Source organism: Phasianus colchicus, chromosome 3 (assembly GCF_987193195.1).
Source record: "Phasianus colchicus chromosome 3, bPhaCol1.hap1.1, whole genome shotgun sequence".
Classification (NCBI taxonomy): Eukaryota; Metazoa; Chordata; class Aves; order Galliformes; family Phasianidae; genus Phasianus; species Phasianus colchicus.
Genome location: NC_143438.1, coordinates 25,955,519 through 26,016,466, shown reverse-complemented (window position 1 = coordinate 26,016,466; position 60,948 = coordinate 25,955,519). Strand labels below are relative to the sequence as shown.

General features: G+C 38.6%; 3 protein-coding genes across 4 annotated transcripts; 2 read left to right on the top strand and 1 right to left on the bottom strand.

The window, feature by feature from the left end:
- Window positions 1–5,142: 5,142 nt before the first annotated feature.
- On the top strand, window positions 5,143–12,797 carry CFAP90 (cilia and flagella associated protein 90). Its single transcript, XM_031589198.2, has 3 exons — window positions 5,143–5,400; window positions 8,027–8,143; window positions 12,569–12,797. The coding sequence occupies exons 1-3, from the start codon at window positions 5,227–5,229 to the stop codon at window positions 12,746–12,748; spliced, it is 471 nt and encodes a 156-aa protein (XP_031445058.2). The 5' UTR covers window positions 5,143–5,226; the 3' UTR covers window positions 12,749–12,797.
- Window positions 12,798–12,882: 85 nt separating this feature from the next.
- Window positions 12,883–21,960, bottom strand: FASTKD3 (FASTK mitochondrial RNA regulator 3). The gene is made up of 7 exons (XM_031589197.2): window positions 21,795–21,960; window positions 20,217–21,680; window positions 18,943–19,028; window positions 18,189–18,351; window positions 17,360–17,429; window positions 16,256–16,370; window positions 12,883–15,140 (listed from the first exon to the last, which is right to left on the bottom strand). The coding sequence occupies exons 2-7, from the start codon at window positions 21,649–21,651 to the stop codon at window positions 15,042–15,044; spliced, it is 1,968 nt and encodes a 655-aa protein (XP_031445057.2). The 5' UTR covers window positions 21,652–21,680; window positions 21,795–21,960; the 3' UTR covers window positions 12,883–15,041.
- Window positions 21,961–22,102: 142 nt separating this feature from the next.
- On the top strand, window positions 22,103–49,663 carry MTRR (5-methyltetrahydrofolate-homocysteine methyltransferase reductase). Of its 2 annotated transcripts, XM_031589196.2 has the most exons (16): window positions 22,103–22,241; window positions 23,867–23,995; window positions 26,335–26,523; window positions 28,670–28,823; window positions 30,703–30,820; window positions 31,804–32,155; window positions 33,386–33,508; window positions 34,205–34,358; window positions 38,122–38,210; window positions 39,910–40,090; window positions 41,904–41,946; window positions 43,504–43,690; window positions 45,977–46,095; window positions 47,327–47,419; window positions 47,515–47,694; window positions 48,652–49,663. In XM_031589196.2, exons 3-16 carry the CDS (start codon window positions 26,380–26,382, stop codon window positions 48,794–48,796), a joined length of 2,082 nt encoding a protein of 693 aa, XP_031445056.2. In that variant the 5' UTR covers window positions 22,103–22,241; window positions 23,867–23,995; window positions 26,335–26,379; the 3' UTR covers window positions 48,797–49,663. The 2 variants fall into 2 exon arrangements, with proteins under 2 accessions (XP_031445056.2, XP_089993251.1); XM_090137125.1 differs by lacking the exon at window positions 33,386–33,508.
- Window positions 49,664–60,948: the final 11,285 nt, after the last annotated feature.

The window sequence follows — 60,948 nt, the reverse complement described above, 5'->3', positions numbered from 1 at the left end:
GAGTTTCAAAAGCAGAATGCAAGAGTGCTCAACAACATGAGGCAGCAGCCACACAATGAATATAAGAGTGATTCACTGTGATCTGGGAGAATGAAACCCAAACACGAACACTCTGGGAGTCTGCTGGATTTCTTTATCAAAGACAGTGCTATGTGCCAATTTATGGAGGACTACCAAGGGGCAGGAAGAAAGAGTAGGCTTGCAGATATTTTTCTTGACTACAGAAGTATTTGTGATCACCTGTAAAGTAATGCTATTCAAATGCTGTTTCCAGAAACAATCATTAGCATCCTATCTATCCGGTATGCAAAGCATTATTAATTCTCTTCATATTCCTTTAATGCTTTACTTATTTCATAAACTATCTTTACCTTTTTCCACTGAGGCACAGGTAGCAGTTCAGCCTGCTCATTTCTAAACAGAAGGCTGTGCACATTCGTAGGCAGAGGTATTGAAAGTCTGTCATATTGTTTTCCGAACCTGACAGATTTACTGTTTTACATGATGATTACCTTGTCCTTTGATAATTAATTTTCCTTTTGGTTGTACTTCAGTATAAAGTTTTTTTTCCTCCTGCAAGAGACAGTCTGTCACTCATTCAGGGCCTTGAGAAACGAGCACTTGTGTGAAATGAATGGCTTGACTTGAGGACCAAACCTATTACAGCAGAAACTGGACAGTTTTAGAGTCATCTGTGTTTCAGCTTCTTTTTCAAGGATGATGGCTGACAGCATTTGTTGGAAAGGCTGTCTCTCTTTCATGGCTCAGGAATACATGGCATTCTGATACATGCTGAGGCCAAACAACAAGGACAAAAGCTGAATTGCTGAGTTTTGATTTAACAGCTGCCTAACCATCTCTGCTGTAAGTGCCACCAGCTTGAAACAGGTATGTCACCTTGCAGTAGGAAGACTGCTAATGTGTTTTTTCTGCATTTCAATAGCTTGTTTAGTTACATGTCATCTGTCTTCTTGGGTCCATCCTGTCACCATCTCTGTCTCATCATTGTCTCCCCTCTGACCATTTGCCTCACAAATTAATTTGACAAATTTTCTTGCTAAGTTTTTCCAACAACCAGTTTGATATTTCAGAACAGCCATCCTGCCTTTGAGACATCGTTATAAGTACAAAAGCTATAGGGAGGGAAGAGGAAGTGAGAGAATATTTCAGTTGGAAGGAACATCAGAGATCATCTAGCCCAACTGTCTGAGCATTCCAGGGCTCGCCAAAAGTCAAACCACGTTACTGAGGGCATTGTCCAAATGATTCTTATACACTGAAAGCCATAGGGCATCAACCACCTCTCTAAGAATCTGTTCCAATGTTTCATCACTCTTACAGTAAAAAAAGGCATTGTGCTTTGTGCTTTTCCCACATGTCCTGTCATTGGTGACTAGGAACCAGAGCCTGGCACCTCACTCTGCATTTCCCCTCCTTAGGGACCTGCAGAGAGCAATGAGGTCACTTCTCAGCCTCCTCCAGACTAGACAACCCAAATGTCCTTTTACCAGCTTTGTTGCCCTCCTCTAGATGCTTTCAAGGACCTTAAAATTCATTTTATATTGTGGAGTGGCAGATCTGCACATAATATTCAAAGTGAGGCCACATCAGTTCTAAATACATGGGGAGAATCACTTCCTTTGATCAGTTGACTATGCTGTGTTCAGTGCATCCCAAAATGCAGTTTGCCCACTTGTCCAGTGCATACTGCTGGCTCATGCTCTCTTGGGCACCCCCAAGGCCATTCCTCCTGAGATGCTCTCCAGCCATTCTTCTCCCAGTCTGTACCTGCATCCATCCCAGTTGCAGAACCTAGCATTTTCCTTTGTCAAAATTCACGCTACTGATCATATCTAATCTTCCAATCTTATTTAGATCCCTCTGCAAACCCTCTGATCCCTCCAGAGTCAACACCACCTCCCAGTTTAGTGTCATCAGCAAACCTGCTAAGGATGCATTGAGCTTCTGGATCCAGATCATTGATTAAAAAAACATTAAATAGAACTGGCCCCAGAACTGAGCCTTTGAGAATACTGCTACTGACCAGCTGCTGCTGACCAGCTGCCAGTCTGATGTAGCCCCATTCACATGTAGGACACTTTAAGCTCTGTCATTCAGCCAGATCATCACTCAGTGTAGTATGAACCTGTTTATCACACCATTGCACAATTTGTCCAAAAGGATGCCGTGAGAGACAGTATCAAAGGCCTTACTTCCAGAAAGAATATGTGCAATGCCTATCCTTCTCCCACCAAGTGGTTAGAGGACTTTTCCATTTTGGCTATGTTCCTTAAGTACCTTTCAGTATCCCCAGGATAACCTTCTCCATAACTTTTCCAGGACCAAAATGAGACACCTAGGTCTGTAGTTTCCTGGATCTTCTCTCATGCCCTTGCAGTTTTGTGACCACAGTGGACAAATGTGACCACTGCTTCTCAGGTCACAGTCATTCAACACAAAAGACCAGGCAGTCCAAGATCTATCATTAATAGTAAAAACTAAGGCAAAAGTCATTCAATGCCTTCACCACTTTCTCATCCCTACTTGTTAGCTGACCATCAAGTATCAGCCCAGTGTCTTCCTTAGACCTCCTGTTGCTACTGACATACTTAGAAAAATATTTTTTGTATACCTGACATCACAGTAGCCACTGTCAACTAAAAGAAGCTTTGTTTTTTCTCACACTTTTCCCTGCAGATGCAAACTGCCACCTTGTATTCTCCCTCTGAAGCCAGACTTTGCTTCTAAAGCTCATATATTTTCTTTTTCTGCTCTAGTTCCAGGAGGATTTTCCTATTCTCAAACAACAGACCCAGGGTGGCTCCTCTTAGAGTTGGTTCACTCAGTACTTGTGACAGGATGTTACCTTAAACATGCTTCAGAAATTTTCAGAATACTTGTCATGATAGTATAATATTCTAAGTTTATGGTTGGAAAAGTGAAGTCTCACAAAAGGACAAGGTAATCAATCCCGAAATATCCCCTAATTGCCTATAGCTTGTCTGTGCTACTGTCCTGGGTGGGCAGTAGACAGTAGACACCTAGAACAACTTCCACTTTGCTACCTGTCTCCTCCTCATCCAGAAGCCCCCTGCCACATCATCCCTAATGGCAATGACCATACAGCCTAGTCTCTCCCTTATGTACAATGCAACACCTCCCCCCAGCCTGCCTGGCCTATGCCTCATGAACAGCTGAAAATCTTCCATCCCAGCATTCAGTCATGGGACTCATCCCACCAAGTCTCACAACAATATCAGTGCTCTGGCAGAGGAACAAATCTTCCAGTTCATCCCATTTGTCTCTCATACTATGTGCATTAGTATATAAGCATTTCAGAATGCTCCTGAATATGCAGTGTTCTTTGGAATGACACAGACGATCCCATTAGCCTTGCTACCCTCAGACAGTGCCACATCATCCTTAGGCATAACCTCGGTGCTCCTAATGGTATCCCCTTCCCTCATTGATCCTAGTTTAAGTTTAAATCCTCTCAGTCAGTCTTGCCAAGTTAGAGACTAAGAAACATTTTCCCCATTGAGATAGGTGGAAATCAAGTGGCACCAGATCATAGATGTCTCTTCTTGTCTAGAAGAGTTTTTCCATGTCTATAAAACCCAGCATATTTGTGGAGGCACCAGTCCTGGAGATAGGCATTGAGTCACCTATGACTGCTTCCTGCTGCTTCTTCACAGCACCAGTCTCAATTTTGCTGCTGAGAGGTTACCTGACCCTGGTGGGAAAACTTACAAATACATCTTCTTTCATCTTTTCAAATCTCTCGTCTGCCACATCGAGAGCAGAATCAGAGAGAAATACTTCAGGAATCCTGTGTAGCTTAGTTTAGACTTCTGGTGAACAATTTCTTTTGGCTCTATTTACAGCTACAGCTTCAGCTGAACTGCTTTTTATAAAATGGTTTGCAGTCACTTGGTGCTCGTACTAAATTACAAAACAGCACTTGCACAGTAGCATACATATCTCTGTGTAGGAAGCTGATGTCAGACAACTATTGTTTAAAACTACACTGCTCACATATTCTGTGGTAATTTGACTAATGTTACAAAGAGAATCCAAATTGGTAGAGGGATATTATTAGATAAGCAGATGGAAATTGTCATGAATGATTAAAAGTCTATAGAGTGCAAATTTCTCTTCATTGCACTTGAAAAGAAGCAAGATGCTAGCTACATTATTCAGTTTATTAGTGAATGGGGAATGGAAGCTATATAGTAGAAATGGGAGGTTTACATCATATGTGGGCTCAACATGCCTACAAGAATTGGTTATAAAGATCTAGGTATCCTGAATGCTTTGTTTGTTTTTAAATTGATGTTCAGTAAAAATCAAGATGTCTGAAAAACTCCTGTTTCGAAAGAGCTTGCAAAAAAATACTAACAATTCCAATAATGGCAGGATTGCACCTATGGCACTAATACTGCAGTTGCCAAAAAGAGCAGCAACATGATAGAATCATAGAATATCTCAAGTTGGAAGGGACCCATAAGGCTCACTGGGTCCAACTCCTGCCTCCACACAGGACTACCTAAACATGAGACCATATGTCTGAGAGCAATATCCAAACACTGTTTGAACTCCACCAGGTTGGTATCGTGGCCACTGCCCTGGGCAGCCTGTGCCAGGGCACAAAATGAAGCTAGTCACATATCCCCAGGCAGTACAGGAGGGAAAAGAACAGTCAGTTACATGTGTGTATTAATATAAAATAAGCAAAAAAAAAAAAAAAAAGAATATTGAAATTAGGAGCCAGGTGTTACTGGGGTAGAGCAATTTTAGAGCTAATCAGTTAATTGAGGTTGGAGCTGGGAGTTGCTCACTGTCAGTGCCCCAAAGTGAGCATGCAAGGTTTCAAGTCAAATAAAGGGCTGAAACTCAGAAAAACACGCCTAGCTCGGCACTGAGTGTTGTTAGAAGACGCCCCAGGTTCCTCAAGATGCAGATGCCTCTTTCTGTTGGAAATACCATGTTTTGGTGTGTTTGTTATTCAGCTTCTCCAAGTGTGACAATGCCCCCGCGGAAGGGAATTTTGGCAAAGTGCAAGATCCCCTTGGGGAAAATAAATAAATAAAAATCTCTGCGTTGTCAAACTGTTTCCTCCCCCCCCCCCGCACACACCCCTCCAGGGTGCTGGGCCTAGCACTTTCCCCCTCGCCGACCCGTTCGGCGGCGCCGTGAGACGGCAGCGCGTTACCGGGTAACGGCAACATGGCGTCCACCGCCACAGCGGGCGCAGGGGAGCAAGGAGGGGACGTGGAGGAAGGCGGCAGCGGTTTGGGGAGGAGGCGCCCACCTCCCATCTCCTCTCTGTCTGCCTTCAGCTACATCCCTGCCCGGCGGGAAGGCCCCGCGGAGCTCAGCTACTTCCACCGGGTGGCCCAGGTGAGGGGCGGACTGGGCAGGGCTAAAGCTGGGACGCTGAGCACCGGGCAGTTGTGCTTTGTGGTCGGGAAGGAGGTTTAGCGTTTCCAGGGTGTGAATTACAGGCTGAGGGGGAAAAGGTAGTAAGGGAAAGTGTCACTGGATGGTGGCAGAAGGCAGATAAATGATTGCCCAGTGGCTGCACGGTGACTAAGGACACGAGCTCAACTGTTTAGTCTGGAGCAGGCTCAGGGGAGACCTAATCAATCTCTGCGACTCCCTGAAAGGTGCTTGTGGTCAGCTGGGGGTCAGCCTCTTCTCCCAGGTAACAGCAGTAGGACAAGAGGAAATGGCCTCAAGTTGTGCCAGAGGAGGTTCAGGTTGGATATTAGGAGTAATTTCTTCTCAGAGAGAGCAGTGAGGCAGTGGCACGGGCTGCCCAGGAAGGTGCTGCAGTTGCTATGGTGTTCAAAAGCCATGTGGATGTGGCAGTGAAGGACGTGGTTAGTGGGCTTGGTGGGGATGAGCTGATGGTTGTTCTGGATGGTCTTGGAGATATTTTCCAAACCTAATGATTCTATGATCCTGTGACACTTTTTTTTTTTTTTTTTTGCCAGCACTGCTTGTGTGGCATTCTTGAAAGACAGGATTTGCCATTTTAGATTCAATCCTGTGGATTTCAGCATTGCTTTGGGAATGTGCCAAATGTTAAGAAGCACAGGTGGTGTTGTGCATAACAGAACGTGGTAAGGCAGAGCACAACAGGAGTAGGGCTAGGGAAGGTCAGAGGGCTTGGCTGGTGTGCTTGGGGTTGATAGAGCTGGCAGGGAGAATGGCTATCCAGTCTGCGTGGAATTAGCAACCATATGCTGGTACTTTTGTTTACAATACAAAATTTGCTTTCACACTCCCAATGACAAGGTTTGTAAATTAAAATTAAAAAAAAAAAAAAAAAGTACTTAAGAAAATGAAATGTGTATGTCAGAGGCCAAAGCAGAGAGAAATAGAGAAAGATGCTTTAGCATGTGTCCCAAAGCCAGAAATTTCCACTTGCTAATCCTTTGGCTGACAACTACTCCCTGTACTACTTTACATAAATTGTTATACCCAGTTTATGTCCTGCTTCCCTTTCTGTGACATGGAGAAAGCTTTTATCTATTTTTTGTGTGGCTGGAATATTAATGTATATTTGCAAAGTGCTTAGCCCCAGAAGCAGTACACAGAGAATGCCCCACCACCTCGGCCTAGTTAGTCTGCATTTAATAATGGGGAAATAACAGCAAAGAGGCAGGATTTTGAGCATAGAATTGTTTCTATACAGAAGAACTTAAACAGATGACCTGGGACAAGCGCTAATTCTTAACAGCTTGGCTACCGATCTGCAAGTTTCCGAAAAAGTCATCTGCTCAAACACAGATAACAAGTAATAGACAAATAATGCCACATGAAGAAAAAACAAAAGAGCGAGTAGCATTCTCGGTAGTGAGCACAAATTAGATGCCTACCAAAATTCTAAACAAAACTGGTAGTGTGGAGAGGAGAGGACAATCAATGAAGCATGGAAATAATGGAAGTAGCAAATCAGATGCAAGATGTTCTTGAACATGCCTGAAATTCTGTGAGACTTGATGATTTCTAAGGAATGAAGGGATGGATAGGTTGCAAATCAAACCACCTTTCCTCTGGGCAGAACCAAGTAGTAGAGCTATGCTTCCAAAAAAAACCTGTGATTACAGTGATGCATTGCTAGCATTCTTGCTTGAGATTTCCTTCTGAGGGAACTGTTATAGCCTTCTTGACCTGCCCTGACTTGAATGTTTTTGGAGAACAGTAATGATGAGACTCAAAGGACATGAATTCTCCAAAGGCTAAATTAAGCACACTGTAAAATTAGAGGTTGAAGGGAAGAAAAAAAAAAAAAAAAGCAGAAGAAAAAGCACAATTTTTTGGGTTTGTAAAAAGTCATGCATAATAACAGTAATCCATTGACTTGTTTACCAGAATAGAGACTTTTTAATGAAGAACATAAGCAACTGACAGGATATTACAGCAGGCAATTTAGAAAATGTTTTTTGTATTTGAAATTCCTCCACCTTTTTTTTTAAATTAGATTTCACTAATGCATTTTTTAGCAGATCAGATCTTTCATGTTATTCAGGTGTAACTCTGTCAGCAGATATCAAAATATGGTAATGTTCTGGGTTGTGGTTTACTTTATTTTCATGTATGAGAGATTACAGGATTACCACCGTGGCTGGTTTCTGAACTGTTCTCAGTTCTGCTTTAATTAGAAATTAAATGGTGTTTCCACTGTGGGGCACCTTCACATTTTTCATTCCAAATGGATTTTCTATCCCAAAGTTTCAGCAGATTGCAGGGAAAAAATTGAGGTAATTTGCCATGAGGGAAATTTCAAAGATGACCAGATTAAAAATAAAAATAAAAAATCACATATCATTCAGTATTTTTACTGCACATTATTTCAGAAGAATGACCCAAGCTTGCTAATGGTAGCTCAGATGTATTAAAGTTGTCATACTTTAATGTTATGTGTCCACTGCTTTATTATTAACTCCTGTGTATGTATTCGGTATTGTATGAATTTAAACAGGACTGCTATTTAGCCATTTTTTCTCCTTTTCTAAAGACAGGAGGAGTTTCCACTTATGATTCCATTTTTAAAAGACCAGAAGGTTACAATGAAAAACTTCACCGATGTGATAGAGAACATGCAAGGAGTCGTGGTCTTAACATTAATGATGAGGTAAGCCTTTCAAAATTTTTTTTGTTAAAGGTACCTTATACATTTTGACATGGCTGGAGATAAGTGAAGACACCTGAGCTAGCTCTTGTTCTTTGTGTCCTGTAGATTTCCAGATCACAAACCCTATTTAAGTTAAAGAGTAGGGGAAAGAGATGTGCACAGGGAGCCAAACCCTCCATTACAGAGTTTCAGGATTACTTCTGATCAGTCTCTGCCTCTCCTGAGTTTGCAGTTCTGGTTGTCCTGCAACTACTTTTACAATGCTGAAAACTTGTACCTGAGAGGGCTGGAGGTAGGGGCTCCACCTCAACCCCAGTCCTGTGATATCCTCATTCCCTGCACCTTACAGTGTGAATCCATATTTACTGAGACATCCCAAGTCTCTTAAACTGGTATGTTTGTTGATCAAATTTACACCAGGTTGCCCTGCAGGAAGGAATTCGTAGGGAGCTCATGCAAAAGAGAGGTTAATCAGATAACCAAAGACATGCTTGGAAAAGGCTAACTGAAGCAAAAGCATTCGAGGACAGAACAGTTTGGGTTTAGCGTGTAGCCTGATAAATAAGGAAGTATGCAACCATATTTTTGAACAGCTGCCTTGAAAATAGGAATACTAGAATATATATACTTAGATATAAAGATATACTTTTTCTTTGCAGCGTATGAATAATACATACGTATGCACACACACAGACAGAGAGGATGTCAAAAAAAAAAAAGATGAAGCACAACCTCTGTATTAATGGCCTTGAAACTGCAGTGGATTAATAAAATGGGAAGATGATGATAGGCTAAGAATTGTTTCCTGTGTTTGATAGAGATAGAAGAAGAGAGAGACAGAAACTTGAAATTACTGTAATTGCTCTGAAGTAAAACTGTTGAGATTTTGGGACCAAGGCCACTGCTTATAATTCCTCTAACTAGCAGCTATACATGCCACACATTTCACTGTGCAGTCATAATCCGCTGCAGTTCTATCAGACAGTGCAGGGAGTATTAGCTACACTCAAAGGAATCACAGAAGTGCCTCTTAAGATTATCTGCTCCTGCCTAGGAACTCACCTGCAAATCTACATGAGGCCAAAAGCCACGCAAATGCCCAATCTCATGAAAAATGAGCCAATTCCAATATTGGAAATCCTATATCCAAGTGAGACATTTGTGTAGAAACAGTTTTATTAATGCAACATTAAGGTTTCTTTCTTACTCAGATTTTGCTTCCCTTCAGAACCAGCAAGTCACTTTCTTTAAAAGTTTACTTGCTAAAGCAAATGTTTATAGGCCAGAATGCATAGTAGTCCTGCTGGGCAGTGCACACAAGTGACTGCCTGGGAACTGTTCTAAACAGGTGTCCCTTAATCCAGTCCTTTAATTAGCATGGAGGCGCATCAAAGCCACAGCTGTTAAATGATGCAACATGATCCTCATGCATGGACTGACACCCAACACTGGACTTACCCATAACTAAATGCAGGTCATGTACTCAGATCCTGCTCCTTAGTTACCTCAATGACTCTCACAGACCTTGTATAATTCCAACTATTTTATAAAACATAATAAATAAAAATGCCAAAATTAACATCTTTCTAATACAACACTGAAAGGAGACAGGCGGAATTCTTTACAGTACACTTCTTTCTTTGAAGTGGAAAAAACCCAAATCACTACAAGCAAGCCTTTCGTTTCCTGCAGAGCGTGGGCACACCCTGGGAATCCAACAGTACAATCATAGATAGCTCAGTTTAGCTGCACATAATGCAGTGACTAGAGTGAGAGTGTTTGCACATGGTTGCTGTTGCTGATTTCAAGTGTTAACAGTGATAGAATTACATGCTGTGAAGGCATATAATGGGATACTTTCCAGCCAACCATGGAAAATTTGATATCTGCTGAATGCAGAACCTTAAAAATCATAGAATACTGCTGCATAGTCAGTGTTGTGCTACCAAGGATGCTGAAACTCTAATATTACTTGTTTAAAGAAAAAATGATCTACCTATGGTCACATACTGCTACTTGTCATTGGCAAGCGAAATCTTTTTTGGCTAGTGAAGACTATTTCGATGTTACAAAGACTGTCTCACCTCTGTGTCTGGTGTGATCATGTAGCAAATCCTCCTGGAGATTATGCTAAGGTACGTGGAAAACACAAAGCTGAGTGATGACAGCCATCATGGCTTCACTAAGGGCAGATCATGCCTGCCAAGTTGGGTGGCCTTTAGGACAGGGTTGCAACACTGGTGGATAAGGGAAAAGCAACTGATGTCATCTACATGGACTTATACAAAACATTTGATACCAGCTTGGACAACATCCTTGATTCTAAAGCTGGAGAGACCTAGGTTTGACAGATGGACCACTTGGTGGATAAGGAATTGTCTGGATGGCTGCAAAGAGTTGTGGTGTGCAACAAGATGTCATATAACAAGTAACCAGGAACAAGTGATGTTCCTTAGAGTCAGTATTGGGATTGACACTGTTTAACATCTTTGTTGGTTACATGGAGAGTACAACTGAATGCATCCTCAGCAGATTTTCTGATTACACTGAAGGGAAGAAATGCCATCCAGAGAGACCTGGACGGGCTCGAAGTAAGCCTATGCAAACCTTGTAAAGTTCAACAAGGCCAAGTGCAAGGTCCTACATCTGGGTTAGGAGCAATCCCAAGCACAGATACAGAGTAGGCCAGGCATGAGGGAGAAGTACCTAGGGGTCTTGGTTGATGAGAAGCTCAGTATGAGTCAGCAGCTCAGAAAGCAAACTTTTTGTATCTTGAACTGTACGAGAAGAAGCATGATCATCAGGGCAGTGGAGGTGATTCCCCTCTCTGCTCTACTTTTGTGAGACCCTACCTGCAGTACTGCATTCAGCTCTGGGGTCCCCAGCACAAGAACATGGGCCTGTTGGAGTGGATCCAGAGGAGGACCACTAAGATGATTAGAAGGTTGGGGCACCTCTCCTATGAAAACAGGCTGAGGGAGCTGGAGTTGTTCAGGCTGGAGAAGAGAAGGAGCAGCATTCTAGTATCTAACGGAGGCCTACAAGAAAGCTGGAGAAGGACTCTATCAAGGTGTTCAGTGATAAGACAAAGGATAACATTTTTAAACTTAAGAGGGTAGATTTAGATTTGATGTTAGGAAGAATTCTAGGAAGAATGGTTGCTTGTTCTTTTTTATTTGAGGGAAAAAAAAAAAAGCTTATAGCATCTTCCCAACAATCTCAGAATTAGATTTGTCCATCTTTCAGGATATGTTACAACTGACTGCCCTGGTATAAGGCTATTTGTACCTCTGCTTCATCTTGCATTCTCACAGGAAATGTGGTGGTTCATCTGCTTCAGAGGTTCTATCATAAATTTTAATATGACTCAGACTTGTGTTGTAGCAAAGAGCTCATTTATTTGCACCTCAGCTGTGGTGTGGTGAGGGGTCTGCATTTTTGGTTCTCCTTGTAGATGTTATTTATGTTGTAGTACGAGGTAAACACGTTGGGGACCAAGGCTTATTGTGTTAGCCAGTGTGCAAACATACAAGCAGCCTGATAAATCTGAGACCTTTGGCTAGGGAAAGCAAAACAAACAAATCCTGCCTGCTTTTCCTTTCTGACTCCAGAGCTCCCTGTTGCTGCAGCACAGGAAAGAACTGCAGATTGCAGATAGTAATTGTATGGCCACTTAAAATGCGCTTTATTAAGGACAGGCTTAGAATAATCTTGTCTTGGATGGATTATTTTTTACCAATTTCACTTCTTATCATTGCAGAGCAGTTATTTCTGTAATTGTAGAGGTACAAACCATTTTAATAAAACTTTTCATTGTGCAGAAATCCAGTAGCATATGTTTTATGTCCCTTGGGAAAAGGTTGCATGGGCCAGTAGTAGTTGTGTAGCTTTTATTTAGGCTTTGTGTGTGTGTGTGTGTGTGTGTAGTGGTTTCACTGAATCATGCAAACGTGCTCCTGGAATAAGGTACTCAAATTAAATCTTTAGTTTTCGTATTTGTGCAAGTCAGTGCACAAGAAAAGAAAAAATGAAATCTGTTCCATTTTCCAGTAATGTGGTGTTTACTTTGCCAGTAATCACACAGGGTGTGAGGGTGTGTATGATTTGTATGTGTAGGGGTGTGTGTAAGGGTGTGGGTGGGTGGATGTGTGTGTGTGTGTGTATGTAGGTTAGGTGGTGGTGCGGCACAATTCCATGTCTTCTGATCATCCAGCAATACTATTAATATACATTTAAAAAAAAAAACGAGGTTAGGAATGGAACAGTGAGAGTGCAGATCACTGCTACATAAATATACCTTTGTGTAGCAGATGCTGTGCAGTTCCATCTGTTCTCTTGCCCCCAGGCACAGTACATTTAGCAGTAGTTAACTGCCAAGTATTCACTCTGTGATAGTCTCATAAGGAGAATGTTACATTTTCACAGGAAATGGCAAGACCTGTCGCTGTTTTGTCATCTTCAGAGTATGGGAGACACAGAAGTAAGCACACAGAGCAGCTGATCCGAAGTCATGCAAGGATTAATTGTGTGCAGGCAGAATTCTACAGGAAAAATGGCATTACCTGCTTATTGGAAAAACCTTCTCCAAGACTGGATCCATGCTAACATTGCCAGCAACATTTGTGTGCAAAGAAACGTTCAAAATGCAGAATAGTGCTTCTGCCTTTTCTTTTGCATTTTCATTAATGAAAATGATTTATATGAAATAACTGCACTTTTCCTCATGCTGATTCAAATCTATGTTTTCTCTTTTTAGTCTCTTAGAAGTCTCATGTAGAACATCCACAAAAACTGAATGTTTTAGGAAGCAACTCTGGAAATTCAATCTGTTGGGTCAACAGCCGTCTGTGCTATTTCAGGCAGTAACTACATAATTGTTCACTGAATTAACATTAAATTTGCTCCTCAGGGTATTAATACTTTCTTAGTACTTACAGTTCTTAATCCCTACAAAATCAGCATCATTTTTTTTTTTCCGCAGAACAGTAATTCAATCAGTAATTCAACCCAGATTTTCCAAAATGGATGAACAAGTAAACAAAGATCTAATTTCTAGAAGTACTGAGGAATTTCATTAGAGTTCAAGTGGAAGTCAAGTTAAAGGGAACTTCTCAGAGCTTAGCATGTAAGAAGACTCTAAAATTTTGATTTAAATAATTTTAGGCATCCATTTTGCTGACATCAGTTAAGAAAAATGCTGTCAGAGGGATTGATCTGTCACAAGAAAAATCACTTTTGGTTCCTTACCCAGTGCTCCACTACTAAGAGAGCAATAACTCATTAGTTTGGTAGAAAGGATTAAAAAAAACCCAACAAGACAAGTTACTCAAAAAGTATGTCTAGAGGTAAATGTCTAAAGCCACTTAAACACCTGCTTCCTTCTATTCTCATTGAATCTAGTAGTGGAGTTTTAAGATATTTTCAAGAAAAGAAACATCATCTGCAGGGTGTGCATCCTTGTGGTTCTGCAGCATCATTGATCCTGTTGTTGTTTAAAGCTGAAGCAATATTGATACTGTTCAATATCAAACATTTAGCCAGACCGATCACACTTGTTTAAGGATTGGAAGGCCACAGCATTGACTGACACTGTACTTCTGTCAGATACTTAAATAGGAAATGAGTCTGCTAGGAAAAAATAATACAAATAACTGCTTCCTCTAGGGCCTTGGATATGCAGTGAACTAGGCAATTGATAGAGCATTTGGTATGATGTGAGGAGCTGAGTATACAGAGCAGTCCATTCTTAGAGGTGTTTGGCACTTTCAGTGTTTATGGCTTGTAATGTCCCCTGTTTCAGTGAGTAATGGCTGTGGACAAGAGGGCGAAACTGCTACGTTCCTTTTCACCAATGAATACTTCATTAAAGAAATACAGCAGCATTAAATGAAAAGGAATCACACACAGTATGAATGAAGTGAGAAAGGAATGTTTTCTAACAACACCAGAATGCTTTATCAAGGGTATCACAAGTGAAGAATCACAAGTGAAACAAAATATGACCATATTCTATAGACATTATTTTTAGTTTGGTACAGGCAGTACAAATGACTTCATTCAAATAGTCTCACTTTACTTACAAACCATCTGTGTTCAAATACTAAGATGTTTGAGAACACTACCACCTTCTGGCCAATGTGAGAAATGTGCATCTCCAAACGATTCCCACCAAAGGAGTGTAAGTTAGCAAGACACCAGCATTAGTTTACTTATCTGTGCTTATGTCATCTACTTCTCTTTCAATACCATTTCACCCTCACTTTTGAATGTTTTTCACGTGTTTTTACTCCTATGACTTACTTCTCATTCAGGTGTGTGACTGACTTCTTTTAATGCTCAATGACAAAAGAATACCTTCATAAAAATTTTATTTTCTGTAAAGCAGTGCTATTTAGTGATCAGCACTCCTAAGTCTGTGCAATAAGCTAGTGATGCTTGTGCACCTACTGCAAATTTTAGTTTTCTAAAACACTTGGAAACAACATACAAAAAGCTGGGAATAAATTATATATTTTCTTTTTATACTGTCAAGAAAAAAACCTGACTGATTGGTACATAACATGGCACATTTTGTACATTCAGCAACAGCTAGTAACCTTAAATAGCTTCATCTGTCTACTGACAGTTGTGATTTAAAACCAGTGAAAATACAAGGAAAATGCAATAGTGACTGTTTGGTACTTTTATCTATTAATACTATGTAATAAATATTTACATAAAACTTAAGAAAATATGTTGCTTTTTATTACTCTTTACATATTAATTGTTCCAAATATTGGAAGGTCACCACATTCAGAAGCTGAAATCATCTTACATGGAATTATTAAAGTTGTTCTCCCATGCACAATATGTACACTTTATGGTACAGGAAGTCAAGCTGTGGTACAGTCCTCCATTGTCAGCAGCCATGTCCATATGTATGAGGAAAGATTTTTTTGTGTAGGTATTCTGCCATTCTTCTGCAAGATTTTATACTTTCTACTTCAAAAAATGGAACCTGCAAATGAAACCAAAATGATTGCTGGAAGTATATTTTAATAAACAACAAGAGTAAGTTTAACGTTCATTAAATAGACATGCAATTACACATCAGAGTTGCATTTTAAAATAAAACATTTACTCCTGAGTTTATTATTGATCTGTAAGTCTTGGGGGAAATCACATGAATAGAGGTTATTGCAAAGCAAATAGTGATGTTTATTACAGTTTAAACTAAGTTAAATACAAAGTAGTTAAGCTTATATGCTAAGTGCTTATAAAGGGAAAAAGGTATATCAAAACCTGAAAGTCTAGAATATGCTTACAGGTAAATATATCTCTATTTATTTCAACAGGAAAAATAAAGGATACACTCTGCTTTGGAAGAAATGTTATTTACTGTATAAAGCAGTTTCTTTTTTCTTTTTTTATATCTTGTTTCTAAACTCCAAATTCAGATTTTAAACTGAAAACTCCCGACCTTTTTAGGGCATCCAGAAGGGAGTCAGGAAGATGTCAGAGGGCTGGAGCACCTCTCCTACAAAGACAGGCTAAGAGAATTAGGGCTATTCAGCCAAGAGAAAAGAAGTAAGTTCTCCAAGCAGACCTTACAGCGACCTCGTAAAGGGGCCTACAAGAAAGCTCGAGACAGATTCTTATCAATGACAGGACAAGGAGTCATTACTAGTTTTAAGCTAAAATAGGGTAGGTTTAGATTAGATCTATGGAAGAAGCTCTTCACACAAAGGGTAGTGAGGTGCTGCAAGATGTTGTGCAGAGCTGGATGGGGTCTTAAGCAACCTGTTCTAACAGGTATCCCTTCCACTCCATGATCCTTCCAAACTGTTTAACGCTTTCAGTTAAGTCAAAATTTGAACTATCATCACTGCAGATAAATACTCTTTCAAGCAGTCACTATTTGTATAGGCAGAAAGTACTAACTCATCCAAGAAAAAAATGAATTTATGTAATGAACTCTCAAAAAGGCAAAAGCTAGGCAAACAGAACATCATGTAGAAAGAGCAGTATTATACTTACCTTAGGAAGTGATTGCAACTACGGTTTTAAACATTATAGAAGAATCATTTTTCACTTGTTTTGTTAGCTAGAGTAAAAACTGTCAAGGGACTTTACCTGCACAACTTTATAACCAAGTAACTGAAGATGCCTCTGTTTAATAGCTTCTTCTCCCAGCAGATTATGGCTATTAACACAAAACCTATTTTGACCATCAACACAGAGAGCAATTCTAAAATCAAGCACAGAAAAAAAGTCAGTCCATTTAGTCACTAGAACTGCTGTAATTCCTAACAAGAATGAGACAGTACCTCCTCTTATTCCCAAATACCTCCTAGAATTAAATGCAGGCTGGGAGTTGCCTACTTTAGGACAATATAAATTACTCAAAAGGAAGGAGGGGAAAGACTGAAGTTTAGCAGAACTTATCTGAAAAGCAAATTTATATGCTCTAAACAAAAACTGCCACACAAATTAATGATAAGAATTTGATAGTTCTAACACTACTATTGGTAAGCTGTTTTGAATTCTTCTAGCAGGAAAAACAAGCAAAATACTTGTCTCATCTTGGAAATATCTAGCAGCTAAATTTATTCAATATATTAGTGATTCAAATTAAACCTGTATGTGTGGTTGGCAAGCATCATGGTCTGCAACAATATTTTTTCTACTTGATTGCAATTGCAACCACAGCACAGACAGGGTGCCTAAATTTATATCTAGGGATTCTCAAAAGAATTCGTGTTTAGCTTGTGCTTTTAAATATGTATGCATTTTTCAATGCAAATGTCATCTGTGGCAAATAAGAATATTTCAGAGGATCTATTAGAGAACTGTATTTGTGAACTAAAACTGGTACAGACTGTGCTAAATCCTTGCACACACTCCCAATTAATTTGATTTTAATTTGCAAAATAATTAAACATGATCAAAGTAGATTAACGTAAGTCAGACCAACATCTCTTTGATCCTAACTGTTACTGGGTTGAGAGACTGATTATCTAACACCTTATAGCCAGGAGGCAAGACAATGAGGAAAAAGTACAGATCTCTCATTTTACCAGCTTTGTCTTTTTTTGCCTTTGGTTGTAATGTGAAACTTCAACGTTGTTGAGATCAATGCAAAATTCCAAATAACTTTATTTTTGCCAGGTGTTTACCCTGGATACTCTTTATCAGTGTTAACTAGCATTTTACCTGTGGCATCTTTTATTTTCTTACCGTGTGTGTACTTCTTCACATTGAGTAGCAGGCAACATAAAGCCTTCTTCATCTAATTTAATCTCAATATCTAGTATAGATGAAATCATGAGAGAAATTAAAACCCATTTCATGTAACAAACATCTTACTGTGATTTTCATGCTCTGAGCTGCCAACCCTCCAGCTCTCCCTTTCATTACTCACCACCAAAGCAGAAAGATTAGGCAGCTGCCACAGTGGCATTTCATTTTGCTTTAAATGAAAACAATTGTTTACAAGGAAAAGGGAAGCTGGCAGTAAAAATAAATTACAGCTGAGTTAGCAGCTATTTTCAGAGAAGTCTAGGTGAGTAAACATTGCAGTTATTTTCTCTCCTTGTTAAAAGTCACTTTGAAAATTACATAATCTCAGAATTGTAGGGATAGTAAGAGACAAGTGGAGATCATCTACTCAAACTACCTGCTAGCAGGGGTTTCCTACATTGGGTTGCACAGAAAAGTGTCCCATTCACTTACGTATTTATCTATAAAAAGGGCAGGTAGAACTCAAGAAAAATAACTTGCTTGTGTCCAGATTCATAAGCAATTGTAAAAGCCAGGCCAAGGCTTGTAGCTTCATTGATGGTACAACTACGGTATTTGCTGCACATACTGTAAGTGCAAAGTTAAATTTCCCATTTCAAACCTTCCACAGAGCCTTCTTTGTATTCCAGTGTACTTTTTCCATGTTTGCACAGTTAAGGATGCAAACAAAGGGAATATTTTTTTTATTATTTTTTCTAGAAAATAAGTGGAATTTTTGATAGCATAAGTACACATCTAATTAGTCTAAAGAACTAATGTTACTTACCAATTGTATAGAAATATGGTGTCGATACCTCTGATGAAAAATACATTCTTTTTTTCAGTAAATACAGTAGTCCACTCTTCACCTTTTTGAAGAGGTGAACATCCAGAAAACAATGAGTTGTGAGAAAGGTATTTACTTGATACTTTGGAAGGAGTTTGGGACCCTATAGTATGACAGACAAAAAAAAAAAAGGGAAGATAACCTTTTAGCAATTACAAAATAATTCTGCAATAATGTAATAAAATATATTCAGTACAGTTCAAAGCTATGTCTAATGAAAACCTCAGTGTGAGGTATGATCTGCTGGAAAATAAAACCAACCAATCAATCACCCCCATCCCCAAACATCCTCAGCAAGCTTCTGTGCTATCATGCTGAATAATATCTATTGCTCATGAGAAATGGACAACTGTTTCCATTCCTCTTCATCAGGCCAACATCAAAGTGGCTGATCTTTTATGTGCTCCAAGATTTTAGAGACCAAACATTAAAAAAGGTAATAGTTGATGGAAAAGTAATACACAGAATGCACTTGAACTTACAGCTAGTCAGTTCTTTCAAACAGACATGGATCAGTCATTCAAACAGGCAGAAACACTTCATATTTACACCAAGAAATACAGGCTGTTTTATTCAATTCCAATGTTTTTACAGCAAAGACAGCCCTCAGCTTCTATCAGTGTGCTCATACCTAATGACATCATCATTTTAGTGTCAGCTTTTAGTGTCAGTTCCAGTTTCGTATCTACCATACCTTATAAAATGGGCACTCCAGGGTAACAGTTAGAAAAAGCTGTGTTAGCTGGGAGGCAACAACTCTGTCCAAACCAGGTGGCTGAGCTGAAACAACAATATTCAAGTTTACAGGTTTACTTTCACATATGCTGTCATGCAGAAATTAGGAAAAGCGATTCAGTTAAACATGCAGAGAAGCTATATTCATCTTTATATGAATGAACAGAAAGATCAGCTATGAAGTGATGTATTTAGAAAAATAAGGAACTGATTTACAGAAATATCAACATAAGAAATATACAGTCAGCAAGATCTTGGGGCTGTCAGAATCTTTCACAAAAAAAGGAGGATCTGAGAAATGCAAGATGTCCTACAGTAAGGCATAAACTTCAGTTCAAGTCTTGGACAATTATGCATTTCCTTCTTCTTCCTGAAACCCTCTGAGGATGGAACTGCAGTGCTCACTACAGGCAGAAAAGAAAGGAGCTCAGGGCATGGAACTAAGAGGGGCACAGAACAGAACCACCTGAGAAGTGTAGTTGGCAGATACGATGCTAGTGGGAAGAAGCATCATGTAACCACATTAAAGTTCAAAGTAATTTATAAAGCAGGGCAAAGCACCAATCTTTACGAATAAAACATGCGAGTCTTAGAACACAATTCACATTTTTATCTAGATATTTTAAAATAAAAGTCAGCAGTTAAGGATAGGTTGGTATATTATGACACTACTATGTTTTACAGGCTTATTTTTATTTAATTAAGCCATAAATTATGTACTGCACAATATCTTTTATCAGATTTATCCATGTATCTTTTTTAGTTTTCAGAAGATTATTATAATACAATACAAAAGGAAAACAAAACTGTATTGAAAGCAAAAATACAATAATCTGTATCCTGAAAGGACAGAACAGGAAAATTGATAGATGAAGTCCTGGTTCTATTTTAAACTCACCTGAACAGCTGGACACAATGCAGCAGAAGCATCTAAAAAGATGTGTAAGATGAAAGACAACTACGGAGAAAATCAGAGGGGTGGTATTTTTTGGAAAGGTAGGATTAACTGAAATAGAATTTTTGGGAATTTGAAATCTCTATTTAAGACTGCAGCGCAATTTTCAAATTCTAACAAATCATGCAATTTGAAAGGCAATTGCAACTGTGACGAGGAAGCCTCCTGATCACTGTTCTCCAGTCACCCTTATCAGGTCCTTGTTGTTTTGACAGGATTAGACATACCATAAAATAGTGAGAAATGGGGAGTGCTAGTGGAGAAACACTGCTTCTTACCTTGAAGCTGTTGCAGGAAAAAGGGACTAAATATTTTTGGCAGAAAATTTACTGGATAACGCTGAATAAGAACACATGAGTGCAGCAGATTCAACAAGGCGTGAGGCTGAAACTGACTAAAACGAGTATGTAATACTGTTTCAAGCTTCTTAAACAAGGAAGAAGCATTTGGAGGGAGGTAGTTCAGAGTCCCAAATGGGACAATGTATTCAGCAATCTGGTCGGCGGTAAAGCTGTCAGCACTAGAAATGAAACCTTCTGCCACTGCATCCAAGATAGGCTTCGAGAGGATCTTCTTTCGACAGAAGTACTGCATGACTTTGCTGACAGTTTCAGGATGCATAGTAGGGATGGACTTGGGAATATGCTTTTCCAGTGCTTCTGTAAAAATTTGTTCACGGTGTCCAAAGAACAGGAAGGCTTCCAGTACACTTACCAACTCATCGTCAGTAAAGTAAGGAACATGCTTCACAGAATGCTTACATAGTGCTAAGATTAAGGGAACTACCTGAGTCTGATGGAGAGCCACCAGAGAATTCAGTATTACACTTGTGAACTTTGGACTTAGCTGGTAAGCTAAGGTTAAAGTGGCACTGTTCATCCTGTTTAGCAAGTCCCAGTATTGTTCCCTTTCCCCAACCACCACCTGCAGTATCTTATAAACCATCGCCATTTCCCTAGGACTCCAGTTCTCAATGTCTTTTTCTTGCATGCGGCTCACAATCTGTTCCAGCATAGCACAACTTGGGCCTTTCAACTCGAGCAAACTCTCTCCAAGAGAGCAGAGATTGTCAACAGTCAGCTTTCTGTTAGCAAGCCGCTCTTCACTCTCTGAAAGCAAGCATGCTATCAGTGTACTCTGGGGATCTACACGTAGCTTTATCAAAGCTTGCAGTGCATTCAGCAGGCCGCTGTTGGACAGTTTTGAGGATTCAAATTCAAACTGAAAGCATAATGCCCTGAAAACGTCATTCTCTAGCACATCTTCAGGGTTTTTCAGACCATCGTCATCCACCTCAACTTCAGAAATCCTCTGCAGGGCTCCCGATGCCATAATATCAGACATAACTTCCATGGAACGAAGAAACTTAAAAATCTCTTGCGACGTATGGAGGCTTTTCAGCGTCCTGAAGAACACTCGTTCATCCATCCACCGCTCATCAGCCTTAGCGCTGCTCCCAGTATCCCCACAGAGATGCACGCTTTCATGAACAGAAAGAGACCGCATCCGCAGCTGCACGTGGTTTTTCCGACAAAACACATCCCGACATTTGTCCTTGGAACACAGCACCCTCACGGCCGTGGGACGATAGCTTTGGGGCTTTCGCCGTTCGCTGACGAAGCTCAAGCTTTTGCTTAGGGTCATCAAAATACGCCTGCTCGCTGGTGCGCCGGGTGAACAGAGGTGGAAGCTTTTCAGGCTGATCAAAGCCATATCGGAGCGAGCGTGTCCTCAGAAGACACCTAGAAGAAAGAGATGTGAGCGCACGAACCCGCCCTCGCCTCGCCCCTCGCCCCTCGTCCTTCCTCGGCCCTTCGGGGCGGAGGAGAAGCGGCGCGGGTCCGATGAAGCCTCACCTCCAGCGCCATGACGGGCAGCGCGGCACGTCGGGAGCTTCCGGCGCTCACCGCCTCGGCCCCGCCGGGTGCCGGAGGCTCCGGGCGCTGCTCTCCCCGCTGTTGCCTGGTCCGGGGCCCCGAAGCGAGCTGGCTGCCCGGCCGGGCTGCGGGGTGCCAGGGTGCCAAGGTGCCAAGGTGCCAAGCTGCACGAAACCAGGGCTTGCCGAGTTCCGGCTGCTCCGGCTTCCGGGGGTGAAATAAAAGCGGATGTGTCCTCACTCCGCGCTTCTCGTCTCAGCCCGGAGGGAGAGGAAGGGGACGGGCCTGTTCTGCTGCCTGCTACAGAGAGAAAGCGATTCCCAGCAAGGCAGCTGGGAAGAAACAAAACAAAACGATGCACAGACTGGCCTGGCTGTGAGGTCGAGGTGTCACCGTCCAGCTTAAAGCCCACGGAAAAGTGTAAAGGTACTGCGGAAGTTTCTTCTGTTTTTATCCCGTCCGTGGCCGCTCGGGTTGATGTGCTGCCAAACCGGGTGCGTTAGCCAGCTGGCCTGGCCCTGTGGGACATAGACTGGCAGAATCAGGGGTTTGGGAGGGATCTCTGGAGACCATCCGGTGCCAGCCCCCCGGCAAAGCAGGTTTCCTATAGCGGGTTGCACAGGAAAGCACTCAGGTGGGTTTTGAGTATCTCCAGAGAATGAGACTCCACAGCTTCTCTGTGCAGTCTCTTCCAGTGCTCTAGTGCCCTCAAATAAGTTTTTTCTTGCCTTCACACGGAACTTCTGTGTTGCAGTTTGTGCCTGTTGCCCCTTGTTGTATTGTTGTATGCCACAGAAGAGAGCCTGGCTCCATCCACTTGACTTTAGACATATATCACTTTAGAAATATATAAGAGGTGATGAGAGCCCTTCAAAGCTGTGTAACTACCAGTGCCGCTGCCCCTGCTTCTATGAAGGCATGCCATGGGCATGCATAGGTGGCTTGCTTGGTCATAAAGTGTGTTGGCCGCAGAGCTGATGGACTCACTGTTAATATTCTGAGTACTGCGAGTATTCTGACGCTTCTGAGTACTAAATCAAATGAGTTATAATGCAGATTTTGTTCCTTAGTTTCTTGTTAAGCCCTAGTTTGAGTCATAGAATCATAGAATTGCTCAGGTTGGAAAAGACCTAAAAGATCATCAAGTCCAACCGCAACCTAACAATAGTACCTTAACTCTAACAACCCTGCAGTCAGCAAATCCTGGTTTGTTTTCCCAGCTTAAACATTATATTGGTTTTTGGCACATAACTGCCAACATAAAACCTGCTAAAACACTGCTGCTATGTGAAGCTCCGTAGAGAAGGGCCTCAGTGTCCTGATGGACAGCAGGTTGGCCATGAGCCAGCAGTGCGCCCTTGTGGCCAAGAAGGCCGGTGGGACCCTGGGGTGTCTTCCAAAGAGTGTGGCCAGCAGGTCGAGGGAGGTGATCTTCCCCCTCTCCTCTGCCCTGGTGAGGCCACATCTGGAGTACTGTGTCCCATTCTGGGCTCCTCAGCTCAAGAAAGACAGGGAACTTCTAGACGGGGTGCAGCAGAGGATGAGGAGGGGCGTGGAACATCTCCTTTATGAGGAGAGGCTGAGAGAGCTGAGGCTGTTCAACTTGGAGAAGAGAAGGTTGAGATGAGGATCTCGTCACTGTTTATAAATACCCAGAGTGCAGGAGACAAGTGGATGGGTCCAGATTCTTTTCAGTGGTGTGCAGATAGAACAAGGGGGCAATGGGTAAAAACTGGAGCGCAGGAAGTTCCATGCAACACAAGTAGGAAATTCCTTAGTGTGAGAGTAACAGAGTACTGGGACGGGCTGTCTGGAGAGGCTGTGGAGTCTCTTTCTCTGGCGATAAAGACCTGTCTGGACACTTTCCTGTATGACTACAGCAGGGAACCTGCTTTAGCACTGGTGTTGGACTCAATAAACTGTAGAGGCCCCTTCCAACTCCTATAAATCTGTAATTTGTAATAACACCCAAGTTAGAGTACTTCTCTAGACAGCTCAGTAGTCAAGCATTATGCTTTTCTTATCTTTTTTTTTCTCTTTTTTTTTTCCAGTTGAACCCATATCACATAAATGGAATATCATCTTTGAAGAGAGTATAGTGCAGAAAGCAAGAACAATGTAGGCAACACTTTCACCTCAGCGCGAGTGTGTTTCTCTTCTATGACTGTGCTTGTCTGCAGGTAGGTGTGGCTCATTTTCCTTTAATAGGCACTGTTTGAACAGTTTGTGCCTGAAGCTCTTCTGGTTGATGTCAGAGATAGGATGCTTCATAGGGACACAGTGTTTGGTGTGAATCAAGATCAAAGCAATTTCTCAATCTATTAATGACATAATTAACTGTCAAGCAGTTAATTGAACCGTTGTTTAATCAGTTAATTAAGCTGTATTTTCAGGATCAATAGCAGCAATTAAATAATATCATGGTCTAGTAAAATATTGATAAATTCCTACAAAACAGCCATCTATGCCTAATTACAAGGAATCATGTCATTGTAGCCTTGTCCTTTTTCGCAAGTACATGTACACACCATTGTATATGCACAGTTCCCTCTATCAGAAGGAATGCATATCTAGCACAATTTCCTCGTTGGGCCCTGTGAGTTTTCTTGTTTGCACATCCTCTGTAGGAGATGTTGGTCTGACTTCTGTGTCTCTATAAATCTACTAGCCCCCAACACCAGTTAGAAGGGTCCCTGCAGATTCATATATACACACCAATCCATCTTTCCAAATCCAATGTACATGTTTTCCAATTGAAAAGAAGTATGTTGGTTGCTTAGCTTCCAGACTTCTGTCTGTACAAGACTTCTGTGGTACCGTGTGTCCCAAGTGGAAACCCGATGATCCTTCTTCCTTTGTTAGGTATGAGAAAGAATGTAGTAATGAAACATCACTTCAACTTTACTTTTTATCCATTTATTTAGCCAGACATTTCCACTTGCGGACAGGAGAACAATTAGGGTGAAAGCATAGCATATAAGTAGGATTAATCTGTATTTCTAGAGAGATTTGAGGGTATTAAAAATGTATTTCATATGAATCTTCATAATTTCTGTATGGTCAAACATTTCTTCTAAAAAAGGAGAGCAAAAAATCATTCTGTGGATTACTTTGCTTGTATGAAAAGAGTTATTTGAATGAATTTGTTTAAATATCTGTGGGTAATATAATCAATTTAAGGTAAAAAATTATGCTGGGAAATATAGAGGTACAGAATACAATGAAAGCCTTATTTTTCCAGTAATTGCATTTTTCTTGGAGTTCAGGTATGGCACAGCCAGAGTGCTCCTAAGAAGCTATCACTTAGTTTTACCACTTTTCATTTACAAGTGTGCTTTTAAATATATATGTGTATTCTAGTAGGAGATACCTTCCATTGTAGTGTTGGGAGAAATATCTTGCCATGTGCGCAGAGTACAGTATTCTTCTATTTTCCCTGGTAGAAACAGCAAAAAAAAAAATGCCTCAAATTATCTTGCAATAGGTTTGCACAAAGTGATGTGTGGTGTGGATAGTAGGCTGAATGTGTCATGTAGTTGAATCTGGGTGGGCAGTAGGTAAAATACAAGAAGCTGGGTGCAAGAATTTGGAAAAAGATCTCAATTTTGAAACTGAAATTACTGAGTTTTAATTCTGGATATTTTGGTTCTGTTGCATCTCTCTAGTAGTAGCAAAATTTTGGCAGAGGATTAATTTGTAATGTACGCATAAGAAATATTCTACTTCATTCAGTAGTCCTTGATGTTGTTCTTGTATCTTTCGTATTCTGTCTGTGTCAAAATCATAAAAGTTTGAATGAGAGAAGTTGTATAGATGAAGATACGCATCTCACTCATGCTACTTGTTGCAAGACTTTGTGAAGGAGTGGCACTTTACCCTGCAGATTTCTCTAAGATTTTTTTCTTATTCCAACAAAAAGAAACAACATCCGTAACAAACAGATTCTGTAGTTGCATTTCTGTAACAAGCACCTTCTTGAATCAGGGAATGAAAAATAGTGTTTGTGTTCTAAAATAAAATCATGGAGGATGAAGCATAAGGGCATTTGTGCAAAAATTAGTAATTTCAGAGAAGATGAAATTAAGAATTTAAAAGATATTTATCAGTTGTTGTAGTTGTATTTGGATGTCATCAAATCTGTGTATTCTTTTGTCTTGAAATGCATCTCAGAAATGAGACTAAGGCAGCCACCAACTTAAAATGGAAAAGAAAGCTTAGATCATAAAAATAGAATTAATTTTGAGCCAGTCTTCTCTATTTGCACTGCTTATGGCCTAGATTCTTGACTTTGCATATTGCAGTGTAACTGCAATACAGCAAGTGTGGTCAATACCACGAGCTCTTAACACTGTGGCTTCCAAAGCTTGCTTGGAAATGGCTTCTTTTCATAGCAGATACCTCATTTCCAGGTTAAATAGCAATACTGTTAATGCACTTAAGGTATCTCTGACAAAGAGTGCAAAATCTTGCTGTTCTGAATGCAGTAAATTCACATTTTCTTTCTCTTTTTTATCTGCAGTGTCTTTAAAAAAATAAATAAGTAAAGCATTCCCTGTTTTGGAAGATGTGCTGCGATTTAAAAAGGAGATTTTTGCTCCTATATGCAACACAAAAGGGACAGGCAAAAGCCATAGCTGAGGAAATATGTCTGCAAGCAGGTGCCCATGGACTTGAAGCTGACATGCACTGTTTAAGTGAGATGGACAAGGTGAGATACTCTGTGCTGCTTTGAAAAATAGGTATTTAATGGCTGCATTTTTCTTCATTTGCTTGAGTGGTGGCTGTTGATAGCAGCAAGGTCTGAGCACATTTATCTACCTAAAATGGTTTTAAATTTTCAGGTCTTTAAGAGTCAGTAACTGGGACGAGACTCACAGACTCACGATAGCCTTCTGCCAAATCTTTCTGATGGTTTTTCATAGTAGAACAGTAAATGCCAGAGTAAATTTTTGTTTCTAACAACAGCCCAGTGACTTTTTGAAAGATAATTATAGATGCAGTACTGGATAAATTTGGTATTTACTGGTCAACTCTCCAGTTAGTGGAAATGATTACTCAGTTTTTTCACTGTTTTTGTTATGTTGAGGTCTGCTTTCTGTTAGGTCTGGGCTCTAGTATGATCTTGACTTTTTGTGGTGTCCTGTTATTGAACATAAGGGTCTGTTCCAGTTCATACTTGAGATGCATTCTAGGGAAAAAAAAAAAAAAAAAAAAGCTTGTCTGAAGTAAGGAAGTGGCTTTTCAGTATTTGCTGTTATCCACGGGTAAAGGTCTGAAAACTTAGTTTCTGTCATGTCACGTAACTAAAAGCTTGGTGGACTGTAATTCCCTTCATAAAGTAGGTCCTCTAAAAAAGCAAACAAACAAAATGTGACGGTATTTCAACTGAGATGAACAGAAACTATCACTTTATGTACTTGAAAATGTGAGAAGTTTATAAAAAGAACTTAGATTCCTTTTAGCAAGTAGCTTTCTCGGGAATACAGTTTTGTAACTGGACATCTGCTTTTTGAATGAATGTTTACTGAGTAGTATTCAGTGTAAGTATGATGTAGTGTGAGCATGTTGAAGGTTCTTACAAGGAAGCTTGTGCAGCGAGCAGGGAACATGAAGATTACCCTTATATTCTTCCATTTATTTCTTCTGCATTTGACAGCTTTGGAGATTAGTTTCAGAAAAGCAGCAGACAGGATATTTCTAGCCCTATTATTGGCCTGCCACTAAGCTCATTTGTCAGATTTGGCAAGACAACTCAGAGCGATGAATTGGAAAGGTGCACTGAGTTGAGAATGTGAGAATTAAGTACTGAGGGAAAAAATAATTTCTGTGCCTTTGTAAATTTCATCACTTAAGCTTTTCCTTACTTTTTGCCGTAAATAAAGGGAACTTCTAGAAATGAGATGTAATTAGAGAGGGGAAGGTAGAATGACAGCTAACAGGAGCAAGAGCTTGCTTGAGCTGTGTGTGGCCTCTGATGAATTCCTCTGGGTAATTTAGATCTGACAGGTTATTTCACAACCTGCATGGTTCACAGAGTTGTGAGTGTGCCTTAGGTGACAAAGCAAAACATTTCTGTTTTGTCTGCACTCGTCTGTTAGGAGAAGGCCGTTCTTTATGCAGTTGTTCAGTATTTCTCCTGAACTCTTCATATGTGCAGAGGAGAATGTGTAGTAGATGATAATTTAAGTAGTTCCATGCAACTGTTCTTGGGCTCTTCAGGAAAGTTGTGAAGAGAAAACTGTCAGTGGCAGAGCTGCTTCATAATCTCATAATCTCTTTTTGTGTTTCTCATCTTTTTTTGCATTGTAAGGGGTAAGCTCCACATCCTCGAGGAGGAGGGGAGATTTAAGTGACTTATTAAGTAAAGTGCTTAGAAGAGGAGTTGTACTCTGACGTTTTGAATTGCAGTCCTGAAACTGCTTAAGATGACTACGCAGTGTTTCTTGACTTTATTTATTTATTTATATTTTCTCACAACCCTACTGTCTCATTGAACTTGGAATGCTGGGAATGAATTTAAAATGAAAGCTTTACAGAGTGGTTGAAGGAGATGGGATTGCTTGTAATGGCAGAGAGGAGGCTAAGGAGCAACCCAGCAGTTCATATGCTTTCTGGTAGTCACATTACAATTCTTCTGTTCATTTGGTCCTGTACATTGGATTTAAGCCACAGGCAAGGTTATAGATTGCATCCCCAAAATAATTTCCAATTATTTGAAAGGCTTTCTGTAGTTTAATACAGGTAAGATATGATTAAACAATTTTCTGTGTGCCTTTGGGAGAAGGAAAATAATGCATAAAGCCTCAAATAGTTGTGAAATGGCACCTTGTAATTGCTTGTTCTATTACTTGTAGTACAACTTGGAAACAGAAAAGGATCCTGTAGTTATTGTCATTTCCACGACTGGGACCGGCGACCCACCAGACACTGCCCGCAAGTTCGTTAAGAAAATCCGGGATAAGACCTTGCCACCTGATCATTTGGCACATCTTCAGTATGGATTGTTAGGTGATGTAGTGTTTTGTGTGTTAATGCAGATCTTGCCTGTCACTGAGTAATTTTGTGTTATACTTCTAAATAAGGTTTGTTTTATTTATTTCTGCAGTATCAACAGTTTTATGGGTTTTTTCTTAATCTCTATGTGCAATAAAGGAATAATATCACAGAAGTGATCTGAATGCAAGCTACCAATTAACTTTTTATAGTTTAATTTTCTTTACATAAATAAAATGTGATATTAACTATCTGTAGTTGCTGAAGTTTTAATTTCATGTGAAATCCCTATGGACTACTAGCTGAGTTTACTTGGCTTTGTGAGTGATTGGATATTTTTCTGTGCAGCAATGTAAAACATTTATGATAAATAAGCTTTTAGCATTATCTCATCCCTTTACATTTGTTATAGGTCTTTTCATTTTAAATATCACACTTAGTGGTGGATAGAAGGAACGTAACCTTGTGTTACATGTTGAATAGCAAAATTCACAGATATGTGATGGATCTTGAGCAGGTCGGTTTGCTGAGTTTTCGGATTGTTTGAACAAACTCCAGAAACATTTGTTAACCTGACAAATTTAAATTGCTGGAGAGGAGTATGAAAAATTTTAGATTTCTCTTGAGGGAATTCCACACTGGAAGGAAATCTCTTGTGAACCTGTAACATGGCAGTATAAAATACACACATCTTAAGCAGGAAACATTTTGAGAAGATGCTATGTTGCTACCTATTTATATGTTACATTCTGTGCAGTGATTAATTTTTTCATATCTAACAGGTTGAGAGAGTTGGGACTTTTCAGCCTGGAGTAGAAAAGGCTCTGGCCTTTTAGTGACCTTCCAGTACCTGAAAAGAGCCTACAGGAAAGCTGGGGAGGGATTGCTAAGAAGTCATGTAGTGACAAGGGAAAGTGGTTTTAAACTGGAAATGGGTAGAATTACATTACATATTAGAAAGAAATTTTTTGCTGTTAGGGTGATGAGACCGTGGAACAGGTTGCCCAGTTGTGGATGCCCCCTAATATTTACTTCTGATGTAAAAGCTGTTTTAAAGAAGAAAGAAATAGTCCATTGCAAGTGAGCATGATAAGAGTTGTATGCCAGAAAGAGGCAGGCTGTGGAAAAACTGCTAGTGAGGATAGTGAAACATTAGGCAAATTAGAGAATTTGTGGAGACTGCATAACCAGAAGTCTTCAGGATGGCTAAGTAAGTGTCTGCTAAGATGAGCTACGTGTGGTTAATCTCTCTGAAGGTGTGTTGGATAACCTTGTCTAACTCAGGTCTTCCATGTAGTCCACTGACTGTAACCCTCGAGTCCCGTCGTTTTAAGTGATAACAGTGTGTCATCTAATGTAACATCTTTGTGACAGTTAAAGGTTTTGATATTTTTAAATCACTTAAAATGCTGCCACTTTGTTTGTAATAGAATGTATTACTACTAAACAAGGTATAATGGTAATAACAGTTCTAATCTAAAGGGAAGATACTGTGTGATTTATCAGAAGAGAGTATCAGCTTCACTGTGTTTCTTATTATTTCAGCTCTCTACATTTTCCTCTCAGAGAGATTAGGGGTTTTTTTTATTATTATTATTTTTAAAGTCCCTAACTAAAACAATATTCCTCAGAAATGCTTTCTAAGAAAAGTATTTTTCAGATAAGTTCTGCCTTATATTTGTGTAGGAAGAATGACTTTCTCAGCAATAATTTGGGACTAATACAGATATATTTATTTATTTTTAAGTCATAAAAGTGTCCTTAAAATACAAAATGCTTTGATATATCAGGTTATCTTGCTTGCCTGCAAGAAAGTTGTGTTTTATTTGCAGATTTTTGTGTAGTCTGTGTGGCTGACAGGCTGACATAATCTTTTTTTCTTTGTATATCTTAGGTCTGGGAGACTCAGAGTACACGTTCTTTTGTAACGGTGGAAAGACAGTAGACCGACTACTTCAAGAACTTGGTGCCCAGCATTTCTATGATACAGGATTAGCAGATGATTGTGTAGGGTAAGAACCAAATGAGTTTGAATTTTGTTTCTTTGATGTGTAATATTTAGATATTATTTTGGCGAAACTCTAAAATCAGCTGAACCCAATTGCCTGACACCTCCGAGGAATTAATCCCAACTGAACATAGTATGTCATTTTCAATCTTAATTGTCATTCAGTGCAACTGCATTTTTAAGGTCTGAGCAGACATCTGTAATGCCTTTAAAAATGGAGGGCATACAGCAGTTTTATAAACTAAGTTGTTCCAAATAAAGATAAGCTTTTTAAAATCGAATCCAAGTTTACTCAAACAAAACCAGTTCCATAGCATGTGTGCAGTTGGAATGCTTTAGGCATATTCTAAAATATGTTTTACTTCCTTCTCCGTGTTCTGTAAAGCATCCTTTTTTTTTTCTTTTTTTTTTTTTTTTTTGTTTTGGTAGAGAAATTATGTAAAAGTAATTTTATTTTATAAAATAGAGGAGGTATGTAAGAAAACAGCTTTCTACCTGTTCTGTTGCTGTCTCTGACCAGTAGGCTGCAGTCTTGGTTTATTTATTTTCAAGTGCAGATTTTACTGGTTTTGTGGATGATGACACAAGCAATGAAACACAAACATTACCATAATCATAAAAATTATATCTTGCATTCTAGAATAGTAAAAGTGCAGCGTTGTTTTAAGGTTCCTGTTGCTTGTGAAAAGCTGCAGGTTTTGCTACCAAGCTTTCAACTTGCTGTCATGAAGATCAGCCTAAGAAAATAAAAATGTGAAACTGGAAAAAGAGTGAGGCTTCTGTGTACTGCGGATTATATACCTTTGCATAGCATTAATAACTAAATGAAAATACTTGTTACCAGGATTATTTTTTTGTTATAATGCCTTTTTTACTTTTCTTTGGTCATTTCTAAATTAACAGTGCAATAAGTTTGCAATGAGTCCATTCTTTTTTTGTCTTTTTTAATTTATTTTTTCTTCTTCTCTTTTCTCTCTCCCTCTTTAGATTGGAACTAGTGGTTGATCCTTGGATTGATGGACTTTGGCTTGCCCTCAACGAAGTATTTCAGTTGCAGAAAGAAAAAGAAGGCATGAGCAATGATGTCAGTGCAGACCCACATGTTGGGCATGAAATGAACTTAAGCTCAAAAATACAGAATTTGAATTTAGAAGATGAAGGAATGAGGAGTTCTGATGGTCCATCACATAAACTGCTTGACATCAATGTTGTGGCTTCAGCTACAGACACTGAACCTTCGCTTGTTCACTCAGTCCCTCCCATCTCTCAGTCTGCTCTTAATATTCCTGCCCTGCCACCAGAGTATATAGAGGTTCAGTTTCAGGACACCCATGGGGAGGTAAGAACTTCACTTTGAATGATGAAGGCCTCCAGTTGCAGTAAGAGCATGCCACTAAAAAGAACAAATGGATACATATCTAAATCCCTGGCCACGGGAGTTTTTTAATTGTAAGTGAAAAGGCCGTTTGTGTGTTTAAGAAAGTAATTTTCACCGAATGAATTAAGGACACAGATGTAAAAATGTATTTTAACTAAATTACAATTTGATAGAGGAACGACACTGCCAGGAATAGGACAAATTAAAATCGTCAGTGTTCAATTTATTTAATATAAATAAATAATCCATCGTGTTCAGACAGTGAAAACATCTTCCTTTGGAAAGGATTATGGTGCAATTTCAGTTCAAATTTTTAGTACTTGCAGAATGCCTGAAGAAGATGTGAAATTGCTCAAAATATTGCTGCATATTTAATAACTTACAAACTAGTGATTGTAGAAGAGTGGCCATAACTGTGCTGTAACAGACAGAAGATGAAGTGCAGATCAAAAATCAGTGTGCTTTTATTATGAAACCATGTAGAAATAAGAGCCGCTACACAAGGAGAAGAATTAGCATAAACTAGTGATCATCTCAAGTGGGCAGATTTAGTGAAATGGCGAGTGTGATTCAAAACTTTTCAGATTAGTTGCCGAAGGGCAGATGTTTTGATTATTCTGTGAGGGAACAGTGAAGGAGCTGGATGTGATAACACAGCTGAAAGGACAAAGGCCCCGTTCCCCAGTACTCAAGCAATGCAAAATGAGAGAGATGGCAGCTGGGATCAGACAAAAGTGCTGGCTATCAGGCAAGTGTATGTGAATGAAGCAGGTCTGAGGCTAAGTTGTTGAGTTGAACTGTCCAAATTACTGAAAGATTTAGAGGTACTCTGCTATTACAACACTCAGGCTGAGAGGGGTGCTGTAGAGCTTAAAAAGAGAGATTGGGCACTCCTGATAAACTACTCCTGAGAGACTAACCCATAAAATCAAAGTGGCTGTTTTTAAGAGCTTTTGAGAAAGGCAACAAGTAGCCGCATTTGATAACAGTTTAGGCCCATTGGACTGTTCAGACATATGGACTTTTTATAGCCAAAAATATGCCTGTTATTACTTAGATGTGATTTTAAAAAATGCAGAGATAAACACCTGTGTTTGTAGAAGATGCGTGTTTTCCCTCTTCTTGTTTTAGTAAGCTGTTATTCAGCTAATTTGCATTTTTTGGTGTAAGTTTTCATGTCCTCTTTTTCAGAATCCTCAACTGTCCTCACTGATTTCAGAGGGAACAACCTTCGAAGTGCCAGTTACAAAAGCATCTCAGCTCACTAGGCAAGATGCAGTAAAAACTGCATTGCTTTTAGAACTTGATGTTGCAGTAAGTTAGTGATAGCTTTGTAATTTTTTTTTTTAATGAGTGGGTAAAATGAAGGGGTAAAAAGCTTGTGTATTATGCATAATAACTTATGCATATTAGTTTAGACGAAATCTTTTAACAGGAAAGTATTCTGCTTTTGAGCTTTTCTTCACTGACAAGTCCTGAATATCTCTGGAGAAGGAGACTCCACAGCCTCTCTGGGCAACCTGTTCCAATGTTCTGTCACTCTCACAGTAAAGAATTTCTTCCTTGTGTTTGTATGGAACCTCCCATGTTCCAGTTTCTGCTCATTGTCTCTTGTTTTGTTGCTTGCCACCAGAAAGAGCCACTTGACTGCTGTGTTTAGATATTTATAAACAGTAATGAGATCCCCTCTCAGCTTCTCTTCTCCAGGCTGGGCACTCTTAGGTCTCTCAGCCTTTGCTGGGACTGGAGATGCTTAATCAACTTTGTTGCCATCTGCTGGATTATTTCTAGGAGATCCTTGTATTTTTTTTTTTTACCTGGAGAGCCCGAAACTGGACACAGCATTCCAGATGTGGCCACACCAGGGCAGAGTAGAGATGTTGAATCAACTCCTTTGACCTGTTAGCCACTTCCTTTTTAATGAATGGAAGACTGTTGTTACGAACAAGGATGATGTTGGCCTTGGTTTACTTTTCAGTCTTATTGAAAAGATTTCATATTCTCAAACAGGATACAGCCTTTGATTACCAACCTGGAGATGCTTTCTGTGTAGTATGTCCCAATAATGTCAATGAGGTGGAAGAACTACTTCACATCTTGGGACTTTCTGAAAAAGGAGAGAATTTTGTTTGTATAAAGGTTAAGCAGGACACTAAAAAAAAAGGTAAGGTGTGATACATTGGTTATGAAAAGATATTCCTCTCTGTGATAGTAGTAATTGGGTATGCATAGTTTTGAACATTTTGAACTTAGGTATCGGCACACAACTGTTATTTTGTAGAGGTATGCCAGAAATCAAAAGGAGTGGGCACATAAAATCTGTTCCTCTTTATACTGTTGATGATTTAGCTTATGAAAGGGAACTTGATCCTGTCATTGAGATTCTTCTGTCACTCATTGTGTCTGCTTCTGTGCAAGTAACCTAACATTTCTCCAGCTGAAAGTAAAAATCTCCCTTTCACATTCATCTGCCCTACATCCTCGGAGAGCTGCACTTCTGGAGTATAAAACTTACTGCTGCTGTGTGGTGCTTTTTTAAGGGCTTGTTGGTCTTTGTGTATCAGTTTTGTTGAGTTTTGTGGTCCCATTCCTCATAAAGGGATGCGTAAGATTCAAGATATGTCCACATACTACTAACAGGACCTATGAGAATTACTCTGTCCTGGCCATGCAGTTGGTGTCATAATGGTCGTGCTGAATCTTGCTTCCAGTTCAGTAGGATGGAGTAGGGGTCTGTGTTGCTCCAGTCTGCCGGTAAATCAGTTCCCACTGCACAATTCCCTGGATCATTGAGGGCTGCACAAATTGTCCCTTAAGTATGAGATTTAAATGGACCCCTGTTCCTGGCCTTGATGAGTAACATGTTTGTTGGTGAGGTGGGTTTATATGACAGGCAGTAACATAACACTTCCATCCACTCTCCCAATGTATGCCATGCTACAGTGGTGCATGAGAGTTCTGGTGATTGCAAAGGCTGCCATTCCCTTAGGTTTCTCGCTCTGGTATACCCTACTTGGTCTTCAAGATGGGGATTTGCACTTCAGATTGGGATCCTGTGCCTTTTAATGTACTGTGCAGTCTTGTTCATACCTTTCCCTCAGTCCTTGATCCATAATATAGAGATTTGGAAGAACAAAGTAGTCAAAACAGTACAGATGGAATGCACAAACCTAACTGCCATTTAAGTATTACCATTCCCAAGGTAGCTACAAGTGCACAAGAAGTTTAGGATATAATTAGGAGCCAGTCCTTTCCTGTTGAGTACAGGGGCTACTTGGGAATGGTGAGTGCAGCAGACAACTGATATTTCTTCCCTTAACACCCTTCTCTGCCAACAAACAATACTGCTTGCATCCCATGTAGATCTGATGAGTTTTTCACATGTTTATGTTGTTTTGTTTCTGTTTTGTATTTGTTTTTTAATTTGGAATGACATAAATTGCTGGTCCCTGTGCTGAGGATGAGCCCCATGTCTGCAGAGCCAGTCTGACTTTTTAACAGCCTTTCTTCAGATTAGGGCCTAAACTCTGATCATTGTCACCTGTTTGCATTGTTTACAGTATTTACAATTTTAAGGAGTCAAATGCAGCTTCAGAGAAAGCATAAAGGAGGAGAACATGAAGGAGGAGGAGGCAGTGAGGGCTAAAACATCAAATCTTAGTAGGAAAGTGGGCTTGAAGTTTGGTCCCTCCTAAAGGCTAGCAAGTTACCCTGTATCAATCAGAACCCTGGTATCTGGCTGCATAAAACTTAAATTTCTCTGTAAGTTGAGGTAATGCTCAGAGTCTCCTTCAGTAGTCACAGAGAGATACTCTTTCATCTCTGCCTTCAGTAGCTCCCATCTGCAATTACTGATCTTATACAGAGGGTGTACAGCTGTTTGAACAGGGCATATTGAGTTGTTTAGTATCAGAGCACTTCTAGCGTGCAATAGAAGTTGTATAGCCATGTAAATGTATCTTAGTCACTTAATTTTGCTTGTATATCAAGAACTAATAGTCCTTCCGTGGTAAGGCTGAGAGAAACTCTGGTATAATAGTGGTTTGAAACTGGGAATATCATTCCTCTCTTCTTATGTATGAAGGTATTTGCATCTCTGGCTGCTTAGTGCAGCACTTTTTGCCATGTCTTGTATTTAAAATGTCACACCTGCTGTTGAGTTGGAATGAATAGTAATGGAAAGAAAGATGATAGCACTATGCTGTAGCAGAGAAAATCAAAGATCCTGGTTCTGCTCTTGAGTCTTCTGGGCAACCCAGCGCAAATCATGCTGACTTTTTACATAACTTATGTACTGTACCAGAATCACCTCTACTGTCTTTGCTGGCACGAAGGCAAGTGCTTCTCTAAGGAGTTTGCATCCAACTGTTTCACCTCTATTTGGGCTAGCAGTTGAGCAAAATGATTGTCAGGTAGCATTTTTATTTAGGAAAAGATCCAGTGACCTCCAACCACAGATTACACACTCAATAATGCCCATGGTAATTATGAACTAAAGCAGTTTAGGGCTAATCCCAAATTTGTTTGTTTGGAGCTGCCCTGGTGAGCATAGACTCATTAAGTTACTGAGTCTTCATTACTTGCTGTTGCCAGTCTGTACCAGAGACTTAAGCTGCGTAATGCAGCTTCACAATTCCTGGCAATGTTCTTGAGTTCCTTTCTATAGAAGATGGTTGTCCCTTCAACTGTCTTCACTTTACTGAGGAATTTGCAATAAATATTATGGTTGTAGGTCTACCAAATGAAGAAAGCTGAAAAACCTAGGAGAAGAGATGAGTATGAGTAGAGAGCTGTGCATCTGATGCGTGTCTGCAAGACTTAGTAGGAAATCCAATGAATTCTTCTTACAACTTCTCTTTGTTCAGCATGTGATTCTTTGATGAAGTACATGGGATCAAATGAAGGAACAAAATAGAGAAATTATTTAGCAGTCTATTGTTCAAATTCTATTTTTTTCTAGAAGTTAAGTTAATAAAAAAAGTTGTTTTCTGTTGTATGAGCATCCTTAAAGGAAGATTAAGTACTTATTTTGAAAATGTCTGCATGTTGGAGGAAAAAAAAATGTTTTTTCTTTCCTGCATTACATTTATGGAATCCACTTTCTGTCTAAAAACTAGTTTTGCTTTTTATAGCAAGAGCTGAGTCAATTAATGCTGATACAAAGAGATAACTTAGAAAGTTATGTAGTTATATTCTTACACTGAAATTTCTGTTTCAATAAAGGACTCTTGAAATTGGAGAAAAGAACAGTAAAAATGAGTAGCTAGAAATGGAAGCCAAGAAACATCAAGATAAATCCCAACGTTCAAGTTCAGTCTGTAATGAAACAATTTTGGATATGCAGAACTTATTAATTAATAAGTGTTTTCTCCCTTAAGTGATCCTCTATTCCGTTTAGGGTTATCTTAGAATGGGGAATATCTGCTTTAGTGTGACATAACACAAGGATGATGAACTTGACTTCACCCTGGCTGACTCCATAAAGAATGACTCAGTGTATTAAGTGTTCCTCCTTCATGAAAGGACAGTACAGGATAGGGGGTTTTTTTGCTTTTAGAGAAATTCCTGTGATCTGCTGAGCCTCAGAAGCTCCACCTTTGCACTGGCTGTGTACAACTTTGGTTTGATTGTTAGAAAGCATGTTCTGTTTTTTAAGGAGCGTTTATTAATGGAGGTGGAAAAAAATGTGGATGGTCCCTTTTGCTTGTTAGCATTCCTCTGCACTTCTCCAACACCGTAAGTGGCAAAAAAGCGTTCAGTGGTCTGGCGAAATATGTTTACACATATATACTTCTCTTATTGTATTCCTTCTTTCCTGTTAACTTCTTTGCCTTTTCCTTGGAAGACTGTCTTGCTGTTTAGTTTGTAATTTTCACTAATCACTTTAGTTCATCCTACAGAACTGAATGTATTCTTCTCCTAAATAGGAGCAACTCGTCCACAACACATCCCTGAGAGAAGTACTCTGAAGTTCATTCTAACCTGGTGTCTGGAACTAAGAGCAATTCCCAAAAAGGTGTTTGTATTTCTTCTTTTAAAGTGAAATCTGTAGTAATTCTATGCTGTGTGGTTTCTATGAGTTCTGTCCTTGCTTCATGTGTAGTTACCATGTTTCTTGGTGAATAGGGATTGTCAGCTTGCACGCTGCTGATCCTTTGTTCTGAGAAATTTTGCTTTTAGTGCTTTATTGGGCAAATTGTAAGATACTGAAACTCTCATTCTTTAGTACTTTGATTCGTAAAGGAACTAGACATGAAAGTGCTGAATATTTAGTGCAAGCTAACTGGAAGGCTGACAGAACCAAGCTGTAGGCATTAATGAGGAATCATTCTTCTCACCAAAGATAGCCCAACAGTATTGGTTCTGTTTTGTCCCTGGAAATACACATATTGCTCTACACAAGCATCACAGAATGTCTTTTAAATATTTTAAAGTTTTTCTTGAGCATCTTACTAACGGGCAGAATTCAGAGAAAATTTTTTGCTTGTATGTTTGTTCACACAATGCACAGATATTATTTCCCTTGTATTTTGTACTTGCAAGAAATTGGAAGCTTGCAACTGAAAATGCATGGGTATTTCTGGTTTTGTCAAAACACATTTTAAAGATAAAGCATGATGCTAACCAGCTGTGTTGGTTGGATCTATGAAGGTAATCAGTTTTTGGAAGGACTTCTCATAAAAGTGAATTTCACAAGCAGGATGCAGTATATGTCATTATTAGACAGTGTGCTGTAGAACAGAATCTCTCAACTTGTCCAGCCTGTTCAGTACTGCATTTAATTTGGCAGTTTTTGAAATTCTTTACAACAGTAGGAGTACACTTTTCAACAGTAGGAGTGCTGGCAAGGGAATATCAAGCAAACCAGTTATTATAACCTATTTTATTTCATGTTCAGTGTAGACTGGGCTGTAAGTCCATAATCAAAATGATTTTCTGGATTTTGAGTTTGCCCAAACACTAGGTTATTTTTGCAGTAATCTTTTGCATAAAATATGTACTCTGATTGCATTTGGTGTTTTGGATCACTCTTCTTTCTAAACACTATGTTTATTTTTATCTTTTGGAAAGCAAATGCGCGCTCACACACACACACACACACGCCAACAACAACAACAAAAACCCTGGCACTATTTATATATGATTTTTACTTTTATCTTTCAGTGCTCTATTTAATTTTATTAAGAAAAGCTTGTGTTAATGTTATGTATTCTTGCAGTACAGAATAAAACACTGCAGCAACATTTATATGACTCATAAATTCCATACTTTATTTACAGTAATATCACTTCTAAGACTTTGTATTATTCCTTTCCCAGCTTCTGCAATTTAGCAAATGGTGTTTTGTCTTGAATTAATTTGCATTATGGAGCTGCTTTCTAAAGTGCCAATACATAAATCAAGTATCTCATAAATTTAGTATTTATCTGGAAATTGGTTAAGTCTGTTTATCTATCTCTTCTGTTCAGGCAAAGTAGGATTTTCTGACCTGCTAGCTTTTCCCAGACATTGGGGGTGAGGGGTGGTGGGAGGAATTTATATTGTTCATGGTAGATGAAAGTGAATGTTGGAAAATAAATTGTATTTTGTATTAACCGTTAACCTGCAAGCTGACCACTTCCTTTCCACAGGCAATTCAAGTTTTTCATAGATTTGTCAACGTTTCCCCAACTGGACAAATTGTTTACTTTCTATTCTCGCTTTCTTTCCTTCAGGCATTCTTGCGAGCCCTTGTAGAATGCACCAGTAATGCAAGAGAAAAACGGAGGCTTCAGGAGCTCTGCAGCAAACAAGGAGCCTCTGACTACACTCATTTTATTAGAGAGAATTATGTTTGCTTGCTGGATTTACTTCATGCTTTTCCAAGCTGCAAGCCTTCACTTAACCTTTTAATTGGTAAGTGGTTTAGACTTAACTGGTTTTAGTTCATTCTGAAAAATGCATCAGACTAAACATTCAGTTTCTTAAAATGCAGATACTCTTCAGTTAGAAATGCTATAGTATTCATAGTCATCAAATTCAAATGTTAGGGGGCATCACTCTGTTCTGTGGTTGTCTGTGGCCTTTGTTCCGCACTTAGTTGCGTACCTGTGCTTTTAACGACTCTGAATTGGTCCTGTGCATAAAAATAAGTATAAGGTGTTTGTAAGAGTAGTGTTTTTAAGAACCAATTCTTCAGCTGGGTACAGTTTGAAAAGACATGTTTGTATATCCCCTGATATCCCTGCCCTTGTGTTTTTTTCTTGGGCTTTTATCTGCAGAAACAAAAAGCTTTTCCCAGTACATTGTTGTTTAAGATACATCTAATACACTTGCTGAGTTTGTTGTGTAAAACTTTGAAGGAATGAGACTAAAACTGCAGGTATATCAAACTCCTCTTAAAATAATAACAGTTACTTTCCAGATTAAAAAACAGAATTTCCTGTTGTGTTTCATTATACGAAACAAAGCAATTGCTTTTTATAGCCTTGTGATCATGTTCTCCATTACTCCTTCTTAGTAAATTGTAGGGATTTAAAGATAGCAGCTCTGCTCCACTTGGTACAAATACTTGAGTCTTCTTGCTGGCAAAGGTGGCATGGAATGTGCTATAAAAACTGAACTGAATAAAATGAAGTTCTGAAAGTTTTTATAAAATGTGTTGTCCCAGGAGAGTAATGTGCTAAATGGGCTTGGTATCTTCTTTAAGTGATTTCAGTGAACTAGTTTGTTTCACCTCTGGCTTGCAACCTGTGTGAGAAGCGTCTTTCAGACATGTTTAAGTCAATGTGCTGGGGAGAACATACATAAAAAGGGGGGCACACATGGAAAACAACTAAAAAGCAGCTGAATTGCACTGTATTTTATCTTGCTATTTAAGTGTGTGTATTCTGGTAATTCTTGCTTCTTGTCACCGTTCTCTACAGCCCTGTTTATTTGGTGACATGTTTATCTCCTTTTAATATACTCTTCTCCTCAGCCAAAATGTGCAGTCTGCAATGCTAGGTCGTTCCTGGGAAGACATCAGTGAGTTTGACCTTTTGTGTATGTAAACATACATACATATGTATGTATGAGGGCAGTTAGAGGTAGTTGTTGTTGTATGTATATGTAGCATATAGTGGACCTTTATTTATAAGAATGTCCAGTAAACTCCTGTCTCAGTTTTGAATGGATACTGTTGAAAGCTAGGTGGTGTTGAGCTTTTTTTTTTTTTTTTTGGCTTCTTTTTTTCCAGTGTTCATTTCAAAAATGTATATTGGTATTCATAGGAGTTTGAAATTAGACTGATGCACCTGCTTTGAGGACATTATATATAGGAAACATTCAAGCAAGTAATTTGTATTTCCAGAACTTATCAACTCCATAAAGCACACTTGCTTGAAAGGGGAAGGAAATGAAATTTGAAGCTTTACTATGTTCACTAACTACTGTCATCTCTTCTGTGTGCTTTACAGTCATTTTTAATTGATCAAGAACCCCATAAATTAACTATTCTGACCTTATTTTATCAAATTTCTAACAGTTGATCCACAAAATCTAGAAAAAAAAAAAATTCCTATCGTAGTTCCACTGTTAATGGTTTATGTATGAGATAAAACCACTCAGTGTTAGTAGAGTACAACTACACTGGTCTTGTTACCTGTAAACATCTGCTAAATGATATTTTGATTTTTATTGGGGTGAATAAAATTATAAGTGATGGGTTTTTTTTTTTTTTTTTTTCCAGAACATCTCCCTAAATTACAGGCCAGATCCTATTCAGTTTCAAGGTAACAAAGTATTCAATAACATCTTCTTTGTAATTTAGTTGTGTTTTTTTTCTTAAGTGTATGTGTATGTGTGTGTGCACGTTACAATTTGTTTTAGAGAACAAGCTTCAAAATATTTCTGTAAGGTCATTCTAGTTAGAATTTTTTTTTATCTCCCATGTACTGTTGAATTTGTCTTTATCAGTTTGAAATCTTACACCCTGCTGCTCCCTTTTCTCACCCCTTTTTCCCACATTGCAAAGACACAAGTAGGCAAGCACATAAAACTCCTCCTGATGAAAAGCGATTCCACAGGTCTGTGTTCATGTGAGTGGGGCAGTAAGAATGCTTTGAACTCTGCCTTTATTTTTGGAAAGAGCATGTGGCTGCCTCTGAGTGAAGAAGTTGTAATGTTGTCTTCACTCTGGATTTTTCCTAAAAGATTGAATTTGCTTTTTATTTTTCTCAGTCATTACTGAAATTTACTTAATATAGCTTTTTAGCAACGCAGATGGGCTGGATGAATCTTGGCCTGTGAGGCATGTGGCTTTTTCTAATTCTTCAGTGGGGCTGGAGCTTTACTCACTGCCAGGACCTTGTGTTGTTCTTGATAGTGTGTGTAGTCTGACTTGGAAGATCAGAATCCAGCTATTTGTGTTCAATAGCGTAACATTACATTTTTCCAGAGGGCCTTCCTTGCCTTTGGATATCTGCATTTTCATTTTATTTTATTTTTCTTTTTTTGAGTTTTATGGTCTCAGATGCTTCTTTTCCTAGCTCCCTCTTCCTGACAGGTTTCCCTCTGGCTTCCTGAGAAGTTACCTTAGGAGGCAGTTCCTGCCCATGGTGGTTTTTGTTCCCAGTTTGCCTATTACAGTATTGCCTTTATTCCACCATAAGGAAAGAAAAGAACAGCAATAGCATGAATAGTGCTTCAGGTCTTCTGCAAGCCAATCGAGTGAAAGCAATATATCTAAAGAAGAAGTAGAATAAAACAGAAAGATAGAAGTGATGAATGAAGCCTGGAACAGGCTGCCCAGAGAGGTTGTGGATGCCCCGTTCCTGAAAGTGTTCAAAGCCAGGTTGGATGGGGCCCTGGGCAGCCTGGTCTAGCGTTAAATGAGGAGGTTGGTGGCCCTGCATGTGGCAGGGGGGTTGGAGGTTCATGATCCTTGAGCTCCCTTCCAACCCTGGCCATTCTGTGATTCTCTGAAGTCCTTGTTATCAAACTTACAAACAAACCAAGCCAACCAAACAAAAACCACAGGATTTGACTATTTCAAACAATGTTGTTTTGTGTGTCTGATAAGAGCTTGGTAGAATTCTCAAGGGCAAATTCACACACATGAAAATCTGATAGAGAGGAATTCTAATTCCATCCTGTCGGCATTGGCCTCTGATTCCAGCCCTAAGAAGCTTTATAATTGCTTATAGATCTCACAGAGCTAACTGAACACTGAGAATCAGTGAGGTTGTTTGGGTTGAAAGCAGACCTGCAATGCAGGAAGGATGGCAGTGTTATCTCAAGTTAATAATTCTTAAAAAAAAAAAAACAAAACAAAATTTGTTCCTTTACAGTTCAAACTTGTATCAGCCAGGAAAACTCTGTTTTGTGTTTAATGTTGTGGAGTTTCCTGCCTGTCCCACGAGACCTGTCTTACGGAAGGGAGTTTGTACAGGCTGGCTTGCTGAGTTAGTTGCACCTCTACTGCACACCAATAAAGACACGCTGGATATAAAAAGAGAAAGTTCTGCAACTGAAAAGGTATGAATGTTACATTTAAATTCCATTAACCTTCAAATTTGTGCATGTTTGAAGTAATTATAGTTTTCATTACTTCTCTGATGTAAAGCAGCTGTTTTGGCAGGGGCTGTATGCATCTGCATTTTGCAGTTCTGCCCTTCTTTCAAGTTGACCCTTCGCTCTGTAATATGTTTAAAACTGCATTGACAAGTTGCTAAAACTTACATTTTAATTTAGTTGTGGATACTTGAGCAGTGAAACTTCCAGTTGCTGAAAGGCCGGAGTCATCACCCCACTGTAGTCCTAAATGAGTCTTGGAATATACTTTCATGGACTAAGAAACCAGTTAAATGGTTATAGCAGTTTGAGAAGCACCTGGTCACTTTCAGGAAAAGCTGGCAGACAGTAGGGGGACAGATCTTTCACAGTTTGAAAGGACTGAGTTACTGAATGTGATACAGAGAACAGTCTTCTGTGGTATTTCTGCTGTGCATTGAAGATGTTCTGGTATAATGGCTGTTATTGGGAGATGATTCTCTTCTTTCATCTCTCTTTTATCTTTGTAATCCATCACAATCTCAAATATATTAGGTGTAAGTTAGGGCATGAGGGAGTGGCTTAAAGCTTCATGGGGGAAGTTCAGGTTGGGTGTTAGGAGAAAGTTCTTCATAGGATGGGTGGTCAGGCACTGGAACAAACTCCCCAGCTAAGTGCTCACCACTACAGGCCTGCTGGTGTTCAGGAAGCATTTGGACAACATTCTTAAATGTGTTTTAACACTTAGGTTTTTCTTTGTAGAGTCACGAGTTGGACTTATTCCTTGTGGATCTCTTCCTACTCAAGATATTTTATGGTGTATATATTAGAGTAGACTGCAGTATATAATATATGTAGTATATTGTATGTAATATGGCAGAAGAGCTACTGATGCTATGTTTGTTCAAGAAAAATGGAAACAAGCTTATACATTGGTTATAAGAAAACTGCTGATAATACAAGGTCTTTGGCAAAATGGAAAGAAAATCCACCAAGTTATCGTTAAAACCTATATCAAAGGAAAAACTGATATGTGCATGATGAACCTTATTCTAATTGTCACATCACTATTTATTTAAAATGTAGTTGACTTGCAATACGCTTAAGATCAAACTTGAGAAAGAGGTGGGTTGAAAACAAAAACAAAAACAAAAGGGTTATTATAAGTTGAGTCAGAATAAAATTCAAAACCACTTGCATCTGCTGTGCAAGCTAGAATCCAGCACAGATAAATGTTCAGCAATGCACATCTATTAGAAGGGTATATAAAGTACCAATACAAAGTGGATGAGTGTGATCCTATGCAAAAATATCTTAGATTAATTGCAAAAACTTTACAGAACAATGTGTATACTAGTTGAATTATTCTTTTTTAGGATTGGCAAGTTTGGAATTCTTTATAGAAATGGTAGCCTCCTAACTCAAAACTAGCTTGAAATAGTTTTACAGAAATATGAATATCATTCCTCCAGCAAGAATTATACTATTCTTTTTTTAATAATCATTCAGCAGGAAAATTAATCCTGTTGAACGCTGTAGTGATTTAATGATAAGGAGGGGCGTAGAGATAAACCACTCAAGTTTACAGAACAAACTTTAAATAACATGGCCTAGCATTTAACTCCTTAAACTTGAAAGAATACTGAAATAATTTCCTAACTAATGTGCAAAATAAATCAGATTCTTGCTTATGACTTTAATGGGTGAAGGTCAGCTGTTGATTCTTTGTTGATTCGAACATGATCTGTTTGGAGATCATGTAATTTTTTTTTGTGTGCGTGTGAAAATTAGAAAGCAAGCTCAGTATCAGTAGACTTCAGTTTACTGTGAATAAATCCTTTCTCCTGCCAGAGTTTTTGCAATGTTAGAAATAAATAAATAGATAATAAGATAAAACTGAGTTTCCTGTAACAGTTAGTATGGCTAGTTTACTGCTTCCTTTTGCCTACCAAGCTTTCTGTGAGTTCTAAAACTGCATTCAGCAAATGTAAGGTGCAGTCACCTTTCATAATCAGAAGCTCATGTTTATCTGGCTTTGTCTGGTTTCTCTATAGATGGATTGGTAAATCTGTAAATAGGGTGTGTTGTTCAGCAACTCCTGTAATTTTGTTCCAAACGTGTGGCATTACAAATAAACTCTGAAATGCAGGATTTGGAAGGGTGTCTGCACTCATGTAATAATACATCAACATACTGAAGGTTCAAAAAATTCTATGCTATTTTTTGTCTTACAAATATTCTTTGATTATCTTCTATCTAATTTCATTTTAGATATCTATTTTTGCTCGTCCAAACAATACTTTTCACTTACCTTCAGACCCATCTGTCCCTTTTGTGATGGTCGGTCCAGGAACGGGAATTGCACCATTTATTGGTTTCCTGCAACATAGGTATGTACCAAACTTCTACATGGAAAGCAGCCTCTTAATGTTGAGAAAAAAATACAGGCTCAGATATTTTTATTTTTTAATTTGGGAAAAAATTGTTGTTTTCTTGTATGTTTTTGTATTTGTTGTTGCTGTTAAACTAAAAACAGCAGTGGAAATTTCACAAATATGAACTATTGTTTAGTGCTTTATTTTTTATACTGTTTTCTCTTTATGACACTTTAAGAACTCTGTGGAAGCCAAAAAAATATAACAAAATCAAACCAAAATAACCATAGAAAACAAACGTAAACATTTAGTAGATATTATGACAAGGGACACTGCAGTTTTTTGCTTATCTACAGACAGCAGTCTTTTTATTAGTTCTGTTACTTGTAGATGCCTTTCTTCCCTCCTACAGCAGCTTAATTTTGTAAGGCAAAAAGAAACTTGCTCAAAAAGTGAGATCACCACCACTGATATGTTTAAAAAGAAAGAAAACTGAGAGGTAGAATTTTTTTAAATTCTTCTGACTGCATGAATCTGCTGTAAGCAAAACATTGTGTACAACCCTCACTATTTACTTAATTTTATCCCCTAAACATTCCTTTCTCTCAGATTTATTTTGTGTTTTTATTTTCAAGGATTTGTAGCATTCCATACATATTTGATCAATGTTAAATAAGTTCTCTCAAATATAACAAGGCAGTTTCAGCTAAAACCCCTGTAAAGTAATTTCTTTAGCGTTATTTGAAGAAAATAAAATAATATTTCTGATGGTATAGTAGTAAATTGATTGTTGTTCCTGAACTCTTCTGCTGTCTTCTGCGGCTAAATGCTGAAAATGATTTGTGCTGAGTTTTCCCCGGGTATTTTTACTATGTTTCCACTGAAAGTTAAGGGGTAACAATCTCTTATTCGATCAGAATTGTTTTGTGAGATGTTTGGAAGTGCCAGTGTGACTATTCCAGTGTGAAGCTGTGACAAAAACAAACAAACAAACAACAAAAGAAAAACTTTGAAGTTGATTGAATTTGAGCTGGGCCAGAAGTGAGTACTCAAAATCAGGAAAGGAAGGTTATTTACCTTAAGTCATTTCACATTAATAAGCCTCAGGGCAGGCAGAAAAGCACTATCATAAATGAGAATTACGCTATATGAGTTTTAGTTTCTGCACTTGATAAAACAGGATTGGATTTACATACATTTACATAAAGTCAGTACATTAATATTTTTTTTTTTCTTTTCTGTTCAGGCAGAAACTGAGAGAAGAACACGCAGACTGGGAATTTGGAGAGACATGGCTCTTCTTTGGTTGTCGGCATCAGGATAGAGATTATTTATTCAAGCATGTTCACTATTTAAAATTCTGTGTGTCTCATTTGTGTTCATGAGGGGATGTTTATCTCAGAGCCATTATTAACACTTTTTATTGCCTTTCAGAGATGAGCTCAGATGTTTTCTTGAAAATGGGACGTTAACTCATCTGAAGGTTTGTTTCTCAAGAGACTCTTCAACAGCAGAAGTAGCTCAGCCTAAGTATGTGCAAGATGTCATTAGGCTTTATGCTAAGGAAGTTGCCAGAGTCCTGCTGAAAGAGAGTGGTTACTTCTATGTATGTGGGTGAGTAGAGTGTCATGGACTGTCTCAGAAAGACAACAGAATTATCAAAAGTTTGAAGCTTTAGAAAGAGTTAAAAGGTGTCTGAATAAAAGGACCAGCATGACACTGAAAGTTCCTTTATGGAACACCAGAATTTATTGTGTCCATCAGTAAACATATAGCTTGTAACCATGCACTTCCCCTGCTGATTCAGTTGCTTGTTAATTATTTTTCTGTTTTAGTATTCAAATGAGCTGTAATAGGTTTCAAACTAATAGATTGCTCTTAAGAAAATTAGATACTGGAATACATGTGGTGATAAAGCACACAGTGGTGAGGCAGCAGAAATTTCTGCTGCATTCCACACTTTGATGGACCAGGATGTTACCTGAACCTAGAAATTTAAGGTTTTTCATTCCAGATTTCAAAGTTCTGTTGCCATTGTAAAGTTCCATAATAGTAATACACTTTACAGTAAAGTCTTATTTGTGAACGGAACTTATCTGGATGTTTTGTATTCTTAGAGAGAGTGTTGATAAATGGAGAGCTGTTTGAACACGGGGCTCAATGTTAGTATTTTCTCCTGCAGATATTAAGGTATACTGTTTGTATTAAAAATAACATTGATAAGAAGTGAGGATTTTTATGTGCGCTGTGTAGTTTTGGAACCATGCAGTTACTATATAACATACTTCAACATGTCCAGTTCTCCCTGAAATAAAAGAATTAGTTTGTGACAGCTCAACTGGGGATCCAATGTTTTTTTTCCTTGTAAATTACCATGTAATATTTGTTTGAGAGAAACCCTTGTTCTTGTCAATGCTCAGCTGTGTGAAAACTCAGTGAATCTCTTGCCATACAATACATAAGCTGTTTTAGTCTGTTTTTTATCTTTTCCAATATTACAGCTTCTTAAACTGTTGATAAAAGGAAAAATACAGTATTTTGCATTTTCCTTCTTTTTTTTTTCTCCCCCAGAGATAAGAAGCACATGGCTGATGATGTAAATGATGCTTTATTGGATGTTTTAAGTATAGAAATGGAAGTTGACAAATTGGAAGCAATGAAAACCATGGCCATGCTTCGAGAAGCAAAACGTTATTTGCAGGATGTCTGGAGCTAACCAAAGCTAACCATTTAGCTTTTTCTGTGTTGTTGTAAGACAAAAGATTTTGCTTTGCTTTCATGTTTATGCTTTTAATTAGAATCATCAAAAGTGCCAGTGTCATGCACATTTTAACTTTCTCTGCTGATTTTTTCACTTAGGAATGTGAAGCCTTTTCAAGGATGACAAACCAATCTGTCTTCGAAATGTATTGTTTGTAGCAACATTGCATAGTGGACTGTGTCAATACCTTGAATCTCTGACTTTTGAGATTGCTTTCGTATAGAAAGTGAGAACTTACCTGTACAAGTATAATTGTATGTTTGTTACGTGACATATTTTTTCCTGTAATTTATACATTAAGAACCTACAAAGTAAATATGTTACTCAACTGTACACCATCAAATACATTAATGACTTACACACCATTTGGACAAGAGGGAATGGCCTCAAGTTGCGCTGGGAAAGGTTCAGGTTGGATATTAGGAATAACTGATTCTCCAGAAGAGTGGTCAGATGCTGGAATGGGCTGCACAGTGAGGTGGCTGAGTCACCATCCCTGGAGGTGTTCAAGAAATGTTTAGATGTTGTACTAAAGGACATGGATTAGTGGGAAATATTGGTGGTGAGTGGACAGTTGGACTGGATGGTCTTGGAGGTCTTTTCCAAGCTTGGTGATTCTATGAGTCTGCACACATACATGTTTTCCTTTTTCACGAACAGTAACTGCCAAAAGGAATAACAGTCGAGAATACTGCAAAAACCTGCTGCAGAATATCAACTCTGAAGTATTTTTTTTAAATACCTCTATTTTTTATTTTCCCATTCAGATTTGTGAAGTTTTGCTACACTCTGCTAATCCTTATTAAAATTTCTTGCACCATGTTTTTGAAGTTTTTTTTTCATTCTTATCACTAAAATATTAGTAGTTTAATTTGTAGAAAAGATCTCCAGTTGGGTTGAATGTGATTCCTTAGTAAAAACTTCATCAAATTGCTAAAATAGTATTTTTTTTGTATTTTAATTTGAAAGTATAGTGAAATGATGTGTTTTAAAGCAGCACTCACTTAAGGCAATCTATTTTATAAATCAAGGTGTTGAAATCAAATGGTTGAAATACCCAGCCTTTTTCCTTCCTACAAGGACTGTTTGGAATGCAAATAGATGGAAGAGTAAAAGTGCAAGGCATTCATACTTCTCTTCAGAACAAATGGTTGTTTGAAACTTGATTTATGAATAAGTTCTCTGCCTGTACTAGTTTGTGGTGGTGGGTATTTCAGTGGCCAGCAGAAGTTTCCGTGTCTTCTCATTAGATGTTCTTCAGTGTTCTATATGTTCACTGCGGTTGTTCATATTGCTGTGTAGAGCTGAAGATATATGGAACATGGAAGACTTATTGGCATCTGCCCAAATCACTTGTGAACTATTCCATTAACTGGTGCCTTACTGCACTAGTGGTTATTTTAAAGACTCTGAAGATCCTAACCTGTTTTGGAACCATCCCTGAACGTTATGTGAACACTTCTTCAGCAGTTGCAGCTTATGCTGGATGATAGTAATTACTGTTGCTAGATGAAGACAGAATGCACTGTCACACAAACCCTACAGATAATGTACAATGCATGTTTTATTTAAATCTAGTTGTGTAGCCTTGCTAGTACTACTTCCCAGATTATAGCTAAGGCAGTGGCCATAGTGGATCTGATTTCAGATGCCTGTACTCGAAGACCGCGTGCTTTTTAAAAACTTTGTCAATACCCGACCATAAATAACTTTGTGAAGATGATGTGCTGGAACGAACAAGTTCTAAAGACTGCAATCTGTATATAGAGGTACATTTTACTTAAATAACTCTGAGTATTCAGTCTGTTCTTCTGTAGGCAGTTTTTGGGGAAACAGCATAAAGCAGTCCTTGAAGCAAACAGAAATGAAATGCTTAATGTTCTATTGAGCTTTGTCAGTTCAAAAGAGGACGCATTCTTGCAACTTTTATATGCTGTAACGTAAATACAGGTATTCTTATTGCATATTTATGCATTTAGCAATTTGGTATGTTGATGATCTTAAACAATTTTGTAGCAATTCATTTTTGCATGATTTCTTCTACCTTTGTATGAAAAGAACCTTTTAAAAGCCTTATGCCTCCATATCTAGATCCAGTTATGCTTCATCTGAGTTGAGAAGACCAAAACTAAATCTGGTGGCCTCTAATTGTTTCTGTATTTGTTTATTCGGTTGAGTGTTGTGGAGGAATAACAGTGGCAAAAATGACTAAATGCCAGCTGGTGAACATGAGAAGAGTATTACATGTCTGTGAGTTATGGTCTACATAACTGATCGGTGATGAGTTCAGAAGTGAATCTGCATTGCAGACTGGTGCAGACATTTGGTTTGAGTCTAAAAATGGGGCTAGTTGATACAGTGGTCTAATATAAGAGCTGTAGATTACTTTAATGAATCTAAAGAGTCTATTGAAGAAAATTGATATATATAAAAATCTGATCAATTTTATTGTCTATCATAAATGAAAATACTTTGTTGGCAAAAGCGGTATGTCTGTTTAGTCTCAAAATCTTATTCAAATACATTTCATATTGGAAAAAATTGGAATTTTATACAACTGCAAATTACAGTCTTGAGAAGTTGATTCAGCACCAGTACAAATTACATTTACTTTCATTAGCATTTGAATAAATGCTCCAATTCTGGTGGAAAAGATTTGTCAAATTCACAAAGCATTCAAAGCCATTTGTGCTTCTTTAAAAAGAATAGGTTTTACCAGTGATTTAAAAACAGTAATTCTGTATGACTCAGTCATTCAGGGATATTCATTTCTAAGCTGCTTTGAACTGTATTGCTTAGATGATTGACTGAACTCCGTTTTCTTTTGTTTTGTTTTGTTTTTTAATGCATTTTATGCTAACTTGGTAAATCAGCAAGGCTGTTTCCAGTGCTTTCTAACAAGATGATCCTCAGGACTGACTTATCTGTGATGGGACATGACATTTTTGAACTATCTTTCAGGTGTTGTGAGATGACAAGTTCAATTGTGCTCAATTTATGAACTTCAGCAAGTAGAATTATTGTGTGAGGATTGCTGAGTGTGTGGACAGGGTCAGATGCTGGGATAGCTTATTGTACATACTTGTCTCTTGTACTGCTGTGTCTTCATATAAATTGTTCTGTCTTGCAGTTAAATGCTAGCTCCCTTCTTCTGTCTTTTTTAGATTACCACAGCATGAAATGAAGATGATCCTGCACTTTTTTTTTGCTGGTGAGGACAGATTCTTACGGAATGAACCAATCTTTACATCACCAGCACTCTCTTATAAGATGAGAAAGAATCAGTTTATAAGCTTTTTAAACTGTGATTAGATAAAAACTCTGTAACTCTTGGAAGATACAGAGTTTTGAATGTGGAACCTTTCCTGTTCTCATGCTGGAGTTTCTAAACCTGCTGGTAGGGGATGACATTGATACCAGTGGAAACCTCAGTTGGCACAGCTTGAGGGTAGTACATTTTTAGATTTGCTTCACCTAACAACCAAAGCAAAGACAGAAGGAGGAGAAAGAGATCCTGGAACACTTGTTCCTATGAGAAGCAGAATGCAGTGATTTTTTTTTTTTTTTTTTTTTTTTGGTATGTGTGTGTGTGCACGAGAATTTTATGAAAATAACAACCAAGTTAATTCCTAAGTAGAAATAGTTATATTCTTCCCATACATGAGATTGTTAAAGCTCTTAGAGCTTTGCAGAAGGCAAGTAATGCTTTTCAAGGTAAATGGGAACATTTCTCATCTTTTTAAAAACTTTCTACGAAAGTCAATTTAGATCTTGTAGGAAATAATTCTTTCAGCTGTTTTCAGTTGTTTTATTTTTCTTTATTTTAATGAGCTTTGTAAAATATCTTTTTTTTTTTTTTTTCCACACACCCCCAGGATCTTAATTTAGCTTTTGTCTTCTTTACATGTTAGACATATTTTGAAATATTAGTCCAGACAGCTCTGCCTTTCAGTTTACACAGCTCTATTTTACTACTAAGGTACATGTAGACCTTTGTTCAGAGGATGTCAACAGAATACTGCTAAGAAAAAGATAGCTACCAGGTATTTCCCTCTATTCATTTTGTGATACTGAAAGAATACAGAATTTTCTTTGCTTTTTCATTTACCAGAAGGAGACTTAGGAGTTCATAGATATACAATAAAAAGAAATGCATGTTTGTGTAAACTACTGTACAGATATAGAAAAAAATTGATTATCTCATTCATTGTTTCTTATTGTGCCTACAGCATGATAGATGCTTGCAAAGACACGAGCTGTTTCTTCATCTAGTTCATATTAATCTCACTAACTTTAAAGGATTTTAAAGACCAAAACATTACGAACTCACATTGTTGTCAAAATATTGAGGAAGAAGAAAGCGTGTAAATTCTTTAAGTAGAGAAATAGAGTTATCATCCAGTGTTTTTATTTACGCATTCAATCTGTAGATTGTGAGTCTGTTCTAGATTACTTTTGAAAGGTTGTGGTAACAGAGAGGTTCCTGAGGACTGGAGGAAAGCAAATGTCACTCCTGTCTTCAATAAGAGCAAGATAGACCTGTGGCACCACAGGGTAGTCAGCCTTACATTATGGGAATGGTGGAGCAAATCCTTCTGGAAACCATTTTAAGAATAAAATAGCATTTGGGATTAGTCATCATAGATAAAGGGGAAATTGTCTGATGAATGTGGTAGCCTTGTAAAATGAGAAGACCAGCTTGGTGGATCAGGCAATCAGTGCAGCACTAGATGATGCTTTCTAGCACAGTGTTTCCTTTTGATTCCTTAAATGGCTTGATTTCATTTCACAAATTATAAAATGTCTTTAATATTTTACTCGAACTTAGCCACCTCACTTCAGGAAAGCAAATCATGTCCCTGTAATGAACATCCATACTTTATGGAACTCCTGGATTTGGTGATAATTCAGTCTCTTAGAATTCATGAAATTTACAGTTTTGATGACAATATAACCTTTAATATACATGGATTTCAATTCACCTGAGTGTGTAGTGGGTGCAAGAGTTGAGGTTATTATTGCTCTGCACCCTCCCCTGCACACCAGTCAGTTGTCACCTGTGCAGTTTATGCTTAGGTTACACACAGTCAACTCATGAAAACATCACTAAAAATCACTCAGTAGTGTTAAAAGTTTACGACCTTGTGGGGCTGCATTACTAGCTGTCTAGGGTTGCATGGGACCTATGGGCTACAGGTTGGACAGACCTGTCTTATGGTCTGCAGTCTGTTGTCCTAACCCTCAGTGCTTTCTGAAATGTTCAATATTGCACATAGTAGGAAAAGGGAGGGGGACAACACTGCATGGACAACTGCTGCTAGAGCCATTTCTCTTCCTTGGATGATTGCATTAAGAAATGATCACTTACAAAATTGCTTATACTTTGCATGTCACATTTCTTTCTTAATAAAATTTCAACATAAAGTTTAGCAGTATTTTTCCATTAGAAGCTTTTCAGTAGCAGGTTGGGCAGTGGTCTGTGGCAACATTTGTTTTGTGTTCCTGCTTTGTTTGGGCCAAAGCCAGATTAATCTCTTAAAAGAAAATATTCAAGATCTGGTATAAACTTCTGCAATTCAGTATGTCTGGGCAAGTTCATCCTCAACAAAGCTAAATTAAAAACAAACTGTTTGACTTACTGTGAGTCAGGCTGCAAATAAAAAAAGTACATCCAGGCTTTGGTAAGCCAGCTGGCAGAATAGACCAATTTTTGGTTTGTATTTCTAATGTTGGGCTTCATCAAAGAATGATTACATTGCTATTTTTTTCAGTCATTTATGCAAGCACTGCAAGATATTCAGTTTTGATCTAGGCAGAGATATAAGTAATTGTGAGTTTCAGATGATCACTTAAATTTCTAATGTATCTAAAGAGGACGTGCAGTAGACAACATCTCTGGAAGTTTAATATGCAAAGTATGTATTCATAGATAGCTGAGATTCATATTCTCATTGGTGTAGATTGCTGACTTTCTGATGTACCTTTAGAACACATGCCATACCCATTACCCATTCTGATAGATACCTTTAAGTTTGTAAATTTTGAAAACTATTTCTTGTTCCATCTCAAGTTTGAGCTTCAGCATCTTCCATCATTTCAATGGCACTGAGATAAATAGGAGGTCAGTTGCTGCTGCTATGACACAGGAACACAATGGTTGTGAGAAGGTGCTTATTTCTTCCCTATGCAGTCCATGTAATGTTGTGTATAGCAAATGGCTTTGAGGGTTCATGATACTGCTTTGGCCTTACGTATGTTGTGTGTGAATGCTTTCTGTGAGACTGTAGCCCATCCCAGTAAGAATGCAGATTGTGTCATCTATGGAATTTTGTATGACCCTGGAATTGATTCTGGCCTCAAGCATCCCCAGAGGTGAAGGGGAGCTGTGCTGCGTTTCATTCTTATGAAAGGCACAGCTTGTCCATCTGGGTCTGTAACAAAGAGCATCAGCATGGGATGGGAGCTGATAGAAGAAGAAACTAGCCAGTTATACAAATCACATACATAGAGAGAAATTGGAGCGTGTTTGTACACTGAACAATGTTACTAAAACTATGATGCATTGTATCTAAATACAGGAAGGACCATAAGATACATAACGCTGAATAAGTGATTCAATGTGGGCATTCTGTCAGCTGCTGATGACCCTAAATTTTTTTTACCTTTATTCTAGGAGAGGGGCATAGAAGGTCATTAAAATCAATGATGGCCTTGCAGTGCTTTTAGTTGGTGTCAGGAGGACTGCTCTTCACATGGGGGGGGAGGAAAAGTATTGAGTAAACACACTGGTTCTGATTTGTTTACTTAAACCAAGTAACAAACAATAACAAACTAGATCTCCTTTAACACTTTAACATTTGAAAATGTTTGAATGTCACAAGTACACATTACCAAGTTCAGATTCAAATTTTTGATTCCTGATTCTGCCCAAGATTTCTAGTGTGATATCCAGCAAGGCAATCTCTGCATCAATTTTTCATTTGTAAAATGGGCAGAATTATTCTTCAGTTATTTTGTTCCCTTTTTCCTGTTTGATTTGTAAGATGTTTGAAATCAGGGTCGTTCTTTGTAACATCTGTCCATAGGCTAAGATGAGCCTAACTGGGAACAAGTGGAAAAAAATGGAAAAAACATCCACCTGAGTGCATCCTGGAAGCTCCGTACAACCCTGACAGAGACCACCCCAGGGGAGAATACTTTAAGGATCCAAAAAGGATCCAAAGGGCTTTTGGTTCATCAGTGATGGGGACGGAGAAAATTCAATAGCTGTCTGCCTTGCCTGATCCCTCAGAGGACCCTTCCATTCTGGGATTGCCACAGGTCAGAAGAGTAGCTTTTGTTGACTGCTACCATGACAGTGCATGAGCAGCAATATCACACCAACCAGGAGTTCCTATGTCCCATCCAAGAGAGCATTTGTTTACTGAAGAGCTGGGGAGTGATCAACAAGATTTGCTCACTCTTTAATAGTCCCATACAGCCAGTGTGAAAATCAGATGGAGAGTGGAGGCGAACAGTGGACTTTGTAGGTTGGCCCATAGGCTAAAGGAATGACACCCATGTCGAAGGGAGTGGGAGTGGTTAATGAGGATGTATTTGATGGTGTGGGAATGGAGCATGAAGTAGGTGGCACAGAATAAGTGGTGAAGATCCTATTGGGTCTGACAGGGTTGCATTTTCATCCTAGCAACCTGTGAAATATTTTGCTAAATTATTGATTTGTGTCTTAAATAGTATTGATAACATGGGAATATATTACCAGTTACTGAATGGAGCCTAGAAATTCTTACTTCCCTCACTGACGAGTTATGGTTACTTAGGGCAACACAGTTGCTTTAAATAATTTTCTCATCAAAATCCGTAAATTCCATCATTATACAACTCTTGTTGAATAACAAGTTTTAAGATTCTGTGTAGCTCTGAGTATAATTGTGATCCACTGTAAATCAAGGTGTTTCAATTGTATCAGTTATATATGTATTTTAATGCAACACTTTACATGGTTTGCTGCCTATCCTCCATTTTCAGATTGCATGAACCACCTCCTTGTCTCTTAATTACTGTATAATACCTTAGTGTCAACTACAGGTGTTATTTCTGTGGAAAAAGTGGACTTAAAATGTTATTTCTGTAATGTGACTGTGCAGTCTGGGAAAAGATCAAACCGGTTTCTCTTTCCATGTTCCCGTTTTCCTCCTGTCTCAATTATTTCTTTGTTCTTGTTCCTTTTCATACACTCTTCTGTTACCTGCTTTTCTTTTTTTGCAGATGCATGTATTTCACTGCTATCTTCTCTCTCCTCTTGTACTTGTAGCTGTCTTTCTCATGCCAGAAGGTATCTGACTGCAGTTTGAACATTTGCATTAGGACATAACCTACTTCCACAGGTGATTCTGCTTCCAGAAGGTGTCTCATGTTTGCCATCAATTTTTCTGTTTCATGGCAATATTCTCAATGGTAGAGACTAGACTTTTTTTTCTTGCAGAAGTCTGGGAGTACTGTTGATAAAAGATGTAGAGCATATAGAGATTGCTGACTCCGCCGGCTTTCAGCCATGTAAGAGCTTTTTCCTGTCTCTTGCTGTGTATTTCAGAAACTATTGCTATAAAATCCATTTTCTTTAAGCACAGGCACTTTCTTCATCTCTTAATGAAATGATTCCATGTCCCTGAACTTTTACCAGGGAATTTTTGTACGTTCTGAGTTAGCTTCTGCAGAAGTCTTCATTCCCCACCAGACATTCAGAGTAGAAAAAGAGATGGAAATATTTCTCTAGTACCAATACCTCTGTACTAGAGAATATGATGTAGATAGCTGTGTCATCATTTAAGTTCATTTAATTCTTTGCTAAAAAATCTCTTGTCAAGGGAAACCAAGAATATGTGTACATAATACATGCCTTCAGCACTGGTTGTGTTGAGATGTCAGAAAAAGAATCTACAGTCTCTTTTTCCTGTTCTTATCGTCACCCCGGGGGAAGAAAAATCAGTCCCTGGCAAGTCAGCAAATAAGCACTCAGTGATCAATACCCAGATTTCCGTTGCTGTAAATCTGCTCACAGCATGTATAGGAGCCTTTTTTCAAGAAAGATGAAGGATCATGACACTGGGAGTAATATATTTGAAAAGTCATGGATTAATTTTCAATATACTTGCTTTGTAGTTTTTTTTTCCCTTAAATTTCCTTGCAACATGCTGGGATTGAGAGAGTAGCCTTGATCTGAAGGGATCACTCTTCCACTGCCTGTGGTTAATTCCTCAGATTTCAGAGTAATGCAGTGGCTTTGCCAAGATAGTCTGCCCAGTTGATCTCAGCTAGAAAACTGTAACATGAAAAAATAAAGGCAGTTTTGCCACACATAAGTGGACCTCCTATCTGAGGAGATAGGGCATCTTGCACTGCTGTCATCTGCAGTATTTCAGTTCATTTAAATTTGCAGTTGAAGTTAGATAAAAATTCCAACAAAGACAGCAGTAGAGAATGTTACAGTACAGAAATGTGCTGAACCAATGCAGTCAATGACCTGCCTTAGACAATGAGTGCTTCCTGGCCAGCTTATGGTGAGATGGTGTTTGGGGAAATGCATCCACCTACAGTGTCTCCTTGTAGGAGAGAGTGTGTACTGCACTGTGTTCTCCTGTTGCTCCCTACTGAGTATATCAACAGTAGGATCATGTGCTCCTCAAACACTCTTCTGCTGTTACATCAAACTTCCATCACCGATCTCTGATAACGTGGCCTTGAGCAGCTGCAGTGCTAGAGAATACATTTTGATGCATCTTCTTTGAATCATAGAATCCTTAGATTTGGAAGGAACCTTTAAAGGTCATCTAGTCCAGCTCCCCTGCAATGAACGGGGACATGCACAGTAGATCATGTTGCTCAGGGTCTTATTCCAGCCTCACCTTGAAAGTCTCCAGGGACGGAACATGAACACCACTGGGCAACCTGTTTCAATGCCTCAACATCCTCACTGTAAAAGATTTTTCCCTTTTATTCCATCTAAATCTACCTTCTTCAGGCTTGTAGCCATTTTCCTTTAATCTGTTGCCACAGACCTTGCTGAAGAGTCTGTTCCCTTCTTTCCTGTAGCTCTCCTTTAGATTCTGAAAGGCCACAATCAGATCACCTTGCAGCCTTCTCTTCTCCTGGCTGAACAGCCCCAGCTTCCTCAACCTGTCCTCATAGGAGAGGTGTTCCATCCCTTCGATCATTTTTGTGGCTTTGGTACTATACAAACAGGCAACTGGGAGAATACACATCAAGCAATATTCACTGTGACTGCCTCTGTAAGGAGTGCTAAAGTATCATGGCATTTTTCAAAAGTAAATAAAAGATCACTTTAGAAGAAAACAGCAGGAGAGAAAGAAACAAGAGGCTGTCCATTGATTAAAGTTCAGAACAATTTTAAAAGGACTGAAAATGATTACAAAGGCTAGAGACTGTTTAACAGATTTAACCCCAAGCACTTCTATTTATCATTTCTGGCTCGTAGAATTAACTTCATTTCAGAAGGAGTGACAGATAGACTTCTTGATTTATGATTTATTTTGGCTGAGGCCTGAAATAGCCTCTTAGAACCCTTGTAGCAGAAATCTTTTGTATTGACCTGAGGGAGAATTGATCTCTAACAGAAGGTAAAGCAAATTCATAGCGTTGCTGCAAAGTCACATCTTACAAAAGAGGCTCATCAATCTTGATGCCCTGTTTAATTTTCTTTTTAAGAGATCTAATCTTTTTTAGAGAAATGGCTGTTAATAAGATGTCAAAAAAAAAAAAAAAAAAAAAAAAAACACCAAAAAAACCCAATAAGTTTGAAAATGTTTTTAAAGCAGGAACTTATTTTTCAAAACTTGCATTTTTATTCCAAGCTAGGACCATATTGGTGTTTATACTTCTTAGTATGACTTAATCCTAGTTCTTAGTGGGAATTCAAGTCATCCAAGCCCAGAGGACCTGAGAGGCAGCTGATGTATGTCAAAACAAGGCCACTCTGCCATCTTTCATATGTTGTGGAGTACTTGGAAAGATCCCCATTGAAGGAAAGCAAATGTTGCACTGTCTTCAATGCAAACTAAAAGGACAGCTATAGGAGTAACAGACTGATTAAACTCTCTTAGATCTTTTGAAAAGTCATGAATTGAGTCTTCTGTATGAAGATACAAATGGGATAGTGGGGATAGCATTTTTCTTTCATTTATGAGGAAATTATGAGGACAAATCAGCTTCAATATCATTTTAGGATGCCTCCTGAATATGATTAAATAGTTACAGTCTATCTGTACCACATTTGTTATATTTTTGAAGGATTTTACTGAAGCAAACAAACCAGGCATGATACTAGTCACTATATAAAAAAAACCTGTATACTTACTGCACAAAAGCAATGAAACATTTTTAGGTCTATTTATCTACAGTTATTGCATTTGGTCTTTTGTTTTTTGTTTTTTCTTTTGTTTGGTTTTTTTTTTTGAGAGAGAAAGGCAATAAATAGGATTTTGTGTGTTTGTGTTGCTTTGCTTTGTTTGAATTTAATCAGTAAGGACATGTAGTAGATTAGCTAGAACTCTAATGTAATTTCATTTAAATGAGGAAACCTAATTGCCTAGGTCTGTCTTGTTCAAATTTTTGAGAAACAAAAAGAAAACAACAACAACAAAAAAGTGAGATCTGAAGTTGAATAAATGACTAATACCTTGACTCCTTTCTAAGCTTCTGCTTATGTTTCTGCCAAGGTAAGTAGCTGTAAGGTGCTGCCATTCTAACAAGTAGTGCTTGAAGCAAAGCTGGTCATTGCCTGGGGTCATCTCTTCAGATCACAGGTAACAAAGACAACCTGAATATTCACCTTGTTTTTGAAGCAGTCTGTCCTCAGATTCTACCCTGGGGATATCTTCAAAACAGAAGTCGTAGATTGTTATTATTTCCCTTGAGGGTCAGAATTTGAACTATTTCACTAAGGAAGCTGGAAACTACCAGAAGTGAAGTACTAAGCTGTTCTGTATTTAATTCAACCTTACCTTTTTTTTTTCTTCCAGTGAGAGAGAAAAAGTCCTCAGGAGCTCTAGTTTGATTATTGTTTGATCTCTCTCCTGGACAGCTCAATT

What these genes read in the sequence shown, in the direction of transcription:
- CFAP90 (XM_031589198.2), top strand. Translation starts at nt 5,227, where the DNA reads ATGGCGTCCACCGCCACAGCGGGCGCAGGGGAGCAAGGAGGGGACGTG. An exon ending in ACTTCCACCGGGTGGCCCAG is followed by an intron (nt 5,401 to 8,026) that starts GTGAGGGGCGGA and finishes CCTTTTCTAAAG; the next exon opens with ACAGGAGGAGTTTCCACTTA. An exon ending in GTCTTAACATTAATGATGAG is followed by an intron (nt 8,144 to 12,568) that starts GTAAGCCTTTCA and finishes ACATTTTCACAG; the next exon opens with GAAATGGCAAGACCTGTCGC.
- FASTKD3 (XM_031589197.2), bottom strand. Translation starts at nt 21,651, where the DNA reads ATGGCTTTGATCAGCCTGAAAAGCTTCCACCTCTGTTCACCCGGCGCA. An exon ending in TTTCCTGCAACAGCTTCAAG is followed by an intron (nt 19,029 to 20,216) that starts GTAAGAAGCAGT and finishes TTGTTGTTTCAG; the next exon opens with CTCAGCCACCTGGTTTGGAC. An exon ending in ACCATATTTCTATACAATTG is followed by an intron (nt 17,430 to 18,188) that starts GTAAGTAACATT and finishes CATCTATACTAG; the next exon opens with ATATTGAGATTAAATTAGAT.
- MTRR (XM_031589196.2), top strand. Translation starts at nt 26,380, where the DNA reads ATGTGCTGCGATTTAAAAAGGAGATTTTTGCTCCTATATGCAACACAA. An exon ending in TTCAGGACACCCATGGGGAG is followed by an intron (nt 32,156 to 33,385) that starts GTAAGAACTTCA and finishes CCTCTTTTTCAG; the next exon opens with AATCCTCAACTGTCCTCACT. An exon ending in TTCACTTAACCTTTTAATTG is followed by an intron (nt 40,091 to 41,903) that starts GTAAGTGGTTTA and finishes TTTTTTTTCCAG; the next exon opens with AACATCTCCCTAAATTACAG.